The following is a 60948-nucleotide window of genomic DNA, read 5'->3' on the forward strand; positions in this document are numbered from 1 at the left end:
GAGGACATCATGAGAAACGCTGGGCTGGTTGAAGCACAAGCTGAAATCAAGATTGCTGGGAGAAATATCAATAACCTCAGATATGGAGATGACACCACCCTTATGGCAGAAAGTGAAGAAGTGCTAACGAGCCTCTTGATGAAAGTGAAAGAGGAGAGTGAAAAAGTTGGCTTAAAGCTCAACATGCAGAAAACAAAGGTCATGGCATCCAGTCCCACACTTCATGGCAAATAGATGGAGAAACAGTGGAAACAGTGTCAGACTTTGGGGGGTGGGGGGGTGGGCTCCAAAATCACTGCAGATGGTGATTGCAGCCATGAATTAAAAGATGCTTACTCCTTGGTAGAAAAGTTATGACCAACCTAGACAGCATATTGAAAAGCAGAAACATTACTTTGCCAACAAAGGTCTGTCTAGTTAAGGCTATGGTTTTTCCAGTAGTCATGTATGGATGTGAGGGCTGGACTATAAAGAAAGCTGAGTGTCAAAGATTTGATGCTTGGGTATATGAATGTCCTTACTTTGTAGGTGTTGAGTTACTTTGTAGCTTTTTGTTAAGAGAAAAGTTGGAAAAGAGGAATTTCCTTATCTGGTTTGATTCTTTGGTTTTTTGATGACATAGTTCACTTCAGTTCAGTTGCTCAGTCGTGTCCAACTCTTTGCCACCCCATGAATTGCAGCACGCCAGGCCTTCCTGTCCATCATCAACTCCCAGAGTCCACCCAAACCCATTTCCGAGTCGGTGATGCCATCCAACCATCTCATCCTCTGTCATCCCCTTCTCCTCCTGCCCTCAATCTTTCCCAGCATCTGAGTCTTTTCAAATGACCCTGAAATGATGCTTTCACATCAGGTGGCCAAAGTATTGGAGTTTCAGCTTCAACATCAGTCCTTCCAATGAACACCCAGGACTGATTTCCTTTAAGATGGACTGGTTGGATCTCCTTGCAGTCCAAGGGACTCTCAAGAGTCTTCTCTAGCACCACAGTTCAAAAGAATCAATTCTTCGGCGCTCAGTTTTCTTTTTAGTCCAACTCTCACACCCATACATGATACTGGAAAAGCCATAGCCTTGACTAGACGGATCTTTGTTGGCAAAGTAATGTCTCAGCTTTTTAATATGCTGTCTAGGTTGGTCATAACTTTCCTTCCAAGGAGAAGCAAGTGTCTTTTAATTTCATGACTGCAATCACCATTTGCAGTGATTTTGGAGCCCAGAAAAATAAAGTCTGACACTGTTTCCCCATCTATTTCCCATGAAGTGATGGGACCGGATGCTATGATCTTAGTTTTCTGAATGTTGAGCTTTAAGCCAACTTTTTCACTCTCCACTTTCACTTTCATCAGGAGGCTCTTTAGTTCTTCTTCACTTTCTGCCATAAGGGTAGTCATCTGCATATCTTAGGTTATTGATATTTCTCCCAGCAATCTTGATTCCAGCTTGTGCTTCAACCAGCCCAGTGTTTCTTATGATGTCCTCTGCATATAAGTTAAATAAGCACAGTGACAATATACAGCCTTGACGTACTCCTTTTCCTATTTGGAACCAGTCTGTGGTTCCATGTCCAGTTCTAACTGTTGCTTCCTGACCTCCATACAGGTTTCTCAAGAGGCAGGTCAGGTGGTCTGGTATTCCCATCTCTTTCAGAATTTTCCAGAGTTTATTGTGATCCTCACAGTCAAAGGCTTTGGCATAGTCAATAAAGCAGAAATAGATGTTTCTCTGGAACTCTTTTGCTTTTTCGATGATCCAGTGGATGTTGGCAATTTGAACTCTGGTTCCTCTGCCTTGTTTAAAACCAGCTTGATGACATAAGATGCTGTGTAATGGAAATGTCCATGCTCTGGAAGTTGCAAATCAAGGTACAGCCTTCACATATGTACAATTGGAAGGGCCTATTGAGTGTGTTTACCCATGATCCTTTCTCCTTCAGTTGACATCACTAGTGGAGACAACTGGGCAAGGGAAGAAAGCTGTTTGTGTAGATGGAGCCAATCAAAAACCTGGATTCATCTAAGCTTTATCTGTCTCCATCTAATATACCTGGACAAAGCTCACTTTGCTTTAAAAGTGTTCCAAGTAATGAAATCTAGATATAGCCAACACTACCAATTTAAGTTTGGGTATAAACCCAATGTACATTTGGATACCTAACTCCATCGCCTGGACAGGGAATTCCTCTCAGACAGCAATAAGGACTGTGCATATTCCCTTTATCTCTCCTTGGAGCGTAATCTTATGATTTTTAGCAACACAGGGAGGACTCAATCTGTCACCCGTGTGTGTGTGTGTGTGTGTGTGTGTGTGTGTGTGTATGTGTGTTAGTTGCTCAGTCATGTCCAACTCTTGTGACCTCATGAACTGTAGCCCACCAGGTTTCTTTGTCCATGGAATTTCCCAAGCAAGAATACTGGAGTGGGTTTCCATTCCCTTCTCCAGAGGATCTTCCCAACCCAGAGATTGAACCCAGGTCTCCCGCATTGCAGGCAGATTCTTTATAATCTGAGCCACCAGGCAAGAGGTCTGTCACCTTTGCCAAAATCCAATTAGAAAATCTTTGATCCTTTTTCCCCCAAAGAATGGAAGGAAGGAAAAAACAGTTCAAGGTTTTTTGACTCAGGAGTATTTCCCCAAATTAGTGGTTTTGCTCCCTTTTCAGAATTTTTCCTAAACATCTATAGCATACACAGATACATAATATGTTTGTATGTCGACTTGTTTGTTTGGAGGAAGACTTGTGTTTGGGAGAAGATGACATAGACATACTTTTCTCTATTTCTCCCATTAAATACAACTGAAAACCCTGGATATTATATGTAGAACAAACATACGAAGAATTCTGAAAGGTGGAAAAAAGAAAGCAGACTGGCTAGGACCCACTAAACAAGATGGTAGTGAATTCCATGGGTTTTTTTTTTACCTTGTGCATCCCAGACTCGATGCTAGGGAGGTCAGCAACGTGGAAGCACTAGCATGGCTAGACCAAAAACTAAGCTCTGATAAAGTCTGCCATCTAGCCAAAAAACCAGAAAAGGGGTAGTCTACACACACACACACACACACACACACACACACACAGAAAATAAACACTCTGTTCCAGCCAAATGCCCACTGAAAAACTGTGGAGCCACTCACATCCACACCAGCAAAAGCCAAGAGGGAAGCCTAGACTTCCAACCTCATGAGACTGTAACAAGACACCCCATGCTGGGGTATGTCAGAGAGGCCAGGTAGGGAGCCCATTCCCACAGACCAGTCATTAGGCTCTTCCCCATTCCCTGCAGTGTCAGTGGGGACCCGTGGGATGGTCTGCCCAGCAGTAGGAGAAGCCCCAGCCCTTCAGGTGTCAACAAAAGCCAAATGGGGACTCTGGACTTCAATCTCCAAGTAGTAATGATAAGGCAGTGCCCCTCCTCTCCCTGCAAAAGTGGTGTAAAAATAACCCATTCAAACCCAGTCAAACAGAAGACACAGGGTTTACCTGGTGTACTAAAGGTTGGGGATTCGCCTGCCAATGTAGGGGACACAAGTTCAACCCCTGGTCCAGGAAGACCCCACATGCCACAGAGCAAGTAAGCCCTTGCACCACAACTACTGAGCTGATGTGCCACAACTACTGAAGCTCACCACCCAGAGCCTGTGCTCCACAACAGGCTCTGTTGAGAAACCACTGCAGTGAGAAGACAGCACATCGCAAGGAAGAGTAGCACAGCTAGAACCAGTGCGCAGCAATGAAGACGCATCGCAGCTAAAAATGAATAAATCAGTCTTTAAAAAGTGAAGATCCAGAGTCTATAACAAAAGGCAAAATTATCCAGGTTTCAGTAAGAAATCACTCATCATATCCAGAACCAGGCAGATCTCAAACTGAATGAAAAATGTCAACCAATAGATGCCAACACTGAGATGATAGAGATATTACAGTTATTTTCAGGCAGCCATGATAAATATGCTCAAACAAGCAAATACATACAAATTACAAATGAAAATTTTTATACCTTAAAAATACAGTAACCAAATTAAAAGCTGAGCAAATGAACTCAATGGTAGAATGGATAGGACAGAGTGGGGAAAAAATCAGTTAACTGGAAGATAAAACACAGAAATTACAACAGAAAAAAATTAGACCAAAAAGAAAATAAAAGAAAGAAAAAAAAAAAAAAAACAGCCTCAGGGATCTTTGGGCCTATAACAAAAGATTTAACGTTTGTATATTTGTATCATCACAGTCCCAGAAGATAAAGAGGGCAGGGCTGAAAAAAATAGTCAACGTAATAATGGCTGAAAACTCAAATTTACCAAGAAACATAATCCTACAGATTATGAAACGAAGCAAAGCCCTGACAGGATTAACCCACAGGAATATACCAAGATACATCAAAATTAACCTTCAGAAAACCAAAGACAAAGAAAAATTATTCAAAAACTACCAGAGGAAAATGACATCTTGCCTATAGGAGAAATTAATTATGTTACCATCCTAGAGGTCAAAAGCCTGAAACGGGTCTCTCCAGGATCAAATTAAGGTAATCTGAATGTTTGTGCGTGCATCCTCAGTCATGTCCGACTCTTTGAGACTCTATGGGCTGCAGCCTGCCAGGCTGCTCTGTCCATGGAATTTTCCAAACAAGAATCCTGGAGTGGGTTGCCATTTCCTGTTCCAGAGGATCTTCCAGACCCAGGGATAGAACCCACATCTTCTGTGTATTTCCTGCCTTGGAGGTGTTTTCTTTACCACTAAGCCAAAAGCAACAGAGCTCTAGTCCTTCTTGGGAAAGCCTGTTTCCTGTCTCTCAAGACACTAGAGGCTACCCATATTATTTGTTTCATGGCCTCCTCCCTCCATCCTCCATTCAGCCAGCAAGCCCATGCCAAGTTCTTCTCACACTACCACCCCTCTTTCTCTCCTTTCTGCCTCCTTCTTCTAATTATAAAGACCTCTGTGAATGCCATGGGCTCATTTGGATAATCCAGGATAATCTCCCCATATTAGGATCAGCTGATTATCAACCTTAATGATTCTGCAAACTTAATTCCCCTTTTGCCTAAAATATCCATAGGTTCCAGGGATTATGACATAGACATCTTTCAGGGGACATGATTCTGCACCACACTATTGAAAATATCCTTCAGAAATGAAGGGAAAATCAGGACTTCCCTGGTGATCCAGAGGTTAAGAATCCACCTTGCAGTGCAGGGAACGTGGGTTTGATCCCTTGGTCGGGAAACTAACATCCCACATGCCATGGAGTAGTTGAGCCCAACGTGCTGCAACTCCTGAGCGAAGGCACCACAACTAGAGAGTCCATGCAGCACAGTGAAGGGCCCCACATGGCCACAACCAAGGCACAGAGCAGCTAAATAAATACATACATTCTCTTTTTAAAGAAGGGAAAATCAAGACAACCTCAATAAAGGAAAACTACAGAGAATATGTCACCACAGATCTGCCTTAAATGAAGGGCTAAAAGGAGTTCTCTAAGAAAAACTCTTGGAACATCATAAAAGAAGAAAGAATACACTAAGCAAAAATATGGATCAATACAATAGGCTTGGGTTTTCTAAAATGTGCTTGACAGTTGAAACAAAATTATAGCACTGCTGTTTGGAATAAGCACTAGCTAAAAGCATGAAACCTGTATTTGAATCACAATTCTCCTGCTGGTTGGTCATATTCACTGTCTATGAGTTGCAATAACTTTGACCTGACCCCTCATTTTCTCGTTTACAACCTGGGGGAGATAGAACTCGTTAGATATCTAAAAGGCCTCCATCTAGAAAATCTGTGATGTTAGGCTGTGACTGTCATTCAGTGAATAATGTCAAATGCCCTATCTAAAAACCAGTGTGATAGTCCATTTTAATTCAGTAGTTCAGTAAATATGCATCAAACACAAGCCCCTATGCTAATTCCCTAATTCCTTATTATTTACACTGGTAAAAGGCCTTGACCAGATACTTACATCACCTTTAAATCCTGCTTCCGGGCATTAACCTTTCCTATCCCACCACCAGCACCACATACAACACTTCCTGCCCTTAGAAGCATTCTAAAAGAGGCTGCTCCCACCCAGCTTCCCAACCTGACTTCCATCGAGGCCCCTAAGGCATTCACTGATTGTAAAAAGTATCACTTCAAGAAAATGAGAAGATGAGCCACAGACTAGAACAAAAGATTTGCAAAACACATGTCTGATAAAGGAGTGGCATCCAGTGGTAAAGAACCCTCCTGTCAATGCAGGAGATTTGAGTTCGATCCCTGGGTCAGGAAGATCCCCTGGAGAAGGAAATGGCAACCCACTCCAGTATTCCTGCCCTGGGAAATCCTACAGACAGGGAAGCCTGGTGGGCTACAGTCCATGGGGTCTCAAAGAGTCAGACAGGACTAAGCGGCAGAACAGAAGCATCTAAGATATGAGAACACTCAAAACTCAATAGGAAGATGACAACCCAATTTTAAAATGAGCAAAAGATCTGAAGAGACACCTTACCAAAGACGATATACAGATGGAATATAAGCATGTGAAAAGATGCTCAACATCAAATGTCATTAGGGAAATGCAAATTGAAACAATAATACACTACTACACACTTATGAAACTCCAGTATTTTGGCCACCTCATACAAAGAGTTGACTCATTGGAAAAGACTCTGATGCTGGGAGGGATTGGGGGCAGGAGGAGAAGGGGACGACAGAGGATGAGATGGCTAGATGGCATCACTGACTCTATGGACTTGAGTTTGGGTAAACTCTGGGAGTTGGTGATGGACAGGGAGTCCTGGCATGCTGCAATTCATGGAGTCGCAAAGAGTCAGGACACGACTGAGGGACTGAACTGAACTGAACTGGCACACTTATTAGAATGGCCAACGTCTAATATTCTGAGAACACCAAATGCTGCTGAGGTAGTGGAGCAAAAAGAACTCTCATTCATAGCTGGTGGAAATGCAAAATGGTATAGTCACTTTGGAAGACAAAATTAAGCATACTCTAACCCTGTGAACCAGTAATAAAGATACATACAAGGAAGAACAAGGTGAGAGAATTTGCTTCACCAGATATCAAGAGTTATAAACAATATGGTATTTGATACAAGAACAGATAAATTAATGTACTAACAAACAGATAAATTGATTTACTGAGCAGAAATCAGTTTGTCATGGGACTTCTCTGGCGGTCCAGTTGTTAAAACTCCACTCTTTCACTGCAAGGGGCACAGGTTCAATCCCTGGTCAGGGAACTAAGATCCTGTATACTACATGGTGTGGCCAAAAAACAAACAAACAAAAAAAGTCAGTTTATCGTTACACAGTAAGGCATACATGACCAAACTTCTATCATGCTTACCTAGGAACACTCTTACACATATATGTCTGGTGGTACACAGGTATAAAAATGTACACAATGGCATTGCCTATAGTATTCCCAAGTAGTGCTCAATCCCTCAGTCATGTCTGGCTTTTTGTGGTCACATAGACTGTAACCCGCCAGGCTCCTCTGTCCATGGAATTTTCCAGGTAAGAATATTGGAGGGGGTTGCCATTTCCTCCTCCAAGGGATCTTCCTGACCCAGGGATCATACCCAAGTCTCTTGCATCTCCTCCCTTGGCAGGTGCATTCTTTACCACTAGCACCACCTGGGAAGGCCATAATATTCCCAAATTGGAAACAAACAAACAAAAAACTTGAACTCCAATGCAGTCGTGGCAAAGGTTGTGGGGAGGAGATAGTGTTCAGATCACTTGTGTCTTCAGCTCATAAGTCACCAGGCAATGAAGAGTCATATGGAGAAGACTATACACGATCCAGAAATCCTGGATGGGACTCGAATGTGTCTTTTGGGAAGGAGGGGTGTGTATTCTCCACGTGGGAAGAAGGGTGAAATGGATATTGCGCCCAAAACACCAGGAGGATGGACTGCTGCAGAGACTGCCAGCTGATTACTGAAACACTCCACCTCGTCCTGGCCACACAGCTGAACTACATTTCCCAGCCTCCCCAGCTGTGTAGGTGGCCAAATGACTGGATAGTAGCTAATGGAAACTGAGCAGAATGATAATCACCCCTTCCAGGCCTGGTCTGTGAAATCCCCCAACGTGCCATCCTCTGATACTTGCTCTTTCCAGCTTGGTACAGCCAACCGTACACGGTGACCTTGGAAATCCTGTGTTGGCAACGGCTGAGGCACAGATGGATACAGCCTGGGTCTCTAATTCAAAATGATTGGACCAAGCAAAGCAGTATTCCAGAATTTGGAACAATACATAATACAATCCAGATACGTATATTTGCTCAGGTCCACATTCCTTCATCTTAAACTCTTGGGACCAGTTATGTTTCAGTAGGGCTTCCCTGGTGGCTCAGATGGTAAAGAATCTGCCTGCAATTCGGGAGACCTCGGTTCGATTCCTGGGTTGGAAAGATCCCCTGGAGGAGGGAATGGCAATCCACTCCAATATTTTTGCCTGGAGAATCCCATGGACAGAGGAGCCTGGCAGGCTACAGTCCATGAGGTCGCAAAGAGTCAGCCATGACTGAGCGACTAAGCACAGCACAGCACATGTTTCAGTATCCCGATCTCTGGAGATTTTATTGAGGTAAACGTAGGCTATGTATTATACACCAGTCTATGTGAATTACATACCTTCCCTGACCAGCTCTGGGACAGCCTCTCAGAATCAAGCACATTAATATTTCTTCTGGGGACTTCCCTGGTGGTCCAGGGGCTAAGACTTCTCGTTCTCAATGCAGGGGGCCCAGGTTTGATCCCTTCAGGGAACTAGATCCCACATGTAGCAACTAAGAGTTTCCATGCCTCAAGTGAAGAAAAAAAAAAAAAACAGATCCCACATGCCAAAACTAAAGATCACATTTGCCACAACTAAGACCTGGCGCAGTCAAATTAATTCAGCCGCTCAGTTGTGTCCTCTTTGCGACCCCATGGACTGCAGCACGCCAGGCCTCCCTGTCCTTCACCATCTCCCAGAGTTTGCTCAAATTCATGTCCATCGAGTCAGTGATGCCATCCAACCATCTCATCCTCTGTCATCCCCTTCTCTTCCTGGCTTCAATCTTTCCCAGCATCAGGGTCTTTTTCCAATGAGTCAATTCTTTGCATCAGGTGGCCAAAGTATTGGAGTTTCAGCTTCAGCATCAGTCCTTCCAATAAACTCCAGGACTCTCCTTTAGGATGGACTGGTTGGATCTCCTTGCAGTCCAAGGGACTCTCAAGAGTCTTCTTCAATACCACAGTTCAAAAGCATCAAATTAATTAATTAAAATACTTCTTCGGAAAAATATGAATATTTACTTTGAAATGAAGTCTATGAATAGTTTCACCTGTTCAGGACAGGATGAATTTTGGCATTAGACTACCTAAAAACACTTTTGGTTTTCAAAATTTTGTGGATTTCAGGATTGCAGGTGAGAGACTTTGTGGCTATGCAGCCAAATCCCATAGTAAAATAAAGGTTTAGAAGTAATAAGAGAAAATAAATAATGGGGGAAATATTGGTTTCAGGGTCAGGCTATGCCAGTGACAATGAAATTAAACTTTGTTGAAGGGATTCTCCAATCAGGAGGCTGATGTGATGTCAAGCCCACACTCCATTGGCTCAGCCTTTTGGCCACCTTAGTAGCAGAGGAGGCTGGGAAATATAATTTAGCTGATGCCTACAGTGGGCTGGACTAAGTTTTGTTGAGAAGCTGACGATCTCTACAACAGTCCACGCTTCTGGTTACCATTGTGAGGCTGTACCAAAGATGATGAAATTAAACTCCATTGAAAGGATTTTCCAACCAAGAGGTTGGTAGGGCTGTTTTGATCATCTAGTTTTCAGTTGTTCCCTTGTGAACTGTACTGCAGATCTGAGGGACCCTCTACTGGATGGGGAAGATCCCCTGGACAAGGGCATGGCAACCCACTCCAGTATTCTTGCCTGGAGAGTGCCATGGACAGAGGAGCCTGGTAGGCTACAGTCCATAAAGTTGCAGTCAGACACGACTAAAGCGACTTAGCACAGCACAGCACAGCACTCGGCTGTGTCCTGGCTGGGAGCGCCCTTCTGGCACACCCTGTCTTGTCTGGGCCATGCCTTCTCCATCTCCACAGATTTCTTTGGGTCCATCAGTTTCTGCTGCTGCTGCATTGCTTCAGTCGTGTCCGACTCTGTGAGACCCCATAGACGGCAGCCAACCAGGCTTCCCCTCCCTGGGATTCTCCAGGCAAGAACAGTGGAGTGGGTTGCCATTTCCTTCTCCAACGCAGGAAAGTGAAAGGTGAAAATGAAGTCGATTAGTCGTGTCCAACTCTAGCGACCCCATGAACTGCAGCCCACCAGGCTCCTCCGTCCATGGGATTTTCTAGGCAAAAGTACTAGAGTGGGGTGCCATTGCCTTCTCCAATCAGTTTCTGACCCAATCACTAATACCAGCTCCACAAATACCCCATAATTGTGAATATTTGTGATGTCTGATGTGCATAGAAAAGTCTATTACCAGTTACCTGGGGTTTAAATTAATGTTTAATTTATTAAAATTGTGAGTATAAAACACAGTTTTGCTCAAACCTTGACATTCAACTTACAAATCTTGAAATTCTATTTCTAAATGTACTAATTTTTTTTTAAATTGCTTCCACTTGTTCTTTGATTGATGTTTAAATCAACTTGAACAGATTTACATTTCTTTAGCAATTAGTTTCATCTACAAAGTTAGTAAAATTTCCATAACTGTTTTACACCATATTCATATGCTTGATATATCGGATTTTTTTTCCCCTTGTGCACTTTAATTGCCTGACAAGGTAGACTTAAAAATACTCACAAAATCATTCTTATAACATATGCAGCTCTTGTAAATCTAATTACTTAATTCACTATGTTCTGCTGTTTGATTTCTCTTAAATGTTCTAATACTTTATTTATTTTTTTGTTTGTTTAAATTTATTTATTTGTTTATAAACTTGAGCAATGTCTTACACCTTTCAACTAAAAATCATAATTCTGAAATTAACAGATATTTCAAGTTGGAAACACAAAGCTTACCTTAACATCAAGATATTACAATTACTTCACAGTCTCTATACTAAATTCTACACCTCCTCAGGAGACCAGTTTGACCTTGTTGGAAAGGCTGAGGTTAGTAGGTCAAAAAATTAGTGCCGTAAACAATTGGCTGTCAGATTGAAGAGCAGAGCAGGAGAGCTAGGGGGCTATAGGCAGTCACAGTAACCCCCTACCTCCACCCCTGTGAACTTAGACTTCTCCAGGTGGAGTTACCTCCGCTGACCGCAGGGTGAGCTTTCAGCTGGACTAACTCACAGTTCACAGCAGCTGCTGCTGCTGCTGCTGCTAAGTCGCTTCAGTCGTGTCCGACTCTATGCGACCCCATAGACAGCAGCCCACCAGGCTCCCCTGTCCCTGGGATTCTCCAGGCAAGAATACTGGAGTGGGTTGCCATTTCCTTCTCCAATGCATGAAAGTAAAAAGTGAAAGTGAAGTCGCTCAGTCGTGTCCGACTCTTTGTGACCCCATGGACTGCAGCCTACCAGGCTCCTCCATCCATGGGATTTTCCAGGCAAGCGTACTGGAGTGGGGTGCCATTGCCTTCTCCATTCACAGCAGCAGGGCATCTTTATCCCACCTTGGGTAGATGGACTGCTACCACACTCCCACCTAGAGGTCAGCTAATTTCCTTCACTTATTAAATCCACTGTATTTTTCTTTGGGGGGCTTTCCCAGTCACTCAGCAATAAAGAATCTGCCTGCAATGCAGGAGACATGAGTTCGATCCCTGGGTGGGGAAGATTCTTGCCTGGAAAATTCCATAGACAGAGGAGCCTGGAAGGCTGAGGTCCATGGAGTTGCAAAGTCAGATGCAACTGAGCACCCTTTTTTTAACCTGATCCTGTCAATGGCCTCTTTTCTCTAAGCCTCTAATTAAGGGTCATCAGACCCACCCGCATAAACCTCCTATTCCTTTTCAAACCTGCCTGACCTCTAAGACCTCACACTCCTCCCATATGTGCCTAGCCTGTCTTTAAAGACCACAGACCTTTCTTCCAAAGAAATCGACATCTTCCTCCAGCTCAATCAGCCTTGCATTGCATTGGCCAAAGAGTTCATTCGAATTTTTTCTGTAACATTATACAAAAACTCTGAATAAACTTTTTGGCCAACCCAATATTTTTCCTTCAAAATTTCACCTTTCTTATTCCAGGAGAAAGGTCAAATCCTATATTGTTATTTTGTTGTTGCTGTTTTTAAGCAGTTCTTTCTTGACTCCTTGAGCAAGCATGTTTCTTAGACTCTGAATATTCCAGACACTGCCCTCTTGAATTGCCTTCACAAGCCCTTGTATATAAGGGTAATAAGTTCAATTATTTTTCTATGTCCACATGAAAATGGCATGAGTGAGTGAGTGAAGTTGCTCAGTCGGGTCCGACTCTTTGCGATCTCGTGGACTGTAGCCTACCAGGCTCCTCTGTCCATGGGATTTTCCAGGCACTAGTCCTGGAGTGGATTGCCATTTCCTTCTCCAGGGGATCTTCCCAACCCAGGGATCGAACCCAGGTCTCCCGCATTGTAGACAGATGCTTTATCATCTGAGCCACATTCTCCATGAAAATGGCATATCCTCTGTTAAATAAGCGATCTTCACTCCTTTTGATATCTTCATTGGAAAAAAATATACCACCCTTGGTAGCTAAAACCACAGTCCAAAATTCAAATTCTTGGCCAAGGACTATATACTTGACCAAAGGATGATAAAGGCTACAGTTCCAGAGCTACCTGGAGATAGTTGTGGGTATCTCTTGAGAGCTTGTGGATAAGCCTAATGACCTGAGATATTGAACTCTCCACATTTCACTCCCTTGTCCTTCACTGACACAGTTCACAAGGACAGGTACGGCCTACCTGGGCCTGCACAAGGCTCACAGACACAGAGTCAGGAGTGAACGTGAAACTCAGCTCCTTTTGAGGTCTGAGCTCAACCTAAATTCTGACTGAAAACCACTACAGAACAAAAAGCTATTCCATCCACCAGTCTTACCTGGAAAGCATTTATAGCTAAGATCCTGCTTATTTTGAGCAAAGACCGTCTATTGGTGAACTAACCTCTATTTTTGCCTTACTATAGTACCAGGTCACCTCTGACCATGAAGTCAGCACCTGAAAGCCAGTGAGCTCTTGCTTATAGAGATCTTAGCCACTCCTGTGGCTAAGATCCACCACCTATTAAAAAAAAAACTCTGTGCTTATTTAAATCAGCCTGAAAACTATGAAAATAGCCACTCTCCCATGGGCATTGGCCACAATAACCTTCTGTAAGCTGCCAAGTGAAGAAAAACCCAGGCATGTCTAGCTCCAAAGCACGTGTTCAAAACCACAAGCCCGGGGACTTCCCTGGCAGTCCAGTGGTTAGGACTCTGAGCTTCCAATGCAGGGGTTTCGAGTTCCATCCATAGTCGGGGGAACTAAGATCTCACATGCTGCGTAGCACAGTCAAAAAAATAAATAAATACACATTAGAAATAAATACAATCACCATTTGTTTTTTTTCTACAAGCCATGCTGCCAGAGTCTGGGGGCGGTGGCAGAGGGGCAAGGAACTTCAGCGATCCTGCCATCCCCTAGAGGCCATGTTTCAAAGACCCCTTCATCGTCTGCCCATCTTCCAATAATTAATGATAATGATAGCTCATGTATATTATGCTGATTCTGAGTTGCGTCAGAAAAAGTGATTTTTTTTAAACTAAATATTACAATTTATTCCATTTTCATGATTACAGGCATTACAGGGCAGGGTGAATAAACAAGGCAAACAAAGCAACCTCTTTTCCATCCCGCCCCACCCCCATTTAATCATAGGCAGCATTTTGGCATTTTTACGATATACAGCTGGACTTAATTCATTGACATAGGTTGGAAGCTGGCAGCACCAAATCTTTGTAATTTAGGATCTTTCTCCATAGCCACTTCAAGAATTTTAATTCCTGAACTACACCATGAACTCTGAAATGCAGCATTCATGAAGCTTTTACATCTTAATATGAGCTCTGACACCTCTTGTTAAGATAGGGAACTGTCTTAACAGGAAGACTGAAATCCATCTTCCTCTTGGCTAACCCAGTCCACCAGCAACCTTAACAGTTAAATTACTATATAAAAATAAAACGGCGCTCCCAAGCATTGACTGCAACTGTTGTGCTGGGAACCCTTTCTGGAGCACTAGTTCTCTCATAGAAAAGAGATCTTAACCAGTTACTTCCAAGAATAAATAACCCCAGTAGAGTGTCTGTAATGTCCTTCAAAGAATGACTCAGGGTCAGGCAATCTTAGACATCCTGATAAGGTTACGAGTCTTTTCATACAAGACATATTTAAAACTAACCCCAGACCAAGTATTACAACCATAATCCCCCAAAATCCCATTATTTAGAACACCGAGTTCCTGCTGAGATGCCAAAGCCAGAAATCTCAAAGCAAAGAGTGACAGTTTATCATCTTTTACAAGTGAGAGAAAAATATCAAGGAGGAAAGGAAACTCCTCCCTCCTAAATTAATCAAATCAATGCTATCTTCAGTTCTGACAAGAACCAGAGTCCTCAATTTCCTGATTTGAGATGTCCATTTTCAAGGTGACTGTCAAGGTCAAGAAGAGCTTTCAGGCTTTTCTTTGCCATGACCCATGAACTCCAGTCCTTCAGCAGAAATCTCCTTCTCCTTTATTGCTTTCTGATCTGAACACACTGATGGTAGTGCTTGAAGAGGTCAATGCATGGGTCCCTGGAGCAGTGTGCCCTGAGGAACTTCTTGGCAAACCAGTGACTGAAGCACTGGTGGGTGCACGCATTTCATGTTGGTGCAAGCCTCCCCTAGGCTGTTCATGGCATGGGCCAGAAAAAGTGATCCTATTGAAGCCTCACTGAACCCTTGGAGTAAGCAATTCTTTTGACAGCCAATGAGCCATCACTTAGAGAAGCTGAAGACCAAGGCTGAACACTAAGTTGCTGAGATGTGAACATGGGGGTGGGAGGTGGGGGTGGGGGTTCCTCAATCCCTCTTCCCTCCTCCCTTACTCCTCCTCCCCATCCAATCCCTGGCAGGAGTGCCCCCTGTGCTTTGGAATTTCCTCAAAACAGCAAGATGATGCAGGAAGAGCAGGGCCCCGAGGTGGAGGGTCGTTGGCTGGGTGGTCTGTGGGGGGCCGCCGGACTTCCAGGGGGACTAGGCAGCTGAGTCGCCTGGGCCTGGTACCCTGGGCCTTTGCCCTTCTGTCGTTTGCAAGTGACGTCACCGTCTCTCCACAGCTCCTGTGCCTTTTGGACTTCTCCCTGTCTGTGGCGCCCTGAGAACAGGAAGACTCCTCTCCCTTTATTAGGCTAACTGAAAATCAGGGGTTTTCTCAACTTCTGCTTTTGCCCTTAGCCTCTTCCCAAAGAACCAGCCACGCAGAAGCCCATGGAGAAATGGCAACGTAACCCCAACTCAGCTGTTTAAGGGAAAAGATCATGTCTGGTGGGGAGGTGGGTGGGACTGAAGACTTGGGGTGAGAACCTCGGATATTTAGGGCAGGTCTTCGAGACTGGACATTATATTCGGGCTGGACGTTCCCTTATCCTGTGGGTGAGAATCCTCAGGCAGGCATCACCGGCTTCCAATTCCTTCAATGACAAAGCCAGCCCCATCACATCCCAGAGTCTGCATTCCCCCACCCCTCCCACCCACCGTTGCTAAATTTAAACCTCATCTGTCCTTTTCCTGTAGAACGAGGTTATTTTAGGGAGCGACAGCAGCGTGGTGCCGCGGGAGACGCAGCGACACCAGCGCGATGAAAATAAGCGTGCCAGCTCCTCCCGTCTCTCAGATGCGCCTGCCTGCCGGCCTGGACTCACCCATCTCTCTCCGCACCAGCTCCCTTCCTGCCGCTCCTTGTCTTTCCAGGAGGGGGCGCCCCGGAGCAGGAGGCCTCAGCAGGTCGCTGGGTGAGAAGAGGGCTTCAGGGGAGGCAGAGTCCAGGACGCCCGGAGCCCACAGTGCACCGAGGAGCACTGAGGATGCAAGCTCAGCTCATGCTACAGGCACCCTGGAAAGGTCCTAGGGTCTGGGTGTGTGTGTGTTGGTCGTTCAGTCGTCTCTAACTCTTTGCAGCCCCATGGACTGTAGCCCACCAGCTCCTCTGTTCATGGGATTCTCCAAACAAGAATACTGGAGTGGGTTGCCATTCCCTCCTCCAAGGGGTCTTCCCAACCCAGGGATCCAACCCAGGTCTAATGCATTGCAAGCAGATTCTTTACCATCTGAGCCACCAGGAAAGGCCAGGGTCTAGGTGATTCACCAGTCGACTGGTCTAGAGGAACCCCGAGGGGAACCAGAGGACATATTTTGGGGGGACAACATGCAGAGAAGGTAATATGAGCTCTTCCACGGGTGCTAGGAGACTGGGAGCAGACATGTCATGCCTGACCTGTCCCAGCAAAGCCCCCAAGGCAGGGGCTGGCAGCTGCCGAAATGCAGGTTTTAGGATCGTGGAAAGGTTGCAGTGTGGTGGAATCCTGATGTGGTCAGAGCCCTGGTGTGTGTGTGTGCGTGAATGTCCACCTTCCCAGAAGACACAAAGGTGAGCATTCAGGTCTCTGGTCTAGTAATAGGATGCAGACACTTGATTCTTGATCACTTGGTTACTGTCTCTGCCTCTACAGCTTCTCTCAAGGGTCTGGCTCTCCATCATGCACTTTTCAGGAAGCTCATCAGTTTTCACTGCAGAGAATGGACTTAAGAGGAAAACAGGCTTTCAGTGTGAAAGAGAAGGTCCAAATGAGGCCAAAGGAGATGTTTGCTGTATCAAATTACATGAGGAGAGAAATGGGAAGCCCTGCCCAAGTCCTGGCGTCCTGAGGCTTTGGGAGGTTCTGTGAGGGAGGTTGGGGAACTTTCCAGGAGATCTTGAGCAACAAAATAGAAACCCATTTGGACTCCTGCCTGCCACCCCTTCTCTGCACAATGGGAGTCAGCATCTTGCCTCACTCCTGATTCCCATTTCCAGTGTGTGTGTGAGAGAGAGAGAGAGAGAAAGAGAGAGAGACTGAGAGAGGAGAATGAGTCCACAAGCAAGAGTGGTCACTTGGGGCAATGTGGGGGCACATGAGCTTCAAAGTCTTCTCCAGGACCCACCCACCCCATGGTGACATGGCCACCTGCCCAGCTGTCATGTCAGGAGGTTCTGGCAGCCATGGGCTGGCATCTGGGGTGTCAGCGCTACGGATGAACAGGAGGGACAGGAAAGGCTGCACCGGTAAGACACAATCAGTGATCCATGACCCTGGAGAGTCCCCAGGAAACGAATGCAGAAAGGTGCATTTCAGAAGAAACCATGGTTGGTCCCAGAGATGGATGATCCAGGGAGGCCGGGACTGGGCAGACGCTAAGAGATGGACTCTGTGCTGCTGACGTGTTTACTTGCCCCATCTGCTCCCAAGAGCTGGGGCTTGAACTTGAATGAAGATCCCAGGTCCTGAGTCTTGGCCACACTGTGGGGGCTCCAGGGGCAAATGGGCTTCCCATTTGGTGGCGCTAATGGTAAAGAATCCACCTGCCAGTGCAGAAAATCTGGAGATGCGGGTTTGATCCCTGGGTTGGGAAGACCCCCTGGAGTAGGAAATGGCAACCCACTCCAGAATTCTTGCCTGAAGAATTCCATGCAGAGGATCCTGGCAGGCTACAGTCCATGGGGTCGCAAAGAGTCAGAAACGACTGACTGACTGAGCACAAGGGCAAACACTTGGCTCCACTGCTCTGTGTGGGAAGCTGTGGACCCTGAGGCCAGGGGTGTGTGAGGACTAGGAGGGACAGTAAGAGGAGAGGGGTGAGCTCCCTGAAGCTTAAGACCAAAGACTAAAATCTTACTCTCACACCTTGTTAGCACTGAGGCTTCGATATCTGAAGGCTCTGCCCATTGAGCCATTGCTCTGAGCAGCTCCAGGGAGAACAGGCAGGCTGCCTCCCACGTGTTATTGCCACAGACATTGAAACATGACCTTGGCATCCACAAGGGCCCCTCCAGGAGAGGGTTCTGCAGGCACCTGCTGGGTCACATCTGTCCTTTGTGCACTGACGCCCCCAGGCCAGAGGGCCACCAGAGAAGCTCCCCTCTCCCCTCCTACCAATTCATCTTTTCTCATAGAATCAATCTGAGAGCCACACGCATCTCATTCATCCTTCAGAGCCCCTACTGCGCACCAGACCCTGTGTGAGTTCTGAGGACACAGAGAGTCTGGTAGTGGAGACAGATGTGAACCATCAGGTAGTGAAGAGGGCTGTGATGGAGGCGTGAACAAGAGGTGCCAGGGCACAGAAGACTTCCTGGAAGAGGCAACGCTGCATCCTGAGTGATAAGGACAAGATGGCTAGGCACACTAGACAGAGCAAACGGTATGTGCAAAGACAGAGACAAGAAGCAGCAGGGCAGGTTTGGGGAAAGACTAGTGGTTTGTGTGACTGGTACCTAGGTGTGCAGGGGTGGTGGCAGGGAGGACCAGGGAGGTGGGGGAGGGGGGTTGAGGGGGCCTCTCAAGGTGTCCAAACTTGACCCTGACAGTGATTTGGAAGTAGGGAAGGTTCCAGGAGGAGAACCTGAACTTTAGAAAAGCTACTCCGACCCAGAGGTGAGTGGAGTGGAGTAAAACACTGGGGGCAAGGAGGAGAGGTAGGAGGCAGGTAGGTGACAGGCAGGCAACAGGTAGGCGACACATAAGAGGTTCTTGCAACAGACCAGGCACATACTGAAGATATAAGCCAAGGCAGCACCAGCAATGGGGTGCTGGGGAGAAAAAGACATTTGAGAGATTTTAAGGGGTAAAAAGTGAAAATGAGAGGGTTAGTCACCATGTGGACATGAGGTTAAGGGAGAGGGAGAAATCCCAACCCACTCCCAGGTCTCTGGCTCAGGTAACGGGGAGAAAGGTGAAATGGACAGAGCAGAATCTGGGCCAAGGTTGCATCTGAAGTACAGGATGCCCTAGTGGAGCTGCCAACAGGTAGTTGGGTGGGAGGTCTACATGGACATTAACACATGGCCGGTAGCTGAAGCCAGGGGCCAGGATGGGTGCCTGGCAGAGGTAAGACCAGGCATGGGTGGCAGAGCAGTGGGCCAGTAAGCTCCGCCCCAACCCCACTGCGTCCACAAGGACCACCGAGAAGTAGGGATAACATGTGTGTGTGTGTGTGTGTGTGTGCACACGCGTGTGTGTTCAGTCATGTCTGACTCTTTGTGACCCCATGGACTATAGCCTGTCAGGTTCCTCTGTCCATGAGATTTCCCAGGCAAGAGTACTGGAGTAGGTTGCCATTTCCTTCTCCAAGGGATCTTCCCAACCCAGGGATCAAACCCGAGAGCATTGGCAGGTGGATTCCTTACTGACTGTGCCACCTGAGGTAACATGACTGATACTCTAAGCCCCTCATCTCACACACAGTAATTAAGACCTGGGTCCCTGGTCTTCCCTGGGGCCAGGACACCATAGGAAGGATGCTCCGTCTACAGCGTACTCTTCTGAAATAACCCCATCTGGTTCCTGCCCCTTCTACCTGGGGAACACCTCTCAGAGCCCGTTCTCTCTTATTACAAACAGCAGGACTGGGACTTCTCTGCTGGTCCAGTGCTTAAGACTCTGTGCTTCCACTGCAGGTGGCACAGGCTCAATCCCTGGTGGGGGAACTAAGCCCACATCCCGCAAGGTATGGCCGATAATTAATCAATTAATTAATTTTTAAAAGGAAAACCCCTTTTTAAAAAACAAATAGCAGAGTTGCCTGCCCTCTCCCCCTCGACTCCCCTGGGGCTGGGCACACAGGCACCCCAGGTGAAAAATTTCAAGACATGGGGGTGATAACAATGTCCTCCACAAAGCCCTGGCGTATGCAGCATCCCCTCAATTGTTTGTATTCTTCCCGGGGTGCAGTGGAAGCCATCTGATCCTGGCGACAGCACCCAGAAAACCAGCCCTGCCCCTCACTTCAGCTCAGAGACCCCAGAGCGGCCACCCACAGAGCACCCACCAGGGATCAAGCAGGCCAGAGGCAGCTGACCAGGCTTTTTTCCAGTTGTTTTATTTGAAAACCCTAGGGTGTGTCCCCTCCCTCACACACCCACCACCCGACCCCCACTCCCACCCCAGGACGTGACAATGCCACACGCACACAAGGTTGTGAGCTGCACACGGAACACAGGGGCTGCGCTCACGACGACATGAAAAAATATACATTATTTATAATCCAGCCGGGGCCCCCATCCCACTCCCACCCCTACAACCCAGCCACAGCCAGGCCTCGGAGAGGGGGGGACAGGAGAGGAAGAGGAGGGAAGGGGGCCAGGAGAGGAGGGGATCCCCGGAGTGAAATGGAAAGGGGGGGCTCGTTAAGAGAAGCAGAGAATGCCTGGCCAGGGGGCTCCATGGACAGGAGAGAAGGTAAGGGCAGGGGACCAGGTTTCCTTCAGTACCCCTCCCCACCATATAGCACATGGCTGGTGGGGGAAGAGACAGATGTGGGTCAGCAAAGGGGGTGGCTGCCTGGCGACAGAGAAGGCAGCCAGAATCTCCCCCACCCGGGAGTAGGAGCCCAGAGGCATGGAGCAGGGGTGGGCTGGGAGCTGAGGGGGAGGGTCGGGCTCTGGTGGGCCCCCCGATTCTGAGATTAGGAGAGGACTCTTCTAAGAGCTCTCTCCTCCACCCCACCGGGTTTCTCTCCTCTAAGAAGGTCCTTCTGTATCTTCGGTGTGTCTGTCTCACCGGGATGGAATTCTCTGTCTGGGGAGGGGCGGAGGCCTCAGTAGCGGTGAGGGGGGGTCTCGATGATGCGTCTCTCATCGCTGCTGGGTGAGTCGGCGGCCTCCGAGTCGCTGCTGTCCTCGTCGTCCTGCTGGCCGCCTGCAGCGCCCGCCACGCAGACCTGCCGGCTCTGGTAGGACTGGAGAAGGGTGGCGAGGGGGTGCTCATTGGGAGTCTTCCTGCTGGGAGTGTGTCCCAGCTGCACCCTGACTCTGCCAGGCCCCCCACTCACCTCCATGGGGTTCACGATAATGGTGAGAGCTGAGTCATCCCAGAAGAGATCGGGATCCTTGGGGTCGCTGGAGGCCCCGGGAGGCCCACTGGCCCCCGAGACGCGGCGTTGCAGTGAGTGAATGCGCACGAGACCCAGGACGACCATGAGCACCAGGAAGCCCACGCACACCACGATGATGAGGGTCGCCGCACTGGGAACCACTGCAGAGAGAGCCAGGCACACCTGAGCCAACTCTGCTGGCGGGGGAGGGGGATGGCAGGAGGCGGTCAGGGGCCTGGGAACAGGGCATCCCTGAGCAAAAGAGAGGGTCCATGATGGCCCGGAATAGAGGTCTCCACTGTAGAAGCTGGAAGAGAAGCAGAGTCCCAAGGGTACAGAATCTGCCCTCAATGCAGGAGACCAGGGTTCAGTCCCTGGGTCGGGAAGATCCCCTGGAGGAGGAACTGGCAACCCACTCCAGTATTCTTACCTGGGAAGTCCCATGGACAGAGAAGCCTGGCAGGCTACAGTCCAAGGGGTCGCAAAGAGTCAGACTCAACTAAGCGACTATCACTTTCTCTTTTCACTTTCACCCAGAGAAGGGCAGAGACGGGGAGGGAAGGGGGTGGCTGGAGGGACTGAGAGCCCAAGGGAGGGAGGAGGTCTGCACAGGAGGAAGGGCAGGGGGAAAAGGGCCCTCAGCCCAACGTTGCCCTGAGCGGTTCTGTGCTCGGCAGACAGAGGGCAAGGCCTGGACTCTGCCCAGGTCCTCTGCCTGCGCCTTTCCCAGGGACCATGCAGCCCAGGAAGGAGGTCCTGGGAGCCCAGAGGGGAAAGGAGAGAGGTGGCCACACAGGCTTGATGATACAAGAGGAGAGAATGTTCTCCTTCATTTGAAGAGGAGAAGTGGGCTCCAAGCGTGGCCTGACACCCAAGGCTGGGGACAGGACCAAGAGGTAGAAAGCAGCCCCTTCAAGTACCCACCTGGACAGAGCTCACCCCTGCTCCGTGATGCCTCCCGTCTCCTTGTGGGCTCGAGCCTCCTGGACACCAGGGGCGTCCTGGACACCGGGGGCGTCCTGGACACTGGGGGGCTCTGCTCCCCTTGGGATGCACCCCCCGTCCCCTGGGCCCTGTCATGCCTCTGGGCCTGCAGCCTCACTCTGAAGCCCAGGCTCAGTGGGGCATGGACCCTAAAGGGCAGAGAGACCCAGAGCGGGGCGTGCACCCTCACTTGGACCTTGGAGCTGATGGCGGCAAAGCACATGTGCAGACACAGGGACACGCCCAGGAAGAGTGTGTGGGTGCACACCCGGACCAGGGTCACCACGCCCCGCACCCGCGCCAGGCCTTTGCCGGCCAGCACGCCTGCCCGCATCAGCCACCCGACAGCGTTCTCACACGGCAGGATGGAAAGGACGCGCCTGAGAGTCTCCAGCAAGGCAAAGCAGAGCCACACGTGCAGCTCCACCCAGCTCCCCACCAGCTGGGCAGTCCAGGCAAGCCCCTGCAGGACAATGTACCCTCCACAGACCTGGACCCAGACGGCCACGGAGGCAGCAGCCGTGAGCACAGCCTTGCCCACCTCCTGCACACACACGGACAGCACACGGAGAAGCAGGAGGAGGCAAAACAGAGGAGCCCACAGCCCCACAGACAGCAAATGGAGGTAGAGACCCCACAGGCGTGCCCCCAGGCCCAGTGCCCTCATGGGCAGCTGGGTGACTACACCCCACATGGGTGCCCACTCCTGCCAGCCACGTAGGAGCAGCGCCTCACTGACCAGAGAGGGTGTGTGGGACCCACACCCTGGGCAGTCCCGTTGTTGAGGGGCTGTTAGTATATGCGTCTCACTCACACGCGCACACACACACGAATTTACCCACAGCCTCCAAGACTCACATGGCCAGAGACGGAGCAGAGCACAGGGAAGCACACAGCGTGGGGTACACCCTGGTGCACACCTGTCCTCCAGCAGAGAGTGCACGCACACGCTGCCACACGCTCCAGAGCCAGCCAGGTGTGGAAACATAAGCAGGTGTGGGAGCAGCCGCACTGGCTTCACGCCTCCCCAAGGCCGCCTTGGTGGTGCTCTGCCAAGTCGGTCCCCAGTCTGACCCGACCCATAGCCCATTTGGGGCCAATGACAACTGACTCTGCAGAGCAAGGGAGGCAGGCTCCCTGGGCGCCGGCTCTGGGGAGAGATGGGCCTGGGGAGAGATGAGAGTGTTTCTCAACTGCCGGGGATGGAGGAGGAGGAGAGGGGAGGCCCAGCTGGCCTGTCGGCTCCTCTGCAGGAAAAAGCCCCTCTTGGGTCTCCAGGTCGGTGGGCCAGGATCCCAGAACAGTGACCCCCACCAGCAGAATGCCCCCGTAGTCAAGCCCAGGCTGTAGAAGTAGAAACCCCTCCTTGGGGTGGAGGCCACAGCGGGTGAACTGGCTCCACAGCCACAATGATGACAAGCCAGAGCTTCTGCTCTGTGCCTTAATCAAATGCATTTGTCCCTCCAAGCCCCTGGCCTGTTGAAGGAAGTGACCAGCTGACTGCCGGCCATCAGAAATGACCACAGGAAAGACAAAGTGCAGACACGGCATGTGCAGGCAAACAAGTACAGTTAATTAGTTTAAACTGAGCCAGGAGGCCGGGGAGATGGGAGGATTTTTAAGTTAGCTACAGACAGAAACCAAGAGTTTAGGGAACATCATCAACCTTTCCTACTGCATTAGCTCCAAGTAGTTGACTCTGGCCTCGAGTGACCTCCAAGGCCACCAGGAAGGAGTGTTTGAGTTCTAGCCAGTAGCCCATGTGAAACTCCTGGCTTCGTGTAAGGCACCGTGGATGCCCTGTCCACAGCCCTGCGTGGATCCCCCTTTCTGAAGAGTCTGGGGAGAAACCTCCAACCGGAAGCACTGGTGGGTCCTATCATATGACTTTCCTAACTGCTCAGTTTTTCTCGTTTCAGCTCCAAGGAAGCTCAGGTCCAAATTCTGGCCACTCAAGCAATTGTGCAGTATCTCACAGCATGTGTTTTATGAACTGACTTATTCCCTGGCTTCATCTTCTTCCATCATTGTCCTTTCTGCCTCACGTCCAACTTCATTTTCTATTCTCATCCTACTGCACTGTGGGTCTCTCCACAAAGTCTCAAATACTTGTACGTAACAAAGCAAGGAAATAATTCCTAACCTGACTGCGCGTTGGAATCACCTGAGGATCTTTAAAAACCCACTGAAGCCTGGCTCCCCACCCCAGACCTTCTGATTGAATTGGTATGGGATGTGGCTGAGGCACTAAGGGTTTTTACTGCTCCTAGGTGATTCTGATATGCATCAAAATTTGGCAGGACTGGATAAATCTTGTCTTCATCGTTCATCTTACCCTTCTCAGGCAGCCTCATTCTCTCCAAACACAATACCCGGAGCCACCCACCCACCCCCAGTTCTCACACTCTTGTTCTCTCTCATGTCCATCCAGACTCCCTTCACTCTCCAGGTTCAAGGTCAAGGTCTGAATGTGCCAGCAGACCTTCCTTGACTGACTGTGCCAGTTCACACTGAGCTCTTTCCTGGTGCACTTAGGCACTACAGAGAAATGAACCTCCCATCCAATTGGAGAGAATTCTATCTCTTCCTCTTTTGCATGGTCAGAGTACTTTGAAATCGCTAAACCACAATTCTGTAACTCCACTCTCAGGGCTGGAAGGAAGGGAGAGAAAGGGGACACTTTGAAGAGTCAGGAAAGATACATGGACAAAATGGATCTCCTGATAAGTTCAGGAGATGTCAATCACCAAGGCCCTCGGGTGAACTATGAATTTTGTACCCTACTCAGGCCAAAATCGGGGGAAAGGAAAAGCAGGCTGCTGCTCTCAATTGGGATCTCAGAGCAAGCAGAGAAAACAAGGATGAGAGTTACCGAGCTCAACAGCAATGCCAACCAAGACCCACTTTGAGCCTAATCTGAGTGGTAGACCCAGTACCCAACCCCAACAAGGCTGAGTGGAATGATTGCCAAGGAAAGAACTGGAAGAAGAGCTAGGGAGTCATGGCCTCAAAAGTCTATTTAACAAAAGTAGGTCGAGTTCACTCACATGTCTCTAAAGATTGTGTGAAGCTTTCTAGAACCTTGCAACTTGCTTATGCCTTACACTCCCTCCTCACCCCTACTTCCATCTGCTTTGCTGTAGGCATCACAGGAAAACAATTAAAAGGTGTCTGCAGTTGTTTTCAGGGAGAGCAAGGATGAGGGGAGCCAGTCCCAGGGAAAAGCAAACACAAGAGACAGTACAGTGGAGGCCGCTACCCAAGGAGAGGAAACCAGACTAAATTCTAAGGGGTACCCAGGAGCCAGTCTCAGTCAGAGACATCCTGGGAAGCCCTCAAGGCTCCCCCAAATTAGGTGCAACTATAAAGTGATAAGACTTTTGTTTAAGCATCTAACATGGAGAGGATATGAAGTGTGATGGCTAGAGCACAGGTTCTGGAATTCTGCTGGCTGGACTCGAATCCTGGTTCCACCATATTTTTGCTGTGTGATCTTGGATAAGGTACTTAACCTCTCTGGTCTCTGTTTCCTTGCCTTTAGAGGGAATCATTCTAGCGCCTATTTCATCTGTTGTCTGTAATGACTCACTGGGTTAATAGGTGTAAAATTCACGGGCAAAGTGCTTGGCACACCAATGTGCTTACTATTCTTAATAATTACATGGTTGACAAGAGAGCTGTCCTTTCAGGGTAGGGCTCAGTGAGTGACCATGACCTTGTTCCAAGAAAGCGTGTTTGGAACGCCTTAGGGAATTGCCTTCAGAGCCTGCAACTCGCCTTTTGACTTTTTTTTTTTAATCTCTTTTATTTTGGCTATGCCATGTGGTATGTGGAATCTTAGTTCTCCGACCAGGGATCGAACCTGTGCCCCTTGCAGTGGAAGCACAAAGTCTTAACCACTGGACCTCCAGGGAAGTCCCTGACTTTTTCTAATACGTGACACCTCTCTGCCTTTCCAGAGTGGGTTTTACATGTACAAACGCAAAATGCTATCCAGAGCCAACTCTGACAAAAGTGGATTCTGATGTGGGGAATACTGAACTAGGCCAAAAGCAAGGTATGTCCTGAAAGTAACAAAAATAAATGCATCTCATGAACTGACTTTGAAAGCGATTCTAAAAAAGGCATTCCAAAAATCATTTCCAGCAACATCAGAATCGTTGCAGTTTTTAACAATGTGAAGACTCAATTTATAATATTAGGTGTAACTATTAGGTTAAAAAATAGTTTGATCTCATGTTTGTTAAAAGAAGAAAAGAAAACAGTCACATAGGCAAAAACTGGGTTGAGACCCTACTAACAATGGGTCAACTGTGGTGGAATTATGGATGACTTTTCTTCTTTACACTTATAGTTTCTAATTTTTCTATAATTAAGCAGCTCAAATTATGAATTAAAAATTGCATCACTAGTAAGCAACCCTGGCCACAGAACAAGATGGCTCTGAAGGGCATCAGTCCATTTGGATGTAACGCTTCACATGTTTGCATATTTTGTTTCAGAAATAGCCTTATGACTTTATAGATAGCACATAATTTGACAGGCAATAGCACCAACCTTATTTAGAATAGAAACTGTATCTACCTTATAATTGTTTGTATTCTTAATGATATTGTCGACAGCATTAGTATACAGTAGGTGCTTAATGCCTGGAAAATCCCATGGACAGAGGAGCCTGGTGGGCTGCAGTCCAGGGGGTCGCTAAGAGTCGGACATGACTCAGTGACTTCACTTTCACTTTTCACTTTCATGCATTGGAGAGGGAAATGGCAACCCACTCCAGTGTTCTTGCCTGGAGAATCCCAGGGACGGGGGAGCCTGGTGGGCTGCCGTCTATGGGGTCGCACAGAGTCGGACACGACTGAAGCGACTTAGCAGCAGCAGCAGCAGGTGCTTAATACGTGATAGCTTCACTACTGAGGATCCCGAAGTCCGGGGCTGACTTGATATTGTTGGCAGCACCAACAAAGACTAAACCTGCACTGACCATCAGCCGGGATATGAGTGACCTGTGATGACCCAGGGCTCGCACTCTCCACTAGGGAAAGTGAATGAGCCAGGGGTGAAGGGATTGGAACCGTCAACCAAGCCAGGTTTCACAGAATCCATGGCTCCATCCCTTCCTCCTCACCCACCACCCCAGAGGTGGGCGGAGGATGCTTGTGCCCACCTGCCCGCTGGCCCATCCAGCCTTACGTACTGGAGTTGCGGTGGGAGCTGGCCAGGCTGTGTCCAGCCATCTCAGGCGGTGGCTGGTGACCGCGGTGCAGGAACTGCTGGGAGCTGAGCATGTGGCTGGGGTGGGCCACCCGGTTCACGCTGTGCAGGACGCTGACCTGGGGCGAGGACGGGCTCAGTGGGCACACTCGCTTCTCCCCAGTCCTCTTCCAGCCCTCGGAGGCCCATCTCTTCACCCCTGCCCCCTCACCACCCCCCACCCGCCTCAGCTTCCCCTCCTCTACCCACAGCTCGGATCCAGGAGTCCCCTGCCTGGGCTGCAGTTTCCATCCCCAACCACCAGGGGGCTCAGTCCGCTCCCTCATCCCGGCTCCTCGCCCGGGGAGGGGGCGGGGCGGGGGGGGGGGCGGGGTGGGGGCGGTTGGAAGGGAGGGAGCTCGGGTTACCTCCACGATGAATTCATTGCTGGAGTAACGCCCATTCATTTCTGAGCAGGAGAGCCGGAACTTCCTGGCGTAGAGGGCTGCTCCGTGTCGCAGGCGATAACGCGCCTGCCTCAGGATCTCTTCGTACACGGTGATGCTCTCCACCCCTGGGAACCGGAGGCGGCTCAGAGCAGGAGTCAGCGAGGAGGCCCGGGGTCTCTCTCCCAAACTCCCACCTGTTGACGCCCCTCAACTCAACAGGTGCGTGACCCGAGTCCTCAGAGGGAGAGAGGCTCCCCAGCACCCCGCCAGCTCTGCCTGACTGGGACAGAGAAACTGAGGCTCCATTTGCCCTCCTCTGCAAGCTGAGGAGGGATGGAGAGAAGGAAAACAGGGACGCATGCAGGACAGAGGGAGGAGGCAGCAGCGGGGAGATGGTGAGGGGCAAACACAGAAGCCCTCCATGAGGCTCTGGAAGGGAATGGAAACAGGAGGGGACCGGCCACCCCATCTTCTATTCTCCCCAACAGAGGGTCCTTTGGAGAGGAGCAGGCTTCCCAAGTCATTACCACCAAACATTAAGAGATGAGCACTTAGGAACTTCCCTGGGGGTCCAGTGGCTAAGGCCCCATGCTCCCAATGAAGGGGACTGGGTTCCATCCCTGGTCAGGGAACTAAGTCCCACATGCCTCACCTAAGAGTTCGCATGCCACAACTAAAGAGTCTGCATGCCACAGCTAAAGACCCCACGTGCCACCAACTAAGACCCAGCACAGCAACATAAATAAATATTAGAAGAAAAGAAAAGCTATGCTGAATCCCAGAGATCAGTGAGATGGAAGACAGAGAAGATAATGAGTAGCAAATGGCCAGAGAATAAGAAAGCTAGTCAGAGACTGAGCCAGAGAAGAGTGGAGCCCAGAGCAGAGGTGAGCCGGGCTGGACAGAGACGCTGAGAAAGAACCATCAGGATTCTAAGCCCTAGCCCCCGCCTCTAGGGACAATCTGGAAGCCAGAGGACCCCAGGTGGAGAAGGTGCAAGGGGACACTTGGTCACATTCCTGGGCCTGGAAGGAGGACCCTCTGGGCTCCCCAGAGACTCGGTCGTGGACGGGGGCATCCCAAGAAAAGAGGACCGGCTCTTGGGCTCCACTGACCGGCAATGGTGAGGTAGGCAGATGTGTTGGTGAGCTCCAGGCCTCGCTGCTGCAAGGATGCCATGTCCAGGAGCAGACTTTCCCGCTCGGGATCCAGGTCATCCCCCACCAGGGAGATCTCACAGCCGTCCAGGTTGTGCACGATCTCGTCTGACATGCGAGTGTCTGTCACTGGACGGGAGGGAGTCGGGTCCGGGTCAGAGCTGAAAGGCCCACCTCCTGGCCACTCCTCCTCCCCTTCCCAGGTCATCCCCTGAGAGCTGCCAGCATTGCTGTCAAGAAGGTCACTACCTGACAACCTCCTTATACCTGGGGGCCTCGCACTGGCCCTCCTTCCCAATAGCCAGGTATTCTCGAAAAGCGAATATGGGGTGACATTGTTATGTCCAGCTCCAGATTTTCTCCTTCACGTTGGTTCCAGACACCGACCCCTCCCTGAGAGGCATGCTTACCCGTGCCTTGCCAACTCTCGTCCTTTTTGGCCTCCACCTGGTGCGAAATGGAGCAAGTGATCTGGAGGTCAGGGAACAAAGGAACCCCCTCGGGTCCCTCGAAGTCCACAGCTGGGCGGGCAAAGTGAGCAGTGCCGCTCAGCAGGATCTGGGGGGCATCCGGCTGTAGCACCACCACATAGCCCTCCACTTCAGGGATGGAGACACAGGACTCTTCACTGAAGCACCTGCATCAGGAGAGGGGAGGGAGGCAGCCTGTGAGCCCAGCAACCACTCCCTGATAATCTGTAGTCTGGCCATCACTCTGGACCCCTACCTCTGCAGAGAGCCCCCATGTCAGGGAGAAAAAGGGGAGGAAAGGGGGACAGTGTCTCTGCAGACCACCCCACCACACACACAGCAAAGCTGGAGGGGGAGATTCCCTTTCCCAGGAGGAGGCCACTGCAGAGAAGGGGCAGGGGCAAAAGGTCAGGCAACCCTGACCTATGACATCACCAATGCCCAATCCCAAGACCATAGAACTGTATTTTACAAATTGAACATACAGAAATGTAAATACATACACAGCTCTTCATCTAAGAGCTTTTTTGTTTCTTTGATTTTTAAAAAGTGTATTCAGTACAATTCCCTTCCTGGGTACATATCTAAAGAAAATGAAATCACTATCTCATGGAGAAGTAAACGGCAACCCGCTTCAATAGTCTTGCCTGGACAATCTCATGGACAGAGGATCCTGGTGGGCTATAGACCATGGGGTCACAAAGAGTCGGACACGACGGAGTGATTGAGCACACATTCAGTGCAATTCCCTTCCTGGGGATGTGAGGGCTTCCCTCATAGCTCAGTTGGTAAAGAATCCTCCCGCCTCCCGCAATGCAAGAGACCCCGGTTCAATTCCTAGGTCGGGAAGATCCACTGGAGAAAGGATAGGTTACCCACTCCAGTATTCTTGGGCTTCCCTTGTGACTCAGCTGGTAAAGAATCCGCCTGCAATGCGGGAGACCTGGGTTCGATCACTGGGTTGGGAAGATCCCCTGGAGAAGAGAAAGGCTACCCACTTCAGTATCCTGACCTGGAGAATTCCATGGACTGTGTAGTCCATTGGGCCACAAAGAGTCAGTTATATATCTAAAGAAAACAAGTATGAGTATATATGGGTATATACTAAAGATGAAATCACTATCTCAGAGCACTAGCTCCACCCTCATGTTCACCACAGCATTATTCACAGTTGCCCAGACACAGAGACCACCAGAGTGTCCATCCATAGATGAATGGATCAAGAAGATATGACATATATACAATGGAATACTATTCAGTCTGCCTTTTGTGATGATATGGAAGGGCCTTGAAGGTGTTATGCTAAGTGAAATAAGATAAAGACAAATACCATATATATAACTTATATGTGGAATCTATCACCTTCTTTTTTATATTTTTGGCCACACCAAGTCATGCAGGGATCCTGGTTCCTCAATATCCATGACCCCTGCAGTGGAAGCTCAGAGTCTTAACTACTGGACTGGTAGATATGTGTCAAAAAATATTCAACAACAAAGGTGGGGTGGGAGTGGGAAGTGTGTCAAAGGATGTCCACAAAACTATAATTCAAAAGATACATACACCCCTGTGTTATAGCAGCGCTATTCACAATAACCAAGATGTGGAAACAATCTGAATGTCCACTGACAGATGAATGAATAAATTAGAGGTGGTGCATATATACAACGGAATACTACTCAGTCATCAAAAAACAAAATGATGCCATTTGCAGCAACACAGATGCAACTAGAGAGTATCATACTAAGTGAAGTAAGTCAGAAAGAGAAAGACAAATACCATATGATATCACTTATATGTATGGGCTTCCCAGGCGGCACTAGTGGTAAAGAACCTGCCTGCCAATGCAGGAAATGTAAGAGACCTGGGTTTGACTCATGGGTTGGGAAGATTCCCTGGAGAAGGGAATGGGAACCCACTCCAGCATTTTTGCCTAGAGAATCCCATGGACAGAGGAGCCTGGAGGGCTATAGTCCATAGGGTCGCACAAAGTTGGACACAACTGAAGAGACTGAGCATGCACGCACGCACATCACTCATACGTGGAATCTAAAATATGACACAAATGAGCCCATCTATCAAACAGAAGCAGAATCGCAGACACAGAGAACAGACTGACGGTTGCCAAGGGAGAGGGGATGGGGCAAGGATGGAGTGGGAGGCTGGGGTTAGCAGATGTAAGCTTTTATATACACAATGGATAAACAAGGGCCTACCGAATAGCACAGAGAACTAGATTCAATATCCTATGATAAAGCATAGTGGAAAGGAATATTAAAAAGGTATGTGTATATACGTATAACTGAATTACGTTGCTGTACAGCAGAAACTAACACAACACCGTAAATCAACCACAATAAAAAAAAGAAAAAAAAAAAGGACATCCTCCTCCCAGGTGCATCTTCCACGCATTTCGTCCAGTACCAGAGAAACACTCTTCGGTAGGCAAGCTAATCTGACAATCTCAGACCGCATCCACCATCCCATGAAGCCTCTCTGACCTTGGTGCCAGACAAACCCTCCCAAGAAGACTAAGTCCTGACCAACCAACATCACAGCTGCCCCAGAACACACTCCCAGGATCTCCTCCAGCCAATCTGAGGGTTATCCCCAGAGCACTTGCTGCTTTGTGAAGCATTTTGCCCACATGCTTTCACTTAACCTTCTTTCACTGCTGTTGGAAGAAGCAGCAGAAGCCAAAGCTCCTGGGTCAAGCATCTTGGCTGCATAAGAAATATGCATCCCAATCCAGGCTTGAACCCATTCTTCTTATTCCAAGTACACGCCTTCCCACTAACCCACAGCCACCATGTGGAACCTGGGTTTGCACAAATCAAATTTATTTATAAAGAAGTGTCTCCTTGGAATTCCGAGGCGATCCAGTGGTTAGGACTTGGCACTTTCACAGCCATGGACCTGGGTTCAATCCCTGGTTGAGGAACTAAGATCCCACAAGCTGCATGGTGCAGCAAAAAAAAAAAAAGTGCCCCCTTGAACATGCAGTTTTCACAGGGGAGGTGGTAATTCCAAAGCAGGGCTTGTGGTCCACCTGCCTCAGCTAAGAGGAATTATTTTTCTAAAAGGATTGTCATTTGTGTTACTGAGTGCAGCTTGACTACTGGAGCCAACAGGGAGAAGGCATAATCTCAGCGGATACCATGAATGCAGAGCCCCTGAAGGGACCAAACCCACAACCTGCTGAGTTCTGTGCCCTAAGGAGCAGGGCCTGAGACAGTCTGCATAGTCCCAGAGAAACCCCAATCAAAGCCTCCTGGGAAATAAGTCCAGCTGACTCTGGAAGCACAGCCTCCAGCAGATATTCCCACTGTGATGGGTGATCCAAAAGAGGCCCAAAGGGGACCAGGGGGCTGGCCCTGGCGCTGATGATCTGGTCAAGAAATTAGAATTTCTACACAAACCTTCAAACAAGAGCCAACGTGGTCACCATCACATAAATGGAGCACACACAAAACCAAGAGCGTTCAAAGTGGGAGAGGTTATTCTGGCTAAGATGGGAGTAGGGTATTTGGTCAGGGAGAGTTAGAATACTGGAAAAAAGTAGCAAGTGACCCAGCCTTTGAAGGAGGTAGAAAGTTGACCCTAGAGTGGATGGTGAGGAGCACACAGAGGGGAGTAGAGGAACACGAAGCAGGAAAGGCTGGGACAGATGGTTCAGGGCTCCGAGTGCAATTTTTGTGAGCGGCAGGAGGGAACCACAGACGTCTTCTTCAGCAGGGAAGTGTGAGGATGGACATTTGGATTTCGGATCACTAACCTAGCCTTTGGGTGGGGACAGAACTGAAGTTAGAATACTAGACAGTCATTAGTTCGGAGGCTATCTCAAGAGGCCAGAGGAGTGGGCATGACAGCCTTCTGGAGCCATAACACAGACATGGGGAAAGAGGAAGCAGACACCAGACACGAGTGAAAGGGGTCTGGGTGACCGGATGACTGACAGGGCGTGGCGCATAAACACAGGGAGGGCTCCGAGGCAGGTCAGAGGCTGCAAGCCAGGGTGACTGCAAGGACAGAGACACCGCCACAGAGGCAGAGAATTCGGGGGCAGGGCTGGTTCAGGCACTGAAGTTCATTATTAAGCTTTAGCTCATTTGTTTGAGGTGTGGGCAGAACTTCCCAGACAGAGATTACAGCAAGCACGTAGAAATTCAAAAACTAGGGAGAGTGAACAGAGCTAGAGAAAAAGATGTGGTGCCCATCTGTTCAGTGGTCAATGCCATGAGGAGATGGGCTTTCCAAGAATTCCAGAAAGGTTAAAAAAAAAAAACCTTAGGGAAAATCTGCATTGACTGAACAGTTGCATGTGAAAGTGCTCAGTCATGTCTGACTCTGTGGATCCATGGACTGTAGCCCATCAGGCTCCTCTGTCCATGGGATTCTCCAGGCAAGAATACTGGAGTGGGTTGCCATGTCCTCTTTCAGGGAATCTTCCTGACCCAGGAATCGAACCCAGGTCTTCCACATTGCAGGCAGAGTCTTTACTGTCTGAGCCACTAGGGAAGCTCAAGAATACTGGAGTGGGTAGCCTATCCCTTCTCCAGGGAATCTGCCCCACCCAGGATGGAGCCAGGGTCGCAAGAGGATTCTTTACCAGCTGAGCAACCAGGGAAGCCCCTCAGTGAGGTGTTAGTGTAGCACTAACCACATGGAAACCCTGAAACGGAAAAATGAGACCTCCCTCCCTCTTAACCTCACAAAGGAAGAAGGCCCCTCCCTCTACTAAAGGAAGAGCTCAGGTTCCCAACCCTCAGATAAGTCTCTTCCCTGGGCAGGTGATAAGTCAGAGGAATCCAGACGAGCCAGTCAACAAAGAGGGCATCAACTCCCACCTTGTAGGGCTACCCCTTGCAAAGCTCCATCCTAAGCCAGAAGACAGAGCCCTCCCTCTGACATGGCCCCTAAGCCTATGAAAGAGATGAGATCAGTTCTTGGTCCCTGAGGGATGAAGCCCTTGGCACCTTGAGAGCCCTTTAACAGCTAGAGCTCTCACTGGAACCTGGCGGGGCCCATCCTGAGCGCTGATCGTTGTCCACGAGAACTCATCTGCCCATAGCCTTCAGCTCCACACCAGGACCATACCATGGACCAGTAGTCCAATTCCCCAAACCGGACCCCGTCTTCCACAGCTTTAACTGGGAGGCTTGACAACCATGCCCATCACTCTCCGGGGCTCAGAGCCTTCTCTCCAAACCCGTTCCTGCCAGGATAAGGGCAAGTCAGAGATGCTTCTCTTCAGACAGCTTTTGAACAAACGCAGAACAGTGGAGCGGAGAAGGCAATGGCACCCCACTCCAGTACTCTTGCCTGGAAAATCCCATGGACAGAGGAGCCTGGTGGGCTGCAGTCCATGGGTCGCGACTGAGCGACTTCACTTTCACTTTTCACTTTCATGCATTGGAGAAGGAAATGGCAACCCACTCCAGTGTTCTTGCCTGGAGAATCCCAGGGATGGGGCAGCCTGGTGGGCTGCCGTCTATGGGATCGCACAGAGTCGGACTCGACTGAAGCGACTTAGCAGCAGCAGCAGAACAGTGGAGAAGGGAACCCAGAAACCCTGACCCCTGCATTGCGTGATGCAGCCACTAGAGGGCAGTAGCTCTTAAAACTTCCCTACAAGCATAAAGGGTGAAAATGCCTTCAGGTAATAAGTGGTGAAAATGTCTTCAGGTAATAATCTTCCCCGGTAGTTCAGACTGTAAAGCGTCTGCCTACATTGTGGGAGACCCGGGTTCAATACCTGGGTGGGGAAGATCTCGTGGAGAAGGAAATGGCAACCCACTCCAGTATTCTTGCCTGGAAAATCCTATGGATGGAGGAACTTGGTAGGCTACAGTCCATGGGGTCACAAAGAGTCAGACATGACTGAGCACTTTCATTTTCATTAAGTGTGCAGAAAAGGCACTCTGCTGGCATTTGATCTGGACTCGTATCGTTTACTCTCACAATTCCATGAGTTAGATTCTACTGTATCTCTACTTGATGGTACTTTCTCGGTACTAAAAAAGCTAGTAAGTAAAAACTCTGTATCTATAACTCTAGTGTTTTCATGAGCCTAAATCAATCTGTATTCTTAAATAACTAATATACTTAAGGGCTTCCTTGGTGGGTCAGCGGTGAAGAATCGCCTGCCAATGCAGGAGACATGGGTTCAATCCTTGGGTTGGGAAGATCCCCTGGAGAAGGAAGTGGCAACCCACTCCAGTATTCTTGCCTGGAAAATCCCATGGACAGACGAACATGGCGGTTGAGTCCAGGGCGTTGCAAAGAAGTCAGACACGACTGAGCAATCAAACCACCACTCCTGGCGCCCAATCCAGGACCTTCCTCTGTCCCCTTTCAAATATCAGCACAGACGTATAGAGATTAAAACTCCTAAATGCTGGAAGTGTGCTTTGGTGGGAAGAGTATGTGTTAGCTGCTCTGTCATGTATGACTCTTCGTGACCCCATGGACTGTAGCCTGCCAGGCTCCTCTGTTCATGGGATTTTCCAGGCAAGAATACTGGAGTGAGTCACCAATTCCTACTCCAGGTGATTTTCCCGACCCAGGGATTGAATCCAGGTCTCCTGCATTGCAGGCAGATTCTTCACCATCTGAGCTAACAAGTGGAAAGAGTAATGAACTCATTGTTGAAAAATCTGAGTCTAGTCCACACTCTTCTTGCTGCATTGCTGTGTCAACTGGGAAGGTCAGTGTTCCATCCCTAAAACCAGAGGGGAGGGGATGCATTATGTGCCTAGCCGTCGGTGGCATCTAAGGCCAAGGAGTTCTGACACTGTCTGGCTCTGTTCTGTGACTTGCCCACCCACCAGACACTCACTTGACAGCAGTGGTGAGGCGCAGGGGCCTGACGCCAGGCGTGGCAAAGCGCAGAGTGTTCATGTAAGCCACATGCTGCAGGGCATGGTTGAAGGTCTCCACATCATCCCCCTCCAGGGTGAGCAGGGACTGCGAGGGGTTCACGTGGACCTGGGCCCCAGACACAGACAGGGCTGAGAGCAGGACGGAGAGGAAGGGAGCCGAGGGGGTGGGGTGGGGTGGGGCGGGGCGGGGGCAGGGAGCATGCCCGGAGGGAGGGGGCCAGAGGAAGGGGCGATACCTTCATGCCTTTGCCCAGGCTCTCGAAATCCCTATAGTCCAGCCCCTCCCGACATGCATAGAGGCACTCGATGACCTCACGGCTCTCCAGGCGGCCTGAGCGCACGCTGAAACCAGCCAGGTAGCCGTGGAAGTAGTGGTGGATCGGCAAGGGGTCTCCTAGGGCAGGAACACAGGGGTGGACGGGAGGTAAGAGGTGTCAGAGGGGAGGGCGGAGGAGGCCCCAGGTAGAAGAGGCTGAGAACAAGACAGAAAAAGAGCAGCAGGCTGGGGAAAGAAGACGGAAAGAAGCCAGATAGGGCTAAAAGAAGGATGGATGAGAGGCAAGTGAGGCTAAGGGAAGATGGGAGAGGGAGAAGACGAATAAAAACTGGGGCAGAGAGGGACGGAAGGCGAAAAATAGAAGCCACAGAATGAGAAAGGCTTCCAGGATAAAGAGAAGAAGGAAAGCAGGACCAAAGGGAGGAAAGAGACCCAAGGCGGAAGAGGAGAGTAAGCGAGGGGGTCTCCACGGTGCATGCGGGGGGCGCCGGCAGGGATGCGTGGGAGCTTCAGGGATGCCCAGCTCTCCCGGCCGCGTGGCCGTCTCCTGCTCCCTGTGCTCTGCCACGCGGAAAGCCAGCACGGGAAACCTGGATGTCACTCTGTGGACAGAAGAGGACACCGGCTCCCAGCCGGCTCCATCCGGCTGCACTCTCTCCGCCTGGCCACGCCGCTCGGAGGCTGTAACCCCGGTGGCGCGCGAGGCGGTGAAGCGCAAGGCCGGGTAGGACCGCGCGGACGCGGAGCCCAGAGCGCCAGGCTGAGACGCGAGCTCGGCGGCCTCGGGTCTCACACGGAAGTACCTGCTGTGGCGTCCGTACTGTTGTCACCTCCCTTTTCCTTCTCTTTGTTCTTCTCCTCTGGGGGAGAAAGAGTGCCAGTGAGCCCAAGGAGGCGGGGCCAGACTGACAGGGAGGCTGGGGAGGTCTTCCTCGGGCTGCCCCTGGCCATGTAGGACTTGAACCTCTAACTGAGTCCCAACCCTTCTTTTGTCTTGTCTGAGGTTATCTCGGGCCTCTGTTGTAGACAAAACCCAAATATGCTGCTGAGGAAATACAAGGGCTCTGGTACCCCCCCCACACACACACATACACCATACAAACCACATGCATTACATACATACATACACCACACACACAAACATACCACATACACACACTGCATACACACCACTTAGACACACCATATACACAAACGTACCACATACTACATACAGACACACCACACACACACTACATTCACACCACACACACACTATACACACAAACCATATGCACTACATACATACACACACTACATGTACACAAACACCACACACACACCGCATACACACACACACACACACACACACACACACAAACACCACACACACACCGCATACACACACACACACACACACACACACACACATACACCATCCCAGAAGGAAAAAATGAAAGAAACAGCTTAAAAGTTGGAAGGTTGCTGACTCTCTGCAGGGTTCCTCCTCCAGCAGAGGAACAGGCTGTGAAATTATGACGGGGACGGATCATAGTATGAATCGGCTGCAGGTACAGAAAGTGAGATGCTGGTGATGGCCGAGTCAGAGGGGATGACTAGTCCAGCAGGCAGGAGACCAGAGGGGCGGTGGTCTCCTCCAGAGAGCTTTCCCAACCTCCCTGCCCCACTTCAGGGAGACAAGGTCATAAGGTCAAGCTGCCCTTGCTCCTCCACCAACCACTGGGCCCCTCTACCATGAGCGCCTCCGTGGAGAAGCTTGGGGTTGAGGCAGGGGGACTTACCAGCCCAGCAGGCCCCAATCATGAGCGCAGGCTCCCTTCGAGGCGGGTGGATGAGACCATTGTCGTGGATGAGGGCGGGGTCGAAGGAGATGCCATCTGCATAGAGTGTGACCGTGGGGAACTCGAGATTCAAAGCATAGTGGTGCCACTCGTCATCGCAGACCTGGGAACGGGGAAGGGCAGGAAGCCCTCGGTTACTGCATCCCCAGGAAGGAGCCCCAGGCACTGCCCCATCCCCTGGGGGGCAGGAGACAGTCCTTCATATTCCCTGGTCTATCAACAGGGCTTGCAGTGAATTGCTGCAGACCCAGCTCAAGGAATCCTTGCCCAGAATGGACCAGGCTCAACCTCATACCTAAACTACCTAAAATTCCACTCTTTCTCTAAACCTTTAACTCCATCAACATTCCTAAGAGGAGCACCACAGTGTCCTTTGGCAGGTGCTGCCCATCCCGAGTCCAGCAGAACTAAAAGCTATGGGTTTCTGTGCAGTTTTCTTCAGTCTCCATGTCCACACATCATTCCCATCCTGTCTTTCTTTTTTTTTTCCTTTATAGACTATTTTTTATGTAGATCATTTTTAAACTCTGTATTGAATTTATTACAGCATTGTTTCTGTTTTATGTTTTGGTTTTTTGGCCCCAAGGCATGTGGGATGTTAGCTTCTCCACCAGGGATGGAACCTGCACCCTCTGTGCTGGAAGGCAAAGTCTTAACCACTCGGCCACCAGGGAAGTCCTCCCAACCTTTTTCGTGTGTACTGTTGCAACACCCTCACCTGAGCACTTACACTCAGTTCTCTCTGATATCCTCCTCTCATAGTTCCCAAAGGGATTGCCTTCCTTTTTCCAACATTTAAATCACTACCAAATTTAATGTTGTCAAACAGTATTCACTAACAAGTCATTATTCTTGAAAAGATTGGATTCTCCTCACTTCACAAATGTTCCCAAATATAAATGACAATTATAGAAAAATCACAGCTAATTGCAAATTAAATACATTACATGTAACCAATCTTTTCAGATGCATAATTAGAAAAATTATTAATATTTTTGCAACAGAAATTTATCTTTAATTGAGAAATACATCCCAAATTTGGTGGAGCAACACCTTCAAAATTTAGAACTCTTTTTTTTAATATGGAGAATAGTTGGTTTACAATGTTGCATTCGTTTCAGGTGGTGATGTTGCTATTTAGTCGCTAAGTCATGTCCAACTCTTTTGCAGACCCATGGACTACAGCCCTTCAGTCTTCTCTGTCCATGGGATTTTCCAGGCAGGAATAATGTAGAGGGTTGCCATTTCCTTCTCCAGGGGTTCTTCCCCACCCAGGGATTGGACCCACGTCTCCTGCACTGGCAGGCAGGCTCCTTATCACTGAGCCACCAGGGAAGCCCCAGTTTCAGGTGTACAGCAAAGTAAAGTAGTTATACATATACAAAAGGATCCTCTTAACATGTGAGTCTGATCAGGCACATCCCAGCTATAAATCTTTCAAAAGACTTCCCATCTCTCATAGCACAAAATCCAAACGACTTTTGCTAACAAAGTCCACCGTACACCTGATCACTGCCCAACTCACCAGCCTCAAATCCGGTGTCTGCCCTTTTCACTGTGCTCTAACTGCCTGGCCCTCTTCTCATGCTTGAAACATGCTGAACACTTTTCTGCCTCAGGACCTTTGCATCTGCTCTTCCCTCTACCTGGACTCTTCAGGATGAGCTTACATTTCGCTTCCATCAGGCCTTCCCTGAACGTCCAGTCTGAGATGACTTCCCCTCTCCTTGCCTCCTATTCTCTACCTCGGGTCCTTGCTTCTTCTTTCAGAGCATTAGCACAATTTATCATTTTTATTATGTCTGAAAAGTAAAAGTGTTAGTTGCTCAGTCATGTCTGACTCTTTACGACCCCATGGACTGTAGCCCACCAGGCTTCCCAGTTCATAGAGTTTTCCAGGCCAGAATACTGGAGTGGGTAGCCATTCCCTTCTCCAAGGGGTCTTCCCAACCTAGGGATTGAATCTGGGTCTCCTGCGTTGCAGGTGGATTCTAAACCATCTAAGCCACCAGGGAAGCTCTTACTACATGTCTTCTTACTTTTAAAAATCTATCTCCCCAACTAAAATGTAAGCTCAATGAAGGCAGAGATTTCATTCCATCTTAGATCGCATTGTATCTCCATAACCTAGCAGAATGGCAAGGTACTTGTATTTTCTAAATCTTTGTTAAATAAATAAGGATAAATAAAATAAAAATAGGAAGAGGAATGTTACCAATATTAGCAATGCGGGGGAAAGATCAAGAAGAAGCAGATGGCAGACTATCTCTTTAAAAGAGTGCCACAGAAAACAGAAGCTTTTGTAGGTAGCCCTCAATTATTGAGTTTGTGGGTTTTCATTCCCGTTTCTCTCTCTTCCACTTCCTGCCTTTTTTCAGCCATTTGCTTACTCAGCCACTCCACCAGGGCTTACAAGAAAAACAGAAGGAGATGGAAACTCGATTAGTCCCTATGGTCCCTGTGGTCAGCTTGGAGATGAATAAAGAAGAGGCTGCAACTGTTAGCTCAGAAGATTTTTCTTTTTTTGCTCATTTTATTTATCCCTCATAATCATGAATAATAGTGAGAATTTATATACATATATGTGTTCAATCGCTCAGTCGTGTCTACTCTTTGCGACCCCAAGGACTGTAGCCTGCCAGGCTCCTCTGCCCATGGAATTTTCCAGGCAAGAATATCAGAATGTGTAGCTGTTCCCTTCTCCAGAGGATCTTCCCAAACCAGGGATCACAGGTCTCCTGCATTGCATGCAGATTCTTTACCATCTGAGCCACCAGGGAAGCCCAAAACCCAATCTGTGTACCCTAGGTTACTTATTTCCTTGATTACAACATGCTAACTGCTTGAGAGTTTGGAATCCACACTACTAAGTTTCCAGATAAGAAAGAGATGAAATAAAACAAGCGAGATGGATGGTTGGTTGGTTTGGTGCTAGTAGTAATTTGTTCCTTATGTGCTTTTAACCCAGGAGTGCTTTCTGCAGGAGACAAGCCTTAGGAAAAGAGAACCAGAGAATGGAGCCGGGGCTGAGAGCAGGGGGATGTAAGAATAGTCAGGAACTGAAAGTGGAGATTGAAAAAAGGGGCACAGGGCAATCCAGAAAATGCCCGGCCCTGCCCTAGGACCTCCTCCCCTGAAAGCAAGTTACACCCACCCAGCTTTCCCAGGAGCCTGGCTCCAGCCTCACCTGCTCCAGCTTCCAGAGGAATTTGACTGGCCGGGCACTCTCAAGCAGAGGCCAGTAGAGGAAGGCAATTCTGCAGCCGTGGACAGTCAGTGAGTAGTGAGAGAAGCCGTCCTCTGGGGGCAGAGGATGGGGACAGGAGTCAAACACAGCACTGGAGGCAAGAACAGATTCAAAGTGCCAGAAGGGAGGGCTCCCTGGATTCTCTTTATTCCTTCAGGTTCTCTCTGTCTCTCTCTAATTCTTCAGGATCTGTCACTCTCTCTCCAGCTCTCTCTGAGACTCGCACACATACACACAGAGTCCAATGTTGGGCTTTTCTCAGGCACTCTGATTGGCTGAGGGGAGACAGTGACCAGCCTGTCCCTACCCAGATCTTTACTGTTCCTTTGGTTAATACAAACTTCATGGGTACTGATCCTTTTCAGATCAAGAGAAATGAGCTCTGAGAAGAGGCAGAAATGAAAGAGTAAGTCAAGGCCGAGCCCCCCTGAGAGGGACATCCCCCTGCCATAGAAGGAAGGGGGTCCTGGAGGCTGGAGCTCATGAGCCCTTATAGGAGGAGGCCAGGGTGGTGGTGGAAGGGAAAGAATGAAGAACAGCATTACTCAGGCTCTTCCATTCTGATAGGGGGCTCTATAGGGAGCAGACTGGGGGGCAGTCTACTACACAGGGGATGTAAAGCGATTGGGCAGCTACAAATGAGAAGGGCGGTGAGCAGTCCTATCGCGCAGAGAGCAGTAGGATCTCAGCTCGTCATACTGGGACTGTGAAACGAGCACTGCTATCTTACGTACGAAGAGAGAGAGAAATGACCCACCCACAGCCACCAACTGGACAGTGACAGAGGCCAGACACGAAGCCAGTCCTCCCCATGCTCAGACGGGCGCCCCGAGGAAGGCTCACCGTTCTGGACAGTGTTACACACGATGGTTTCCTCTTCCTTCTTGCCCTTGTTGGGAGTGACACCGTGCTTCATCCAGAAGGACAGGGTAAAGTGGTCACTGAGGCTGTCCGGGAGCCCGGAGCCCAGCCCCGCAGCGCCCCCCAGGGGCACCTGCACTGCCTGGGTGCCGTTGAACCAGTAGATGAGGCTGCTGTCCTGGCTGTAGTGCACCGAGAGGCCCGCCGTCCAGTTGGCATTGGGGCCAGGCATGGGCAGTAGATCCACCTCCCCGGGGGCCGCGCCTGCAGGAGCCCCAGAAGCACAGGTGTCGGAGCCGAGAGGCAGCAGATGGGGGACGGGATGCGGGCAGGAAAAGACCCCCTACAGCTACTTCCACCACCTCCTCTGGCGTCTCAGACGAGAAAGGAAGGGCTAGGAATAGCTCTCCAGTGACCTCAGCTCCTCCAGCTCTTCATCGCTCCCTGCCATTGTTCCGTATTATATCTGGTTATTTTCTTGGGCCATAATCATGCATCTTTGCCAACCACATGTTTATGTGCTCTTTGAGCCACAAGAGACAACCACACGCCACAACCCCCATAGATATAGACGTCTCTGTGTGCTATGCTAAGTCGCTTCAGTCGTATCCAACTCTTTGCAACCCCATGGACTGCAGCCCACCAGGCTCCTCTGTCCATGGGGTTCTCCAGGCAAGAATACTGAAGTGGGTTGCCGTGCCCTCCTCCAGGGGATCTTCCCCACCCAGGGATCAAACATGAGTCTCTTTTATGTCTCCTGCATTGGCAGGTGGGCTCTTTACCACTAGCGCTCCCTGGGAAGCTCTGATATGTATACATCTATGGACGGGCTTCCCTAATAGCTCAGTTGAAAAAGAATCCGCCTGCAATGCAGGAGACCCCAGTTTCATTTCTGGGTCAGGAAGATCCACTGGAGAAGGGATCGGCTACCCACTCCAGTATTCTTGGGCTTCCCTTGTGGCTCAGCTGGTAAAGAATCTGCCTGCCATGCAGGAGACCTGGGTTTGATCCCTGGGTTGGGAAGATCCCTGGAGAAGGGAAAGGTTACCCACTCCAGTATTCTGGCCTGGGAAATTCCATGGACTATAAAGTCCATAGGGTCGCAAAGAGTTGGACACAACTGAGCAACTTTCACTCCACTTATGGATGGGCAAAGGAAGATGTAAAACAGATTCTTCTTGTTTTTGGTGGCACGGCATGGCTTACAAGATCTTAGTTCCCAAACCAGGGATTGAACCTGTGCCCTCTGCAATGAAAAGCATGTAGTTGTAACCACTGCACTGCTAGGGAAGTCCCACGACAGATTCCTAAGAGAGGTAGAGGAGGGTCAGGAAAAGGCTGGGGAATGGGCAATCGGCACAGGCAGGGAGGATGGGGGGAGGGCCACAGGGGATCACACCCACCGCAGAGTTTCCGAAGTGCACGCTCTGAGTAGTTGTCACGGTCACAGCCCTTGGCCACATGGCTGGTCTGCAGCTCTATGGTGGCCTGAATGTTCCAGAGAGGTTCATCACAGGTCTCCAGGCGGATACCAGGGAACAGAGCCAAGCTCCCGGCGCCTGGTGCATATTCAATCCTTTTGTTCCAGCCTGCAGGGGTGAGAGGGAGCAGGCAGTGGAGCAGAGCCGGTTAAGGCAGCCCCTCCTACCCATTCTGCTGATGGTCTTGGGTTCCTATGAAAATGGCCAGCCAGGGGAGACAGCTACAAGTCTGCCCCCCAAATGTTGTCGTTCAGTTGCTTAGTCGTGTCCACGCCCATGGACTGTAGCACACCAGGCTTCCCTGTCCTTCACCATCCCCCGGAGTTTGCCCAAGTTCATATCCATTGAATCGATGATGCCACCTAACCATCTTATCCTCTATCATCCCCTCCTCCTCCTGCCCTCAATCTTTCCCAGCATCAGGGCCTTTTCTAATAAGTCAACTCTTCGCATCAGGTGGCCCCCCATATATCCCTCCCGAGCTCCTAGCCTGGCCCCTGTGGTTGTCAGAAGGGAGGAAGAGGGAAACCAAGGTGAAGGATGGATCATGGGCCCCAAAGCATAGCTCCTCACCTTGCCAGCTGGGTTTACAGGTGGGCTTCACCTGGATCTCCACCTCAGCATCGTCCGCCGCCCGCTTCTTCCCGCAGTCATAAGCCGTCACTGTGAACTTGTAGAGCTTCTCACCACTGTACTGTAGCTTCTCCGTGTTCTCAATGTTCCCTGGGGTAGGGGACAGAGAGGATCAGGGGCACTAGAGGAGGTCCGGGGGAGGACTCAGGAGCTAACTTTAGGGCAGGTGAATTAGGCAGCAGGAAGCAGGCAGGAAAGAATCTGGGGAAAGAAGTTCCATGTCTGGGAAGCAGGATGAGAAATGAGGAGGTGAGGGGCAGAACAAGTGGAGGGCGCAGCCCCGGAGCATCACGAAGGATGTGGGCGCCCAGGGCTGAGCAGCTGGGGTGGCAGGGGCTGGACTCACCGTCATTGTCGATGAGGAAGGGGGTATTGGGTGTGAGGATCTCGTAATAGCAGATCTGGCTGTACTGGGGGGAGCAGTCGCCATCAATGGCCTCCACCCGAAGGATGCGGTCATACAGCTTCCCCTCGGTCACTGCCGCGCGATACAGCCGCTCCACAAACACCGGGGCAAACTCGTTCACGTCGTTGACCCGCACATGTACGGTGGCCCTGAGGGTGCCAGAGCAAAAAGAGAAGAAGGAAGGGTCAGCCACAGATGGGAGTCCACACCAGAAGCCAAGGAGATGGAACCAGTGTGACCCAGAGCCTGGTCACGTTCATCCGTCCCCCATTCAGGGGTACCAGGTACCACAAAGGGAGAGGAACCTCAGGAGAAAGGGTGACTGATGTACAGGGTGAAAATGACCCTGGGGGCCATCAGTGGCTGGTTTTGATGACTTCTGTACAGAATATTAAAGGATAGGATGGCAAGATGCATAAGACAGGATTCTGAATCCGGCAGGTTGTTTTTTCATGAAATCAGGTCCAATCAAGGCAGATGCAGAGTAAAAGCCAAAATAAAACCAACCATATTCAGGGAATTGGCTTCCCCAGTGGCTAAGCGGTAAAAAATTTGCCTGCAATGCAGGAGAAGCAGGAGACACAGATTCGATCCCTAGGCCTGAAAGATCCCCTGGAGAAGGGCATGGCAACCCACTCCAGTATTCTTGCCTGGAGAACCCCATGGACAGAGGAGCCTGGGGGGCTACAGTCCATAAGGTCGCAGAGTCGGACACAACTGAGCAACTGAGCACACACACATATTCAGGGAAGTGGTTTTGTACCAAAGTCTCAAGTCATCTGATGTGTGCAGTGAGCTGTGGCCACTCCCCACTCCGGCCCCCATGGGGCAAGCAGAGGAGCTGGGGCTGGGGCTAAACCCTTCATGCTGAGCCTTGCCCCCAGCCCAGATCCAGGCACCCAAAGCCCAGAGGCAAAGGTCCTATCTCCAAATGGGAAATTGAGTCATCACGTAAAGCAGTTTATATCCAGCGCCTCACAGTGGCCCGGGAGACCAGACCGCCCACCTTCCCACCATTCTCAAGTGAGAAGTGAGCTGGGAGCAGACAGAGGTAGGAGTCCCGAGTCCCAGCCTCCTTCCTGCCCACTCTCACCCACTGCTGTGCACATGCATAGTGCACATTCTGTGTGTGAGTGTGGTACACACAGTGCCGGGCAGTGGGAAGGAATCCGGGTGTGTACTGAAGTGCCATCCTCCTCCTCGCTCTCTTAGCATCCTGTCTCTGTGTATTGGATCCTCTCCCAACTGGCAGGCACTGCGGTGCCTGCTTTTGACACAAACCATCTCCTTTCATCTTCACAGTGACCTGAAGAAGCAGGCATCATCATTGCTCCATTTTACAGACAAGCGAAAGCAAATCCAGAAAGACTAAGAAGCTGTCCACGGTCAAAAGAGACAGAGCCCAGACTGGTCCCACTGAGCTTCACCACATGCTCCTATCCCCCTTGGCTGAAGGCTCCTAAACCTCATGAACAGAGAGGGGAGGGGATAGATCGTCAAGATGGTGAGGACAGAGGGAAGTGAGGGACCTGGCCGTGGTGGGGGGACCTGCAGCAGAGGGCAAGGGCAGGGGCAGGGCATCCTCACTTGTGGGACTTCTTGGTGTTGGCCCCATCCGGGCCCTCGCCGCAGTCGTAGGCCTGGATGGTGAAGGTGTGCTCCTTCTGGGCCTCGCAGTCCACCGGCTCCTTGGCCCGGATCAGCCCTTCTCCTGTTGCTTTGTCCAGGATCACGGCCTCAAAGGGCACCCCGGACCCATGGAGCCGGAAGCCACAGATCTCACCTGGCCAGGGGCGGGGGGGACAAGGATGAGGTTCCTGCTCCACTTCCAGGGTCTCCTTCCATCACTCGCCAACCTCCCCCCAGGCCCCTACTTCACCTCTCCTCCCAGACCCAGTCCTTTTTCTTGCACATGGAAAAGCATTAATTATCGAACATTCACTCCAACCCCAGGTTCCCTGAGCACAACCTCTGAGCCACCAGCTCTGAGAGCTGGCAAAATCTGGGTGTGTTAACACCTGCCTGCCCACATCCTCCGCTGACTCACTTTACTGTGCCACTGCTCTTCACCATCGCCGGGTTCCCTCCTGGAGCCTCCGTCTTCCACTTTGCCCAAGTACTGCTCTCCCTCCCAGGACCTCCCCCCTCCTCCCTTGCCCCTGCCCTCCCGCCCACTTCTCTCTGTCCCACCCACCCTGCCCTGCCCCAGCCCCACTTACCTGCATAGCGCAAGGGAGCATCCTTGTCCAAGGCAAAGAGCGGTGGGTTCAGCAGGACCGTGTTGTCATTCTCCATGACGATGCCTTGGTATTCTGCCTCAATCCATGGCTTGTGCTTGTTGGCTGACCCCACCCCCAGGGAGAGCAGAGGAAGCACCTGTGAGCTGGCCCTCCATGGCCACACAACCCTTGTTGACCTAGACAGCACACTCCAGGCTCACCACCCTCTTCAGCCCCTGCAGAAGCACCCGCAGCGGGAAGGGCGGAGGGCAAGAAATCAGCCATGAAAGGAGTCAGAGGTCACTGGATAGACAGTTTCCATGGCAACAGCCTGCCCTGTGGGGAGGAAGAGGTCCTGCCATCTCCCCTGGGAAAGCTGGTCAGAGGATAGAGACTTTTCTTAGGCATTTCAAGTGCTGGAGTGTGGCTGTTGGGCCTCCAGGGAGCAGCAATGGGCCATTAGAGGGCCCTGGGAAAGGGAAGGGATAGATTAAGGGCAGAGTGGAGATTAGGAAAAGAAGACTAGATGTTTCCTGAGGTCCTGGTTGTTGATCCTCTCCACCACGACCACCACCCCATTTTGGTCCTGTTCCCTTCTTTTCCTGGCTAAGCCCCATCCTAAGGCCATTCTCCCAGAGGAGAGGAAAGAGGAGAGAAGGGAGAAGGGAGATATATAGGACAGAGGGAGGGGGACAGAGAGGGGCAGGGATGGAGCAGAGGAATCAATGCCAAACGATGGGGCCCAGCGAGCTGGCATCCTCAGGGATTATCGAACTGGCCTAGAAACTCGACAAATCCCCTCCCTGCTTCTCGCCCTCACACCCAAAAGAACACACTCATAATCATAACCAGCTGACTCCTATGTCCCCCAGAAGGCCACCAAACCCCACACGCCCTGAACCCCCTTCTTATAGAGTCACGGCTGAGTCCTAATTCTCACCTATCCCACCCCTATTCCCTTCAACCACCAGCCAATCCACGACAGGAGTGCAACCCACTCAGCCTCCATGTCTCCTCAACCACTACCAGACTCAACTCAATCCCGTCTCCTCCCAGGACCAAGTGCCCACTCACCACTGAGGGGCTCTGGGGAAGGCTCAGTGGGCTCCAGCCCCCTCTACTTCACCCCCAACCGCAACTTCCACTGCCTGCTCTATCGAATCCCATCAAGCCAAAGCACCAAGCTCCCAAAGCACATTCACAAGGGCCCATCATTGAGACCTGAAGACTTATCATCAGAGAGAAACTGAATCACCCAAAGGACACTCATCCCCAGCTTGTCATGGTAAGCGAGAAATCCTGAGTTCCATTCTTTCCTCCAGTGACACCCCCAAAGCCTTCTGGTATCTGGTATGCCTGTCCCTTCCTCGCTGAGGACCACCACAACCCCCTTCCCTAGGGGCAGAGGAGAAAGCCACAGATGGTGCCTAGAAGGCAGCACAGGATGTGTTGGGAAGCTAAGAAGCCCAGCTGAGGTCAGAGACTGAGCTGAAGATGGAGAGGCTTCACACAGCTCACCACCACTCCTCACCCTGCACCCTCGCCCTGTGTCTTCCCACTTCCTTCCTCTTGACCCCTGACTCTCTCCTTGTGTCCATCTCCTCTCACTGACTCCTGGACTCCCTACCTCCTCCCTCCTGAGCTCTTCCCCTCGCCCTCTCCTCACCTGTTCTTCCTGATTTCTCTCCCTCTCCTTTGCCTCCACCTTGACCCTGGTCCATCCCCTGCTCATCTCCTCCAACGCTTCACCTCCCTTCTCCTTCTCCCTTCCCCTTTCCCCACTCTTTAGCACCCCCCCCCACACACACACACCCACCTCTGCCCTTTCCTGCTGTCTTCACCTACCTAAACCCTTGGCCCTCACCCCCTCCCTCTCTCCTGGCCCCTCTAACAGCCTCACCCAGCTAAATTTATCAGCCGTCTGCCAGAGAGGGCAGCTCTGGTAACCCTCAGCCCAGCCCTGTATGCAGGCGGAAGGGGATGGATGCAGAGGAACACGCCAACACATACGTGCTCCGAATTGCTGAACTGTGGGAACAGTTCCTCCCCGGGATGAGATGGAGAGGGATCAGATGGATGTGGCCACACACCCTCAGCGCCGGCACACCCCGTGAAACGGGGACCCGCCCAGAGAGGTCCATCACCCCCCTCAGGAACAGGTCCTTCTGAGACCCGAGATCGCTCCAGCAGGGAGCAATGGGGGGGGGGGGGGCGGGGAGGGGAAGATACAGACCCCAGGATGGGAATGGGGACCAACCTGGGAGCAAGAGAAGCACATGGGTAGAGACGGACCAGAGAGGAGGGACCAGAGAGAGGTTCTGGAGATGCCAGCGAGAAGAGAAGGGGACAGGTCTGAGAAAATGGATGGGAAGGGGGATGGTGCGAAGAACCACCTGTCGTGTCCCAGGGAGCCTTAAAGGGCGCCTGCCCGCCTCGACCCCCACATCGCGGGGCCTGAGACCTCCTCCTTCTGTGCCCCCACCCCCCTACCACCACACTCACCTTTGTTACAGGAGCTGGAGGGGAGCAGGGAGGCCAGCAAGAGGGGAAACAGCAAGGGGGTCATGGCGTGGTGTAGGCAGGGCAGGGCCCCGATTGCTCGCCCCCAGAGCCTGGAGCCCTGCTTGTTCCACCTTGGGCAAGGGATGCAGGGGCTCTCCGAAGAGGGGAGGGGAGAGGGCAGAGAGCAGGGCAGAGATGGAAAGGAGCCTGCCGCCCACCCTAGTCCATAGGGCAGACCCGGGCAGACCCCAACCTGGGCGGCTGGGCAGGGGGGAACCGGCAGTGGCTGCTGCTCCTTCCTTCTGGAGCCGGGCGTCCTCACTCTCTCTCTCTCTCTCATTCCCACCCCATCCCCTCTACTGCAGGATGACGTCAGCACGGCCAGGCGAGGATTGATGGGGCTGCTGGCCAATCGGGTGGCTGGGGGGGCCAGGTGCTGCAGGGCGGGAGGGAGCCAATGGGACTGGGGAGCAGGGGCGGGAGGACGTGTTAGGGCTTTTTCCCCTGACTGCAATTTGGGGGAGCAAGGGAACTGCGGGGGCTGGGGAGGAAGCTGGAAAGCCGTAGAGGAGGTGGGGGAAAAGAGGGACAGGGAGAGGATCGCGCAGCTAGAAGCCCGGGGGTGGGAAGAGGAGACGTCAAACGGAGATCTGAAGGAGGCGAGGAGGGACAAGTATCCACGTCACCCCACCACCACCACCACCACCACCAACTCTGCATTAACCTCTTTTCACAGCCCATTCCATCAGCAGGACCCTGCTGGGTGCCTCCTGAGAACCGCCAAGTAAAACCCACAACCTGAGCCCCAGAGATGCTAGCCTTTCAGGTCCCAGCCCCGAGTCTCTGAGGAAGCCAGGGGGTGGTCAGCAAGTCGGTGGACCGAGCTCTGGGACCCGAGGAAAAGCGAGATGTCTGTGCCCCACCTCCCCCACTCACCCCCAGGCACCTGTCGGGACAGTTCACCACCAGGTGGAATTTTTTCCTGCTGTCTACCCTGTCTGCCTCCCTCTCCCCAAATTTCTCATCTTAAACCATGTTGACCCAAACCAGCCTAGTTGGTTCAGAAGCCAGAAAAGTTGGTAGGTCTGAGAAGCAGAGAAGAGTGCGGTGTAGTGTGGTGGGGAGGGGGGAGGGTAAGGCTAGAGCACACCACCTCCGCCTCCAAGGGAACACATCTGGGAAGCATGGACTGTGCAATGAGGGTAGCTGATGGTGCCATCCACGACTCCAGAGGGAGAGGGGAAATCCCTGGGTCCCAAGCCAAAGAGTGTAGAGTTCTCCAGAACAGCCAGCCAAACTCCTCCCTCACCTTCTGCTCCAGACTTTGAACTCAGCAACTCAGACAGCCCCCTCTGCAGTTTTTCTGCTTCCCTCCTCACGGTCCTGCAGGACAGGGTCCTGAGCTCCAGCGTCGGGACCCCAGCTCAGCAGAGCTGTGTGACGAAGCTGTGGGGGCCAGCGCTGGAGGATTTTCTTCACTAGGGCTCCTGGCAAGCTGGCTGTCTGCACTTCTTTCCCCACCTCTTCTTCCCCTTCATACCTTTTGGAATCCTTGGTGAGACATTGTTAGAACTTATCCTTGGGTAAGTCCGAAAGGTCCCTCCCCGCCATCCAGTAAGGTCGGCTCCCTCCCCGGGGCGTCTGCCCCCGGGGTCCTCCGGACCAAGCCTTCCACACTTGGGCTGGAAGCCAGAACTGACCTTCGGAAAGGCTCAAGTGTTGCCTGACTGACAGCCCCCAGTCCTGGTCCAGGTTCCTTCCTCAGGAAAAGCCGAGGTCAAGCACAGCCTTGCCAAGTCCCCTGCCCATCTCTGGGGCTGTGGACACCAGCCTCACGCTCATCGTGGGGGAAGAGGGGAGGAAGTCTGGCAGGAGCTCTTACTGCAGCAGGGCCCCCAGCGCTATAAAAACCCTGGTAGCTAGGACCTTACACAGGCTGCCTCAATGTGTGCAGAGCCTGGCTGGGAGACTCCCAGCCCCACCTGTCAGACAACACCCACTTCATCCTCCCCCAGTCTCTTACATTCTCCTGAAATCTTGACTTCCACCTTGCCCAGCCTGGACCATGCCTCCCAACCTCACCGGCTACTACCGCTTTGTCTCGCAGAAGAACTTGGAGGACTACCTGCAAGCTCTGAGTAATGTCCTCGCCCCTCTCAACCCTCTCACTCCCCTCCTCCCCTCCCCCTTCCTGCCTCCAATCCATTGAGGAGGGGGTGATGCTGGGGTCTGGACATTATAGACAGGCAGGGGGTAGGGGGTGCTGGCACCTGCCTTGGGTCCCTTTACTAGCCAGGGACATTGCTAGGAGGGAGTAAATCCACAGTCCTAGACCCAGGCAAGGGGATGCTCCCAGCCCTAGGCTGCTGATGTGGGTGGGGAAGCCCCTGGCCCGCTAAAAGGACCCTCACTCAGACCCTTGCTCAGAGACGGTCCCCACAGATGTCAACATGGCTCTGCGGAAGATCGCCCTGCTGCTCAAGCCGGACAAGGAGATTGACCAGCGGGGCAACCACATGACAGTGAAAACCCTCAGCACCTTCCGGAACTACGTTCTGGAATTCGAGGTGGGAGTGGAATTTGAGGAGGACCTGAGGACCGTGGATGGACGCAAATGCCAGGTGTCTTTTCTCAGGCCTGTGGGAAGGGGCTGTGGATGGGCATGGGGGCTCTCAACAACTGGGGGTGAAATAAAATGACCTGTCGCAGCAAGAGGAAACGATGACCACAGCAGCCTGCCCTGGGATGTCACCCACCCATCCCTGACTCTTTCCAGCGTCTCCTCTGCCCACTCTGAGCACCAGCCAAAAGGGCAACAGGAACAGGTGACCCTCAGGCCAATGAGCAAGCCTGTGCTCACCCTCTAGCCTGTGACCCTGTGGACACCACAGTCCCTTCTCTCAACCTCTGTAACTCCGCTCCTAGGCTGTCCTTTCTGCTTCTTTCGTGTTCCTTTTGACCTCCTCTGCAGACCCTCGTTCCCCTATTAATCCCTTAAACTGAGATTTTCCCCTAGTATCTTTTTTTAAAATTAGAGGATAATTACTTTACAATATTGTGATGTTTTTTGCCATACATCAACATGAATCGACATTAGGTAAACATATGTTTCCTCCCTCTTAAGCCCCTTTCCCACCTCCCTCACCATCCCACCCCTTTAGATTGTCACAGAGCACTTGCTTTGGGTTCCCTTCATCACACATCAAACTCCCACTGGCTATCTATTTTACTTATGGCAATGTATATATTTCAATGCTATTCTCTCAAATCATCCTACCATCTCCTTCCCCCACTGTGTCCAAAATCTCTGTGTCTCCTTTGCTGCCTTGCAAGTAGGATCATCAGTACTATCTTTCTAGGTTCTCTATATATGCATTAACATGCGATATTTGTGTTTCTCTTTCTGACTTACTTGACTCTGTATAACAAGTTCTAGGTTCATCCACCTCATTAGAACTGACTCAAATGTGTTCCTTTTTATAGCGGAGTCATATCCCATTGTGTATATGTACCACAACTTCCTTATCCATTCATCTGTTGATGGCCATCTACGTTTCTTCTATTTCCTAGCTATTGCAAATAGTGCTGCAATCCCCTAGTATCTTGTCTTGACTTTCTCCCTCTTGTCTGTGTACTATCCATGGGCTAAAGCATATACACCCATGTGTTCAATGAAATCTACAAACTGCTCTAGACACAAACTCTCCAGTCAGAGGTGCCACCTGAGCTCCATGGCCAAGTTTCAACTGCCTGCAAAATGTTTCCATCTGGATGCCCCAAGGTCAAAGCCCAAGTCATTATCTTCCTACACAGACCTCTTCCTGCCTTTATATTTACTGTCTCCATCAATGGCAACAACCAGCAGGAATAAAGCCTGGGAGTCACAGTTTTTGCCTTATGTTCCCTTACCTCTGTGTTCCCAACAAATGAGTGTATACACACACACACACACACACACACACACACACACACATGCATGCACATGTGGACCACATGTAATTAGTCAAGAAGCCTTTATAACTGTTCTGTGCTGTCCAATATGGCAGCTACTAACCATATAAAGATATTTGAAATGTAACTGGTCCAAATTTGACATGTGCTATCGGTATGAAATACACACTGGATTTTTAAGATAATACCAAACAAGAGTATAAGACACATCAGAAATTGTATATTGATTGCATGCTGAAATATTATATTTTAGGTTTAAAAATATATATAATATATTACATGTAATAAAATTATAATATTTTAGGTTGAATAAAATATAATACTAAAATTAATTTCACCTGTTTCTTTTTGCTTTTCTAATGTGGCTACTAGAAATTTTTAAAATTATATATGTGGCTAGCATTTAGGTCTCACTACATTTCTATTGAGAATCAGTTGTTTACACGGCTGTCATCTGTTTCTTCCTAGCTTTTCTAACACCACCTTATTTCAGGCCCTCATTTCTCATCTGGTGCCCCAAATTGGTTCCCATTCTTGACTCTCCTCTAATCCACTCTGCCTATCATAACCACAGTACTTTTAAAATGTAAAAGTGACCATGTCACTCCCTAACTTAAACCCTTTCAGACAACCTGCTATGTTCCAGGTAAGGTTCACATGCTCCACGTAGCATCCAAGGGCCTCCCCACAAAAACACTAGGTTAGAGCCCCCTCACAACTATCTACTCGTCTTCCTTACCTCTGTTTCTTTACTTGCTAGAAAGTTCCCATTATCTCCAATCTAATTAACTCCCTTCCTTGAAGACTCAGCTCTTCCCTCTCTGCTCCCATCACCAACAGTCTTGTTGGCATCACAGATATAATACCTACTGACCTCTCCTCTAACCGATCAAGATTCTGAGCTCCTTGGAAATTCCCAGGTGGTCCAGTGGTTAGGACTCCAAGCTTTCACTGCTGAGGGCCTGGGTTCCATCCCTTCTTGGGGAACTAAGATCCTACAAGCCATGGCAAAAAAAAACACACATAAGATTCTGAACTCCTGGTTTGGGTAGGGCCTATCCTATTGGGGTTTCCCAGGTGGCACTAGTGATAAAGAATCCACCTGCCAAAGCAGGAGACACAAGAGACGGGGTTTCGATCCATGGGTTGGGAAGATCCCCTGGAGGAGAACATGGCAACCCATTCCAGTAGTCATGCCCGAAAAGTCCCATGGACAGAGGAGCCTGGCGGGCTACAGCCCATGGGGTCACAAAGAATCAGACATGACTGAGCAACTAAGCACACACATAGACTATTGGGGGTCCAAATAACGCTGCTTGGAATGCCTAGCTCTGGTCCACTCAGCTCTGATTTGGGGAGTTGACCCTTCATTCTCAAGGACATTGCAGCTGCCCTTGAGACTGAGAAAGAGGAGAAAAGAGATTCCCTGGTTGTCTCCCAACCAATCTCCCTTCTTTCCCAAAGTCTCCTCCAGGTCAGCCAGAAGTATCAGAGGACAAATTCTCCATTCTTCATCACTGAACCCCCAGTTTCATCTCCCCCAACCCCGAGATTATCCTGCTTCATCCCCCTCTACCCAAATGGGCACTGTCACACAGTGTGGGGCCCCTTCCAGTGGCCTTTAGGAGTGGGAGGGGAGGGGAGTTTTGCTGAGTCACTCAGAAGGAAGGGGCTGGAGCAAGACAGCGTCTGCTATGATGCAGGGCGTGGGGGCAGCCCAGCAGAGTAAGGCGATGCATTTGGGGTACCCTACAACACCCCCCCCCAGTCTTCCTTTATTCCTGCTTTCTCCATAGACCATAGTCACCTGGGAAGAGGAGCAGCTGGTTTGTGTGCAGAAAGGAGAGGTCCCTAACCGGGGCTGGCGACTCTGGCTGGAGGAAGAGATGTTATATCAGGTGAGAGGGGTGGGGACTGGGAGAGGAGATGCATGAGGGTGTGTCTGGGAGGGGGGCCTCCAGCTAGGACCCATTCCCTTGCCCAAATCAAGTAAGTCTACTACTCCAGCCCGCTCCCTGCCAAAGAAGGCAAGGAAGGAAGGAACATGGGAGCCCTGGGAAGAGTGGAAAGGGGAAGAAGTCAAGTGGCCATGGTGGGCCCTGGCTGCAGGTCCGATGCGTGTCCATAAATCATGACCGGAGACATGGAGACTTAGCCACTTCAGCTCCCTGACCAGATCCCTTCCTTCCTCTGGGATGGAAAGTTGAGGGTTTGGAAAAAGGTTACAGTTCCCCATATATCACACACTCCAGCTGATGTATCCTGAAGGATTCAGTGGAGGTCAAGAAACTGAGAAAGGGGAGTGGCTGGTAAGAATCTTCTCTGTCCTTATTATTCCTACTCTGCCCCCAGGAAGTGACGGCCCGGGATGCAGTGTGCCAGTGTGTCTTCAGGAAGGTCAAATAGCCGGAGAGGAGCTGAGGGCCCCCCTCCCCTCCTGGACCACAAGAGTCCCCAGATTCCTCTTTCCTGTGTCCCCTTCAAGCCCAGATGGTCCCAGGTCAGCAGTCCCTGTCCCAGGCCACTCACCCTGCTTCTGCGTCCCCCTCCCCCGCCCCATGTTAATCTATAACTTGCAGCCCCCGGGCCAAAGTCCTTTCCTTCTCACATTCCACTGCCCGAAAGTGACCTCATATCGAGCTCAAGGTCTGCCTCCTGGATGAGAGAAACACACAAAGGGAAAGAGCCTTTGAGAATAACGGACTTCCACTCTCTTTCATTCATTTGGCCTCTTATTTTCCATCTAAGAAAGCACTCAGCTTCATGCACTGGAGCATTAGTGGAAACTCCATCCTGGTGGAGCTTTTGAGAAAGAGTGACTGGACTCTCAAGAATCTAAGCAGGAGCTATTGGGGCTCTTGTCCAGTTCCTTGTCCTTCTTCTTGAGAAATTCCCTGGGCTGAATAGAACCAGGCCCAAGGCATGGCCCCAGCCACACAGAGTTCAACAGACATGTTGACTGACACCTAATGAGCCTTGCCAATCATATGCTTGCATCCTACATGTTGGGGAGGAGGAATGGGTCAGGGTGAGACCTTTATCTGGTGCCAGGGGAGGCGGAAAGTTTCTAAATAGTGAGCTGGTCTCCACGTCTGCTTTGGGAAGGACAGGCAACAAGAGGGTCAAAAAGGACTGAAAAGGAAAACAGATGAAGGTGTCCACTTAAAAATAGTCACTGAAAGTTCAGAGTTATGTTTTATTTGGTGAGAATTCTTAAGACTTCAGACCCAAAAGACAGCATCTTAGGTGACCCTGAGAACTGTTGGGTGTGGGGGTTGTCAGTCAGGTTATGTAGAAGTTTTGCAACAAGGGGCAGGTAGTCTGAACATCAAAAGATTATTGTTAATTAAGGAAAACCAGATATCTCAAGTTAAGGAATTTAGCCCTTTTCTATGTATGGGAAGATGCAAGAGCCTGGGCTTACTGAAAGCATTCCTTTCATATGCAGCTCAGCTATCTGGGGGCAGCATCCTGCAATTTGATTTGATTCGATTTGATTTTCACATCCTTAGTTCCTCAATTGATGGACTGTAAGGAGTGACTGCAGCCTGACAGCTGCTGGATTGCAGGCATTGTTCTTCCTGGGTGCCCTCTGGGCTCAGAAATTCACTTTTGGAGGGCCAGACTCGATGTTGGCCATGACATCCTTGTTTAATGATATGGCTGGGTTTCCCAGGTGGCACAGTAGTAAAGAATCCACCTGCCAAAGCAGGAGCTGCAGGAGACCCAGGTTCAATCCCTGGGTCAGGAAGACCCCCTGGAGATAAGAATGGCAACCCACCCCAGTATTCTTGCCTGGAGAATCCCATGGACAGAGGAGCCTGGTGGGCTGCAGTCCATGGGGTGGCAAAGAGTCGGACACAACTGAGCAGGCATGCACTACGATTCTCAGAGGGTTCAAGGCCAAGGACTTGAAAGATGAAGGACATGAAGGTGTGAAGGCAATAGTCAGTGTGAAGGCAACAGGCCTCAAAGACCCTCTGCCTACAGTCCAGCAAGGCTGGGGACAGAAGGTAAGAAGGACAACTGAAGACAGCATGGCTCCTCCCATAGGGGCCCAGAATCACTGCCCTAGAAAACAGCCCAGAAGGGTAGGGCCTGTCCAGAGGCCAGGCCAACTCCAGCCTCTGGTCACCTCCCTACCTACAGAGGCCTTGGCTCTTTCAGAATAAAAGTCCCATGGGGCAAGAGCACAGAGAGAAGGCTCAGGTGGAGTGAGGATAGTGCCTGGCTGGGGCAGGGGAGGGGATTGCTGAAAAGTCCCTGGCCAGTGCTCACTAGATGCCCACCCCTGCCTCCTCTTCCTGCAATGGCTGGGCCCCTGCACATTCAAGATGGTCTCTGGGGCTTGGCCACAAACTAGGATTGCAGCACTCAACCCCCGCACCAGCCTGGAACAAATTTGGAAAAGACAAGGACAAGAACTCAGAGCGGACCTGAGCCTCTTCTTCCCTGCACAGACTCTTTGCAGGGCCTCCAGTAGAATGGGGAGGGGAGAGCCCTCCGAGAACTGGGGACCCTACCTTTCCCTTCTGAGCGCAGGGAAGCCATGGGAAAAATGCTCTGGGTGTGTATTCACCAGGTCCTCGCCACTCGGAGCTCACAGCGCATGTCCAGGCCTCTATGCACAGGACTGCCCGCTGTGCTCTGCATGTCGGTCCCTGGCTGGGGTCTCTCCAGAGGGCCTGACCTGGGAGCACGTTGGCTTCCCCAGTGACCACTGGACCCCAGCAGAAGCAGCCTCGTCCCCCAGGACTCCTATGATGCAAGCACCCACACCCGCCCCACCCGCGGGTCTGTAGCCTCCCCTGGACCCCTCCCCTCCAGGAGCCAGAATGTAACAAGAGGCCTATAAACACCAAAGGAACACAAGCCACAGGAGGATGGACTGAGCGGCTTCGGGGTACCTCCAAGTAGAAGTGGATCCACCCAGATTCGGGCTGCTATTTCCCCTGTGGGCAGCAGGGGGCGCTGCTTGCTGCAGTGGGAGCCAGTTACCCACCAAATTCAGTCCCTCCTCCAACACCCTGTTGGATAGACACTCCATCCCTGCTCTGGCCAGACAGACAGACACACACACACACACACAGTCCAGTTCTCAGCTCACATGGGCTCACTATGCCAAGGCCCTACCCCTCATTCAAATCAGGCTGAACCACTCACTCTCAGATGGAGGAGTTAGTCACCAGGGGCGCTGATGGGTGAGTGATGCAAAGGCAAGGGTTGGGATGCGGGCAAAACAGCTATGGACAAGTGGTCCCACCCCAGCCTTTCCAGGATCACAAAGTTGTGGATCCCAAGACCAGCTTTAATTTTGTTGACCAGAGTCTTAGCGCCCAGGGAAATGATCAGGAATCAAGGATGTTTATCTCCATGTGACATAGAGTGACTGCACCCTTCTAACCCAGCCCCATGCCAGGCCCCTGACCCCTCCCCATCCACCAGGCCCAGATAGCACCGAATGGTCACAAGCAACTGAACCCCAAATGATTCTCTGTGCTATGCTTAGTCATTCAGTTGTGTCTGACTCTTTGTGACCCCATGGACTATAGCCTGCCAGGCTTCTCTGTCCATGGGAATTCTCCCGGCAAGAATACTGGAGTGGGTTGCCTTGCCATCCTCCAAGGGATCTTCCTAACCCAGGGATTGAACCCAGGAAGTGGGTAGCCTATCCCTTCTCCAGGGGATCTTCCTGACCAGGAATCGAACGAGGGTCTCCTGCATTGCAGGTGGATTCTTTACCAGCTGAGCTACCCTAGGTCAGTCCAGATCCCTCTGCTCAGAAGAAACTGACCAACCTGGCCGAGAGGTCAGGAGTGGGCATGTGCCCTGAAGCAGACAATCCCACGTTGCCCAAGAAATCAGACTCCGCTTTCTGGTTGGGGCTCCACAGGGGGCAGGAATGACAAAGTCTAAACTGTGTATCTCCCAAGTTGCCCCTCACCTTAGCCACCATCTCCATGCAGCTACCCCATGTGCCCAGACTTGCAGGTTTAAAGAGCAGCAGGAAAGTCCTCACCTGCAGAACACAAAGGCATCCCAACCTGGAGCTGATCCCGTAACTCAGCGGGACCCCTACTTTGTCAGGGGACCCTTAGAGGCCACTGCAAACCCTGGAGTCCCAAAAGAGAGAGCAGAGTTCTAGCCCCATTCCCTCCCCTCAAATGTTATCCTCTGAAGGAAGGAGGCTCCAGCCATCCCTCCATTTGTGCTGGGCCTACCCAGTCCTTCAGGCCCGGCAGATGAGCCATGGATATGTGTATTCCATTGGTAGGGGATGGCTGTGAGGCTCTTCATTGTGGCAGGGGGTTTTCTGTATCTTCGGCATGTTGCCCCAAGGCTTGTAGGATCTTAGTTCCATAACCAGGGATCAAAACCACATCTCCTGCATTGCAAGGCAGATTCTCAACAGCTGGGTCACCAGGGAACTCCCATCTGTGTGGCCTGTCACCCACATTCTAGAGGACTGCCGGGAGCCAGCCCTTCTCTCTTCCATGTTCTGGGCAAGACAAACCTAAAAGCATGGCTTTCCAAGGTGCTGTCACTGCCTCACTGTGTGACGTTGGGCAAACTATTTCACTGCTGAGCCTTGGTCTCTTCACAGGACCTGTCCGCTCAGCCTCCATGCTCTGTAACATCTACCATCCTGCCTTCCACACCTGCCTCTCCCCTTGGCTTCCTCTCTCCTCCCAGTGGTTTGCAGACAAACCTTGCCCACTGCTGTCTTTGACCCACCTGTGAGGAACCTGTTGTCATTCTTAATGTGTGAGGTCCCAGATGGAGAGAGAACCCCCAAAAGGGAAGGGCAGCTAGGTCACAGAGCACTCCCCAACTCCTCTGGGGAGGGCTCCCCTGCCTCTGTTGCCACTCCCCTCCCTTCCTTTCTTTGTGAGCAGCACAGATGCAACAAGGGGCACTGTTTGGAATAAGGGTTTGTTAAAGTCTTGGAGAAAACAAAAGGAGCTAGGACAGAGAGTATGACAGAAGTGGATCATCTGAGGTCCAAGTGCAGCCTTGCCCACAGACTCCTTATTGTCAAAGGAAGGGATGGCGCTGGCTACAGCAGAACCGCCTGCCCATTAGCAACCCAGGCACATACACACTATGTTTAAAGAGTCCTTCACTAAAGGACTTTATTTCAGGCTTGAGAGTCAGCACAAAGCCCCCAAGGGGGTAAGAGCTTTGGAACTGAAACCTCCAGCCTCTGAACTCGTCTCTTTGGACGATCTGCTGGCGGGGGACCGCAGTCCTAGATTCTCGCTATGTTTACCCTCCCAAGGTTGGAAA

The 60948-nt window shown here is 50.7% G+C and overlaps 2 protein-coding genes and 1 pseudogene across 3 annotated transcripts; 1 reads left to right on the top strand and 2 right to left on the bottom strand.

Moving 5' to 3' along the window:
* Positions 1 to 13679: 13679 nt before the first annotated feature.
* LOC147372855 (TP53-regulated inhibitor of apoptosis 1 pseudogene) lies at positions 13680 to 15392 on the bottom strand (annotated as a pseudogene).
* Positions 15393 to 20253: 4861 nt separating this feature from the next.
* Positions 20254 to 50050, bottom strand: CLSTN3 (calsyntenin 3). Its single transcript, XM_086402131.1, has 18 exons — positions 49711 to 50050; positions 47209 to 47331; positions 46577 to 46772; positions 44930 to 45138; positions 44524 to 44673; positions 43873 to 44058; positions 42452 to 42733; positions 41549 to 41661; positions 38302 to 38464; positions 37324 to 37380; positions 36480 to 36637; positions 36201 to 36349; positions 29303 to 29529; positions 28851 to 29021; positions 27715 to 27860; positions 27291 to 27426; positions 21065 to 21267; positions 20254 to 20971 (listed from the first exon to the last, which is right to left on the bottom strand). Exons 1-18 carry the CDS (start codon positions 50048 to 50050, stop codon positions 20831 to 20833), a joined length of 3150 nt encoding a protein of 1049 aa, XP_086258257.1. The 3' UTR covers positions 20254 to 20830.
* Positions 50051 to 50167: 117 nt separating this feature from the next.
* RBP5 (retinol binding protein 5) lies at positions 50168 to 56380 on the top strand. 2 transcript variants are annotated; one of them, XM_086402132.1, is made up of 5 exons: positions 50168 to 51265; positions 51768 to 51848; positions 52153 to 52331; positions 55458 to 55559; positions 56014 to 56380. In XM_086402132.1, exons 2-5 carry the CDS (start codon positions 51776 to 51778, stop codon positions 56065 to 56067), a joined length of 408 nt encoding a protein of 135 aa, XP_086258258.1. In that variant the 5' UTR covers positions 50168 to 51265; positions 51768 to 51775; the 3' UTR covers positions 56068 to 56380. The 2 variants fall into 2 exon arrangements, with proteins under 2 accessions (XP_086258258.1, XP_086258259.1); XM_086402133.1 differs by having other exon boundaries at positions 51037 to 51293.
* The last annotated feature ends 4568 nt before the right edge of the window (positions 56381 to 60948 follow it).

This window comes from Bos grunniens, chromosome 5, assembly GCF_055505025.1.
Source record: "Bos grunniens cultivar Pamir isolate PY7600 chromosome 5, Bosgru_T2T1.0, whole genome shotgun sequence".
NCBI lineage: Eukaryota > Metazoa > Chordata > Mammalia > Artiodactyla > Bovidae > Bos > Bos grunniens.

Coding starts and splice junctions, on each gene's coding strand:
- CLSTN3 (XM_086402131.1), bottom strand. CDS start 50,050: ATGAGAGAGAGAGAGAGAGTGAGGACGCCCGGCTCCAGAAGGAAGGAG. Junction 44,674..44,929: donor CTTCCTCATCGACAATGACG/GTGAGTCCAGCC, acceptor CCCCTACCCCAG/GGAACATTGAGAACACGGAG. Junction 44,059..44,523: donor CTGTAAACCCAGCTGGCAAG/GTGAGGAGCTAT, acceptor TCACCCCTGCAG/GCTGGAACAAAAGGATTGAA.
- RBP5 (XM_086402132.1), top strand. CDS start 51,776: ATGCCTCCCAACCTCACCGGCTACTACCGCTTTGTCTCGCAGAAGAAC. Junction 51,849..52,152: donor GGACTACCTGCAAGCTCTGA/GTAATGTCCTCG, acceptor CGGTCCCCACAG/ATGTCAACATGGCTCTGCGG. Junction 55,560..56,013: donor AGGAAGAGATGTTATATCAG/GTGAGAGGGGTG, acceptor CTCTGCCCCCAG/GAAGTGACGGCCCGGGATGC.